Below are 72,089 nucleotides of genomic sequence, written 5' to 3' on the forward strand. Positions count from 1 at the left end.
CGTATAGAAATGCCACTGACTTCTGGGCATTGATTTTGTATCCTGCCACACTGCCAAATTGCTGTATGAGTTCTAGCAATCTTGGGGTGGAGTCTTTCGGGTTTTCTATGTACAGCATCATGTCATCGGCGAAGAGGGAGAGTTTGACTTCTTCTTTGCCAATTCGAATGTCTTTAATGTCTTTTTGTAGTCTGATTGCTGAGGCGAGGACTTCTAGTACTATGTTGAATAGCAGTGGTGAGAGTGGACATCCCTGTCTTGTTCCTGATCTTAAGGGAGAGGCTCCCAGTGCTTCCCCACTGAGAATGATATTTGCTGTGGGCTTTTCCTAGATGGCTTTTAAGATGTTGAGAAATGTTAAGGAGTCAATCCCATTTACAATTGCACCCAAAAGTATAAGATACCTAGGAATATACCTAACCAAAGAGGTAAAGGATCTATACCCTAAAAACTATAGAAAACTTCTGAAAGGAATTGAGGAAGACACAAAGAGATGGAAAAATATTCCATGCTCATGGATTGGCAGAATATATATTGTGAAAATGTCAATGTTACCCAGGGCAATTTACACGTTTAATGCAATCCCTATCAAAATACCATGGACTTTCTTCAGAGAGTTAGAACAAATTATTTTAAGATTTGTGTGGAATCAGAAAAGACCCCCGAATAGCCAGGGGAATTTTAAAAGAGAAAACCATAGCTGGGGGCATCACAATGCCAGATTTCAGGTTGTACTACAAAGCTGTGGTCATCAAGACAGCGTGGTACTGGCACAAAAACAGACACATAGATCAGTGGAACAGAATAGTGAACCCAGAAGTGGACCCTGAACTTTATGGTCAACTAATATTCGATAAAGGAGGAAAGACTATCCATTGGAAGAAAGACAGTCTCTTCAATAAATGGTGTTGGGAAAATTGGACATGCACATGCAGAAGAATGAAACTAGACCACTCTCTTGCACCATACACAAAGATAAACTCAAAATGGATGAAAGATCTAAATGTGAGACAAGATTCCATCAAAATCCTAGAGGAGAACACAGGCAACACCCTTTTTGAACTTGGCCACAGTAACTTCTTGCAAGATACATCCACGAAGGCAAAAGAAACAAAAGCAAAAATGATTATAGGGACTTCATCAAGATAAGAAGCTTTTGCACAGCAAAGGATACAGTCAACAAAACTAAAAGACAACCTACAGAATGGGAGAAGATATTTGCAAATGACCTATCAGATAAAGGGCTAGTTTCCAAGATCTATAAAGAACTTACTAAACTCAACACCAAAGAAACAAACAATCCAATCATGAAATGGGCAAAAGATATGAAGAGAAATCTCACAGAGGAAGACATAGACATGGCCAACATGCACATGAGAAAATGCTCTGCATCTCTTACCATCAGGGAAATACAAATCAAAACCACAATGAGGGATCCTGGGTGACGCAGCGGTTTGGCGCCTTCCTTTGGCCCAGGGCGCGATCCTGGAAACCCGGGATCGAGTCCCACGTCGGGCTCCCGGTGCATGGAGCCTGCTTCTCCCTCTGCCTGTGTCTCTGCCTATCTCTCTCTCTCTCTGACTATCATAAATAAAACAAACAAACAAAAAATTAAAAACAACAACAACAACAACAACAAAAAACAAAACCACAATGAGATACCACCTCACACCAGTAAGAATGGGAAAAATGAACAAGGCAGGAAACCACAAATGTTGGAGAGGATGCGGAGAAAAGGGAACCCTCTTGCACTGTTGGTGGGAATGTGAACTGGTGCAGCCACTCTGGAAAACTGTGCGGAGGTTCCTCAAAGGGTTAAAAATAGATCTGCCCTACGACCCAGCAATTGCACTGTTGGGGATTTACAGCAAAGATACAGATGCAATGAAACGCCGGGACACCTGCATCCCGATGTTTCTAGCAGCAATGTCCACAATAGCCAAACTGTGGAAGGAGCCTCGGTGTCCATCGCAAGATGAATGGATAAAGAAGATGTGGTCTATGTATACAATGGAATATTACTCAGCCATTAGAAATGACAAATACCCACCATTTGCTTCGACATGGATGGAACTGCAGGGTATTATGCTGAGTGAAATGAGTCAATCGGAGAAGGACAAACATTATATGTTCTCATTCATTTGGGGAATATAAATAATAGTGAAAGGGAATGGAAGGGAAGGGAGAAGAAATGTGTAGGAAATATCAGAAAGGGAGACAGAACATGAAGACTCCTAACTCTGGGAAGCGAACTAGGGGTGGTGGAAGGGGAGGAGGGCGGGGGGTGGAGGTGAATGGGTGAGGGGCACTGAGGGGGGCACTTGACGGGCCGAGCACTGGGTGTTATTCTGTATGTTGGCAAATTGAACACCAATAAAAAATAAATTTATTATTAAAAAAATAAATAAAAATTTAAAAAAGTTTACACATAGGCGAATTAAAGGATCTGCATGAAAATGAAGAGTATGTAGTGCAAGTTTCTATTTCTGTACAATTTAAGACTGTATATAAGTTTCCTTTTATTTTTGAAAAATTTTTTATTGGAAAAAAATTTAATTGGAAAATTTTTTAAATTTATGCTAACATATAGCATAACACTCAGTGCTTATCCCACCAAGTGCCCCCCTCAGTGCCCATCACCCAGTCATCCCAACCCTCTGCCCACTTCCCCTTCCCCCACCCCTAGTTCATTCCCCAGAGTTAGGAGTCTCTCATGTTCTGTCTCCTTTTCTGATATTTCCCACTCATTTTTTCTCCTTTCCCCTATATTCCCTGTCACTATTTTTTGTATTCCCCAAATGAATGAGACTGTATAATGTTTGTCCTTTTCTGATTGACTTATTTCACTCAGGATAATACCCTCCAGTTCCATCCATGTCGAAGCAAATGGTGGGGATTGTCGTTTCTAATGGCTGAGGAATATTCCATTGTATACATAAACCACAAATTCTGTATCCATTCATCTTTCGATGGACGACACCGAGGCTCCTTCCACCGTTTGGCTATTGTGGACTTTGCTGCTATAAACATCGGGGTGCAGGTGTCCCGGAGTTTCTTTGCATCTGTATCTTTGGGGTAAATCCCCAGCAGTGCAATTGCTGGGTCGTAGGGCAGGTCTATTTTTAACCCTTTGAGAAACCTCCACACAGTTTTCCAGCTGGCTTGCACCAGTTCACATTCCCACCAACAGTGCAGGAGGGTTCCCTTTTCTCCGCATCGTCTCCAACATTTGTGGAGATGCCTTGTTAATTTTCCCCATTCTTACTGGTGTGAGGTGGTATCTCATTGTGGTTTTGATTTGTATTTCCCTGATATTAACAGGCCTTCCAACTTTTGTCTACCTCATTCTAAAATTTACACAGTAGATCATTTGTCATTCATGCTGTCCCACAAATAGTTTTTTGTTTACGATTTATGACAGGTTTATGTTACTTCTATTTGAATTTCTATATTTCCCATGTGGTTTTATGTTGAATATTAGCGGAGTAGAGCCAGTTAACATTTAGGGAGTTATCTGTTTTCATCTTGAGGTGGCCAATATGGGGATGTGGAATTTTTATACTAGTTATAAAGGTTTGGCATGGTACTTTTGGTATATTGTGGCTTCACAAGGGCCAGTGTTAAAACTGCTTCCATGTCTAAGCAAAGAAAACTGCCTACATATTGGTTCGTCCTGGTGGGGAATAAAAGGGATAATTGGTTCCAGATACAGGTGTAGTTATTGTGGGTACTTTAAGGTTTAGAGCACTTACAAGGCTGTAGTAGAAGTGGGTATCCCGTAGATACTACATGTGAACCACTAGTATCTGTGGAATACTCATTCTCAATGTGCACACCTTTGACTACAGTTGCAGAAGTGTTCCTTTAGTTGTGACCCAATTTACTCTGGATAAGGGCAGAGATGGTTCACATTGCATTATTTGTAAAGTTACCTGCCGTTTGCTTTCATTATTTTTGCTACACTCCTTTTTTTTTGTATTTAAATGTTTTAGGCAACCTAAGAACAAATGTACAAGTAAAGATGCAGTAAAAATGAATTGCTTGATATCCATTACTTTATGTATATCAAGCATAGCAGCAAAACAAAAATCCCGTGTACTTAACTTTTTTTTTAGGGTTTTTTTTTTCGTTTGTTTTGTTTTGATTTTTTGCTTTTGTGATTTTTTTTTGATACTTGCCTAACATGCATGTGCTGTAAAAATAGTTAACAGGGAAATAACTTGAGATGATGGCTAGCTTTTTTAAATGTCTTATGAAATTTTCATGAACAATCCAAGCATAATTGTTAAGAACACGTGTACTAAGTTCATGTAAGTGGAATAAAAGTTTTATGAATGGAAAAAAAAATAAATCTTTCATCCATTTTGAGTTTATCTTTGTGCATGGTGTAAGAGAATGGTTTAGTTTCATTCTTCTGCTTGTGGTTGTCCAGTTTTCCCAGCACCATTTATTGAAGAGACTGTCTTTCTTCCAGTGGATAGTCTTTCCTGCTTTGTCGAATATTAGTTGGCCATAAAGTTGAGGGTCCACTTCTGGGTTCTCTATTCTGTTCCATTGATCTATGTGTCTGTTTCTGTGCCAGCACCACACTGTCTTGATGACCACGGCTTTGTAGTACAACCTGAAATCTGGCATTGTGATGCCCCCCCCACCCGGCTCTGGTTTTCTTTTTTAATACTCCTCTGGTATTCGGTGTCTTTTCTGATTCCACACAAATCTTAAGATGATTTGTCCAACTCTCTGAAGAAAGTCCATGGTATTTTGATAAGGATTGCATTAAATGTGTAAATTGCCCAGGTAACATTGACATTTTCACAATATTAATTCTTCCAATCCATGAGCATGGAATGTTTTTCCATCTCTTTGTGTCTTCCTTAATTTCTTTCAGAAGTGTTCTGTAGTTTTTAGGGTATAGATCCTTTACCTCTTTGGTTAGGTTTATTCCTAGGTATCATGCTTTTGGGTGCAATTGTAAATGGGATTGACTCCTTAATTTCTCTTTCTTCAGTCTCATTGTTAGTGTATAGAAATGCCATTGATTTCTGGGCATTGATTTTGTATCCTGCCACATTGCTGAATTGCTGTATGAGTTCTAGCAATCTTGGGGTGGAGTCTTTTGGGTTTTCTATGTACAAAGACTGTACATAAGTTTTAATACCTTTCTTAGGTAATTACTAAAATTTTAAGCATCCTGAACATCATATTCTTTATTTCTGAAGGTAATGTGGGATTCTAAACATAACTTTATGTGGACATTGTTGTTAATGAATAAAACTTGTGGAACTTCCTTTTTTAACTCAAAGAAAACATTTGAGACTAATGGTTGTGTCTTGAATGTGTGTGTTTGCATACATTTTCTTTGAAGGAAACTTACATGAGTACACACACAGATGCATTTATGATTTTCTATTTTATGTTGATAGGAATCTTGAGGAACCTGGAGATGAGAGTAATAAAAAAGAATAAAGTTTAAATTTATGTGAAATAAAAGGATGTGGAAAACAAAGATGTAATTACAATGAGTGACCTTAATTTTGATCCTGAGTTCCTTTTCCTATGTCACTGTCTCAAAGGCCTCAGTGTCAGACCACACTTATATCTATGCCATGAGGAATTCAGTGTGTCAGATGACAGGGCACAAGAGAACCATATCAGTTAAAAATTTCCTTTCTAATATTACTTAGCCATCAGAATGGACAAATACTAGACAAATACCCACCATTTGCTTCAACATGAGTGGAACTGGAGGGTACTATGCTGAGTGAAATAAGTCAGTCGAAGAAAGACAATCACATGGTTTCACTCATATGTGGAATATAAGAAATAGTAAAAGGGACCATAAGGGAAAGGAGGGAGACTGAATGAGGAAAAATTAGAGAGGAAGACAAACCATGAGAGACTTCTAACTCTGGGGAGACAAAAAGGTTGCATAAGGTGAGTAAGGTGGGGATGGGGTGGGCTAACTGATGACAAGTATTAAGCAAGGCACACCATAGGATGAGCACTTGGAATTATGCTACATGTTGGCAAATTGAATTTAAATAACATATTAAAAAGTAAATAAAATATATACAAAATAAAATATCCTTTCTACCTACTGTGGGCTTTTAATATATTAAAATTTCCCTTATCCAAGGGAAGCTGGTGATTGAATTGAGAGCCTTAAAATCAGTTCCCTCAAATAATTTTGTTGACTATGTCCATATGAGATTCCTCCTGCTGATGCAAAATATCCTCCCACTGGTTGCTTAAAGCAAACACGTACGTGCTCTTACAGTTCTGGAGTAGAAGCTTGGAAGGAGTCTCATTAAACTATTAGCAACATGTCTGCAAGGTTGGGTTACTTCTAGAGGCTCAAAGGAGGATCTATTTCCTTTCCAAGTCCAGTCTCTCTTGGTGGCCTCCTGCATTCCTGGGTTCATGACTCTACCTCCACCTTCAGGGCCAGCATGGGAGGATTTCCAAAGTCTCTCTGACACCAACTCTTTTGTCTCCCTCATCAACATATGGAGGACCATTGTGATTACCTGAGTCCCACCTGGACATCATAGGTAATCTTTAATCTTTTTGCCTTTTTTTAACATTTATTTTTTATTTTTTGTTTAATTTTTAAAAAGTATAATTAACATATAGTGTTTTATTAGTTTCAGAAGTACAATATGGTGGTTCAACAATTCTATACACTTCTTAATACTTATTAAGTGTATCCTTTTTTAAAGTTTTAATTTAAATTTCATTAGGTTGGGCACCCTGGGTGGCTCAGCGGTTTAGTGCCACCTTCTGCCCAGGTTGTGATCCTGGAGACCCAGGATCTCTGCCTCTCTCTCTCTCTCTCTCTCTCTCTGTGTCTCATGAATAAATAAATACAATCTTAAAAAAATAAATTTCATTAGGTTAACATACACCCTAATAGTAGTTTCAGGAGTACAATTTAGTTAATTCAACACTTCCATACATCAGCTTGGTGCTCAACATGGCAAGTGTGATCTTCAATCCTAATGCCTTTTTCACCCACATCTTAACCATTTATTTTAATTTTGATTTTATTTTATTTTTAAGTAGGCTCAATGCCTATCAAGGAGCCCAACATGGGGTTTGAACTCAAGATCTTGAGATGAAGACTGAGATGGGATCTGGAGCCAGAGGCTGGACTCACTGAGCCACACAGGTGCCTCTTAACCGGTTTGAAGTGCACAGTTCAGCAGGATTAAATACATTCACATTGTTATGCACCTGGCACCACCATCCATCTCCAGAACTCTTTTCATTATGTGAACTTGAAGCCCTATACCTAAATATATATAACTTTTAATTACCAAACTATTTTATAAATTTAGACAAAACAACAACTCTTACTTTATCTTAAAGCATTGAACTCTTAGCTGTTTTGGCAAAAGTGTCACGGAAGCCAAGGACCACAGTACTCCTGGATTTATGTCAAAGGAATACAGTTTTTCACCTTGTTGAAGGGGGGAGTAGCAATCTTCTGGAGATACCAGTGCTATGTCCCACTATGAGTCAATATTTGGGACACCCAAGGATCCTAGTATTGAAAAACACTTCACTGTTGGTGGGAATGTAAAGCTGGTGCAGCCATTCTGGAAAACAGTGTGGAGATTTCTCAAGAAATTAAAAATAGACCTACCCTATGACCCAGCAATTGGACTACTGGGAATTTATCCCAAAGATGCAGATGTAGTGAAACTGTGGGACACCTGCACCTCAATGTTCATAGTAGCAATGTCCACAATACCCAAACTGTGGAAGAAATACGATGTCCTTCAACAGATGAATGGATAAAGAAGATGTGATATGCTATCAGGGAAATAAAAATCAAAACCACAATGAGATACCACCTCACACCAGTGAGAATGGGGAAAATTAACAAGATAGGAATCAACAAATGTTGGAGAGGATGTGGAGAAAGGGGAACCCTCTTGCACTGTTGGTGAGAATGTGAACTGGTACAGCCACTCTGGAAAACTGTGTGGAGGTTCCTCAAAGAGTTGAAAATAGATGTGCCAGCAATTGCGCTGCTGGGGATTTACCCCAAAGATACAGATGCAGTGACATGCCGGGACACCTGCACCCGGATGTTTATAGCAGCAATGTCCACAATAGCCAAACTGTGGAAGGAGCCTCGGTGTCCATTGAAAGATGAATGGATAAAGATGTGGTCTATGCTCCTAACTCTGGGAAATGAACTACGGGTGGTGGAAGGGGAGGAGGGCGGGGGGTGGGGGTGAATGGGTGATGGGCAATGAGGGAGGCACTTGACGGGATGAGCACTGGGTGTTATTCTGTATGTTGGTAAATTGAACACCAATAAAAAATAAATTTATTATAAAAAAAGATGTGGTCTATGTATACAATGGAATATTACTCAGCCATTAGAAACGATGAATACCCACCAGTTGCTTCAACATGGATGGAACTGGAGGGTATTATGCTGAGTGAAGCAAGTCAATCGGAGAAAGACAAACATATGATTTCATTCATATGAGGAATATAAAAAACAGAGAAAGGGATTACAGGGGAAAGGAGAGAAAATGAGTGGGAAATATCAGAGAGGGAGACAAAATATGAGAGATTCCTAACTCTGGGAAAAGAACAAGGGGTAGTAGAAGGGGAAGTGGGCGGGGGGATGGGGTAACTGGGTGACAAGCACCTAGGGGCGCACTTGACAGGATGAGCACTGGGTGTTATTCTATATGTTGGCAAATCAAACTCCAATAAAAATATACCAAAAAAAGGTGTGAGATATGTATATCTCATATGGAATATTACTCAGCCATCAGGAAGGGTGAATACATACATTTACATTGACCTGGTTGGAACTGGAGGGTATAAGGTTAAGTAAAATAAGTCATTCAGAGAAAGACAATTATCATATGGCTTCATTTAGATGTGTAAGATAAGAAATAGTGAAAGGGACCATAAAGGAAATGAGGAGAACTGAGTGGGGAAAAATTAGAGAGGAAGACAAGCCATGAGAGACTCCTAACTCTGGGAAACAAACAATGGATTGCAGAAGGGGAGGGGAGTGGGCAGATGGGGTGACTGGGTGTTGGGCACTAAGGAGGGTATGTGATGGGATGAGCATTGGGTGTTATACTATATTTTGGCAAAATGAATTTTATTTAAAAAATTAATAAATTAAAAAAAAACCCTGTTTACTATTAGATTTGGAGAAATCTAACTCAGGGTTAGGATAAGGTGCTAGGAGATTAGTTCTGTGGGAGGCAGATGAGTTCAGGAAACAGTAAGAACTGGATTCACCTAACCTGTAAGCTGGTTTCTTGGGAACAGGAAACTGCTGGAAAAAATTCAACTCTCCAGAGCAATGTCCCATGTGGAATGACGTGCTCAGTGGTTGCAGAAATAGGAGGGAAAGATGCCTAAGGAGCAGACGGGAAGATGTAACTATCTCTCCTACTGTTGTCCCTTAGCAGGTGCAAACTTGGGCAGAATGGGACATGGGTATTTCTTCTGGAGTCCTAAGGCTGGCTAGGGGACTCCTGCTGTATTGTTGGAAAACAGAGCTTCGGTGTCTATCATCAACCATCAAGGGAGGAATTTGGACTTCCTCACAGAGACCCCCATGCAGGTGAGTCTGAAAACTCAGCAGGTAATGTAGGAAAGGCCCAGAGAGAATAGAAGGGTTAGAACATTTACCTGAAGTCACCTGAGAGACAGACCAGCCTAGGACATCACCATAGCTGTTGAGTTACTTAATGAATGAATCGACTTATTTATGATCCTAAAAAGAAAAGTAAACATTGAAATCAGCCTTGCAAGGGAGATTGTTGAGGATTAATTAGTGATGATGGCAGAGCAGTGATGGGTAGCAGAAAGTGGTCCCTGTAAGAGTAGAAAAGAAGTCCAAGATATTTGCTATTAAGAGGAATAGAGATATAAGGTATTAGCTACAAGGGATATGCAGTCAATTCAGGGCATTCCTTTTATTCTTTTAAGCCAGGGAAAATTTGAGTATGTTCCTACATTGATGAGAAAGACCCAAACCAATGGATCACGAGACATACATTTCACAGTGTCCTTTTTCATGCTGGGTATTCTAATCAATTATGTAACAAAATGTAATAGGTGAAAAGAGGTATACTCAAAAAGCTTTACATTGTGATTATTTTCTTACTGGTGAGAATGAGTATATTTGTGGTTTCTTAGATGTTTGCTTTCCCTATTGCAAATTGTCTGTGCTGATTCTGTGTTTTTGTTTGGTGGGGTGGAGTGTTTATATTTCTCTTGTTCATTATATTTTTTCAAACATAAGAATTGGACTTTCCCCATCAACTTTTCTGTTTGACCTTCAGTTGCTTTATGTATCTGTAGATGTATCAGAGAGTAGTAGGAAAGTTAACATATTTTGTGGGCTCAAACCTGTCATTTGGTCATATTATCCTCCCCCTTGTTGATTGTTTAAGTGTAGAAATTCTTCTGCATTATTTGGATTAATAAATCAATTTTATACATATTTCCAACCTGTCTTCACAGTTCTGTTATTACTTATTGTACCTTTTAACCTTTTATGATTAGATATTTCTCAAAATCATGTCTCCTGCAGCTATCATTTATAAGGTATTTAGTTTTTGACTAACATTCATCTTCTATTCCTAAGTAAATATGAATTAATATATCTCTATATGAAATGAAAGCATCACTTTAGATAATGCTTCCTACCTACTTTTTTGTTATATTCTTTTATTACCAAATTTTACATTTTTAAAACTAATCTGAATACCCAGCATGGGGTTCAAAGTCACACGTCCAGAAACAGGAGCCAACAGTCTACTGACTGAGCCAGCCAGGCCCTCCTGTTTCCAAGTCTTTAGCACTTTAACTTTGAATTAGTGATCCATGTGATGTTATTACATTAGTAATATTTTATGCCTCTCTACAAAGTCGGTTTGAGCTGGTCTGTGTTTCGGTCTATTTTTGAGACACCTCCATGCCTAAGCTAGTCTCACTCCTATTGCTCTCCTTTGTTCCATAAGCTCTGAGCTTCTTTTAAAACTTAACATTTCTAGGGGTACCTGAGTGGCTCAGTTGGTTTAGTGTCTGATTCTTGATCTCAGCTCAGGTCATGATCTCAGGGTCATGAGATGGAGCTCTGAGTCGGGCTCTGGGCTGATTGTGAGGCCTGGTTGAGTTTCTCCCTCTGACTCTCCCTCTGTCCTTCCCCCACCTAGCTTCTGTGCTCTCTCTTTCTCTAAAAAAATTTGTATATTTCTATATTATGCACACAAAAATTCATATACTTAAAAAAAGATTTTATTTATTTATTTGATAGAGAGAGAGCCAGATAGCATGAGCAGAGTGGAGGGGTAGAGGCGAGGGAGAAGTAGGCACTCCATTGTGTAGGGAGCCTGATGCTGGGCTGAATCCCAGGATCTGGAGCCCTGGATCATAACCTGAGTCAAAGGGAGATGCTTAACCAACTGAGCTATGAGGGCACCCCTATTCATACACTTTTATACAAATTCATGAATAGAATCTCGTGCACATTGTAAATAGTCTTTAACCCTGGTGCAGTCTATTTTTATAGTTTATCTCTTGCCTCCATCAACTAGTATAGTGCTAATTCATTATTTCAGTGATTGTAAAGTATTTCAGGGTGTGCTGTGTCATTTACATTGTTGGGGAATTTTCATATTCTTTCTCATTAAATTGCTATTTTATCAATTACACAAAAATATTTTGAGATTGAGTTAAAATGCTGCTTCTCCAGCAGAGGCAATTTTATCCTCCTGAGATCTTGAGCAATGTCCAGATGTATTTTAGGTTGTCAGATAAGAGAGCTCTCAATAGAGGCCAGGGATGCTCTAAATACCCTACAAAGCCCAGGACAAACTCTACCATAGAAACTGATCTGGGCCAGAATGTCAGTAGTGCTGAGACTGAGAAACCCTGAGGTAAAGAAGACATATCTATATTTTTAATACTTATAGTTTTTTTTAAAGATTATTTCCCCCAAATGTTATAGCACGTCACATTTTTGCTATGAAAATTAGAGTAGCACTCTGCTACCTGGTTAAAGTTCCAATTCCAATCGACGTGACAATTCTTTTTTTTAAAATAAATTTATTTTTTATTCGTGTTCAATTTGCCAACATACAGAATAACACCCAGTGCTCATCCCGTCAAGTGCCCACCTCAGTGCCCACCACCCAGTTGTCCCCACCCCCCACCCACCTCCACCCCTAGTTCGTTTCCCAGAGTTAGGAGTCCTTCATGTTCTGTCTCCCTTTCTGTTATTTCCCACTTATTTTTTTCTCCTTTCCCCTTTATTCTCTTTCACTATTATTTATATTCCCCAAATGAATGAGACCATATAATGTTTGTCCTTCTCCGATTGACTTATTTCACTCAGCATAATAGCCTCGACATGACAATTCTTGAAGTTTTTTGACAGACTAATAGGTGTAGAAGGGAGTTCTTGTTGTTTTCATAAACAATTAGTGGTTTCAGCAAAATTCATTATTTGGTCACCATTATGATTTGCCCATTACTATATGCTCATATATTCTGTTCTTGTTTTCTACAGGTGTCAGCATTTCAAATGATTTTTATAGATTGTTTCTTTATCGAATTCTATGGAGACAATGACCAAAAGGAATGTTTTAAATTCTATTATTTAATGTGTAACTTCTTCCTTCTCAGTTTCTTAATTAAATGGTTTTGCCTGCAGATTTTATTTTTTTATTTTTGTGGTTTTTTTTTTGTAATTTAAGGACTTTTGGCAGATGTTTTGTATATTTTAAAATTTATTTTTAATTAGTGTGTAATTGAAATGCAGTGTTCTATTAGTTTCAGGGGTACAATATAGTGATTCAACAATTGTATACATTACTCAGTGCTCATCATGATAAGTGTACTTTTCATCCCCTTCACCTCAATCACCCATCTCTTCATCTACCTCCCCTCTTAAACCAGTGGTTTGTTCTCTATATTGAAGTTATGTTTTTTCCTTTTTCTCTCTTTTCCTTGTTCATTTGTTTCTTAAATTCCATATATGAGTAAAATCATATGATATTTATCTTTCTTTGATTTCACTTAGCATTGTATTCTCTAGATGCATCCATGTTGTTGCAAATGGTAGGGTCTTATTTGTACCTGTTTATATCCTGTATCTACTCCCTCTCCTCCTACCCTCTGGCAACAACCAGTTTTTTCTGTCTGTTTGCTTGTTCATTTATTCTGTGTTTTCAATGAGACAACTGCCTCCATGTCTTGGCTATTGCAAACAATGCCGCAAAACGTGGGGTGCCTATATATTTCCAGTTAGTGTTTTTGTCTTCTTTGGTTAAATACCCAGTAGTGGAATTAATTGATCCTGTGGTATTTCTATTTTTAATTTTTTGAGGAACCTCCATACAGTCTCCACAGTAGCTTCACCAGTTTTCATTCCCACCAACAGTGCACAAGAGTACTCTCTTTTCCACATTCTCACCAACACTTGTCATTCATTTCTTGTCTCTTTATCCTAACCTAATGTTTGTCCTTCTCCGATTGACTTATTTCACTCAGCATAATACCCTCCAGCTCCATCCACGTCAAAGCAAATGGTGGGTATTTGTCGTTTCTAATGGCTGAGTAATATTCCATTGTATACATAAACCACATCTTCACCATTCATCTTTCAATGGACATCGAGGCTCCTTCCACAGTTTGGCTATTGTGGACATTGCTGCTAGAAACATCGGGGTGCAGGTGTCCCAGCGTTTCATTGCATCTGTATCTTTGGCGTAAATCCCCAGCAGTGCAATTGCTGGGTCGTAGGGCAGATCTATTTTTAGCTCTTTGAGGAACCTCCACAAAGTTTTCCAGAGTGGCTGTACCAGTTCACATTCCCACCAACAGTGCAGGAGGGTTCCCCTTTCTCCACATCCTCTCCAACATTTGTTGTTTCTTGCCTTGTTAATTTTCCTCATTCTCACTGGTGTGAGGTGGTATCTCATTGTGGTTTTGATTTTATACTAACCATTCTAATTAGTGTGAGGTGATAGTCTTATTTTTTGGAAGTCACATAAATGGAATTATTTTATTTCCTATTTTATTTTCTTCTCAGATTGTTCATTCTTTTTATGTAGAAATGCAACTGGTAGTTTGAGGGTTGGCTCTATATGCAGTTACTTGGCTGAATTGATTTATTAGTTCTGTCAGTGTTTTTGTGGGATTTTTAGGATTTTCTTTTTTTTTTTTTTTTTGTGCGTGCTGCAGAAATCTTTCATTGTCTCACTTTGTGACCTTTTTTTTTTAATTAATTTTTATTGGTGTTCAATTTACCAACATACAAAAAAACACCCAGTGCTCATCCCGTCAAGTGTCCACCTCAGTGCCCGTCACCCATTCCCCTCCAACACCCGCCCTCCTCCCCCTCCACCACCCCTAGTTCGCTTCCCCGAGCTAGGAGTCTTTATGTTCTGTCTCCCTTCCTGATATTTCCCAACATTTCTTCTCCCTTCCTTTATATTCCCTTTCACTATTATTCATATTCCCCAAATGAATGAGAACATACACTGTTTGTCCTTCTCCGATTGACTTATTTCACTCAGCATAATACCCTCCAGTTCCATCCACGTTGAAGCAAATGGTGGGTATTTGTCGTTTCTAATTGCTGAGTAATATTCCATTGTATACATAAACCACATCTTCTTTATCCATTCATCTTTCGATGGACACCGAGGCTCCTTCCACAGTTTGGCTATTGTGGCCATTGCTGATAGAAACATCGGGGTGCAGGTGTCCCGACGTTTCATTGCATCTGAATCTTTGGGGTAAATCCCCAACATTCTACACATAAGATCACACTGCATGCATAGTTGATTTTTCCTTTCCAGTTTGGTTGACTTTTATTTCATTTTCTTTCTTTAATTGCCTGGCTAAAAAAAAAAATAATTGCCTGGCTAGAACCACCAGTGTTATGTTGAGTAGAAGTTTGTGAAATCAGATGGGGTGTTCCTAATCATACGGGAAAAATGCTCATTGAGTGTCATGCTTGCTATGAGATTTTCATGAACAGCTTTATGTTGAGATAGTTTCCTTCTATTCCTAGTTCTTAGTGTTTTACCATGTTCTATACACAAATATAAAGATTAATTTCTTGATGCAGAACATAAACAATAATGTATCTCTCAATTAGTAACGAATAATTGTGTCATGTTGTTTTTCTCTTATTTTGGTAGTCCTGTCCACTACATGGAACCAGAGAATGATACACAAATTTCAGAATTTCTTCTTCTGGGATTTTCAGAGGAACCAGAATTGCAGCCCTTCCTCTTTGGACTGTTCCTGTTAATGTACTTGGTCACCATACTTGGGAACCTGCTCATCATCCTGGCTGTCAGCTATGACACCCACCTCCACACCCCCATGTACTTCTTCCTTGCCAACCTGTCCTTTGTAGACATCTGTTTCACCTCCACTACACTCCCCAAAATGCTGGTAAATATACAAACACAAAGAAAAGTCATAATTTATGAAAGCTGCATTATGCAGATGTACTTTTTCTTACTTTTTGCTGGTTTGGACAACTTTCTTCTGAGTGTTATGGCCTATGACCGATTTGTGGCCATCTGTCACCCCCTGCACTACATGGTCACCATGAACCCCCAGCTCTGTGGACTGCTGGTTCTGGTGTCCTGGATCATGAGTGCCCTGCATTCTTTGTTACAAACATTGATGGTGTTGCGGTTGTCCTTCCATACAGAGGTGGAAATCCCCCACTTTTTCTGTGAACTCAATCAGATGATCCAACTTGCCTGTTCTGACACCTTTCTTAATAACATGGTGTTGTACTTTGCAGCTATGCTGCTGGCTGGTATCCCCATGGCTGGGGTCCTCTACTCTTATTGTAAGATAGTTTCCTCTATACGTAGAATCTCATCAGCTCAGGGCAAGCATAAAGCATTTTCCACCTGTGCATCACATCTTTCAGTTGTCTCTTTATTTTATTGTACGAGCTTAGGTGTGTACCTTAGCTCTGCAGCTACCCAGAGCTCCCACTCAAGTGCAGTAGCCTCAGTGATGTACACGGTGGTCACACCCATGCTGAATCCCTTCATTTACAGCCTGAGGAACAAAGATATAAAGGAGGCGCTAAGTGTGTTTTTCAGAGGGAAGACATAAAAAGGCTATTTTCCAACAAGTATCTGTGATTGCAGGCTTAATGCCTGATAGCCAGAAATTGTGATTCTTTATGAAATCATGAAAGAAGAACTTAATCCCTCTATTTTTTCCTGGAGTTTCAATTTTTCTAAATTTCAACTGCATTATCAAATTATTTTTTTAAGATTTTAATTTATTTATTCATGAGAGACACACAGAGAGAAGCAGAGAGAGAAGCAGGCTCCATGCAGGAAGCCTGTTGGTGGGACTTGATCCCAGAACTCCGGGATCATGCCCTGAGCCAAAGGTAGATGCTCAACCGCTAAGCCACGCAGGCATCCCCTGCGCTATCAAATTTAACTAAGTAAGTCCCTTTGTTGTTCTTTCTGGTCCTTTTGATAGTCAACGATTTTCCTTTTTTTTTCTTTTCTACCAAAGTGAGTCCCAACCTTCAGTAAGAAACAATTTTGAGATTCCCATTTGCCTTATATAGTGATGAATTGTCCTAATTTTACGAAATAAACTACACTGGTAACTGAGGCCATTTTTATAATTTTATTGTAGAGGAAATCTGAGATCACAGCTTTCACTCTGTGTCTGTCATTCCCTTCTACATTACTACCTTAAATGCTCTTCTTGATAAAATACACTTTAACCTGCTAGTTTGTTTTTAGCTAGTTATGGGGCTTTATGATACTCATTAAGATCATATTCCTTCATTAGCTCAGTATCCAGAGTATCCCTGGCACAGAATAGTAAGGCCAAAATTGCTTACGAAAAACACCCTCTAAGTATAATCTATAAAAAAGACAAATCTGCATAAACCAATTGGTTAAACAAGGGCTTGGCATGGAAGACATGAAATAGGATGAAGTAAAATTTTCTAGCATACCATATTTTATTGTGGAAAATGTGTTTTGATGATGAACATACACTCCTTAAAGTGTGGGATATTTGGTGTTCATGTTAAAGAGTTTTATTAATTGGGGCAGCCCCGGTGGCCCAGTGGTTTAGCACTGCCTTAGGCCTGGGACATGATCCTGAAGACCTCGGATCAAGTCCCATGTCGAGCTCCCTGCATGGAGCCTGCTTCTCCCTCTGCCTGTGTCTCTGCCTCTCTCTCTCTCTGTGTCTGTCATGAATAAATAAATAAAATCTTTAAAAAAGAGTTTTATTAATTGAAGAATTTTGTGGCAGGTTTTGTATTATTTAATTGGATGATTTTGCTGTTTCTCTTTGAAAATTTCTAATATTACTCCTTCCATTGCTCTAAACTTAATATCTCCCCCTTTAAAAATATTGCCATAAATGTTACAGTGTGAGTGAACCATTTGTGTTTTCACTCTCATTAATATGTTTCATTCCTTATGCCCTAAACTCTCTTCTATCCTGTGAGTGCAAGCTAACTCAGACAAGACTGGAATTCCAGCCCAGTAATGCTCTGAGACTGGAAACATGTGACTGAGGTTCCCACAAGTTATTTCTGTACCAGTTACCTGGAAGGGAATCTCAATCGTAGTCACTTTTTAGTACAGTTACCTGAAATAAATGTGAATAACCAGGCCATTATGAATACTGCTTTCAAATATCAGAACAAATATCAAAAATAAGAAGCAGTAGATTATTCTTAATATTCTCAGTTCTGTTTACATTGATTATTGTATCAGCTGTTGCTGCTGAAGAAGCTATGCCAGAGGTAAAAGATATAAGATTATGATTCTTTTAAAATTGCATGGTGGCCTATGTTGGGAAAATGTTCTAGTCTCTGCTGGCCTTCTCACGAGGCTATGGTCAGCTGTGGGTCAGCTGGAAGTACTCTGTTAATCCTGGCTGTGTTCTCACATTTGGAGGCTTGCTGGTGGTAGGCTGGTCTAAATTGGTCCATGTTAGAGCAGCTGAGCTCTGCTTCACTTGTTTTCTCCTCCTACAGTAAGCTAGCCTGGATTTGTATATATGGCAGAGGCCAGGTTACAAGACAGCAGCAGAAACACACCAAAGTCCCTTGAAGCACACTGTCATTTTCATTGTACACTTTTAGCAAAGGCAAATAAACCACTAATTTCAGGTCAGATTCAAAGTGGGAGAATAATCTCCATCTCTCAATGGGAGGAGCTTCACAGTCACATTGTAAAGTACATGAATACAGAGAGAAGTGAATTGGGGACATCTCTGCAAAAGGTCTACCACAAGTGTAATGTTCAATTCAATCAAGTTTTATTGGTGCGGGACACAAAATCAACAACAAAACAATACAGTACAGTACAAAGTAGTGATTCAATAATTCTACACATGACTCAGTGCTCATCCTGGTGAGTGTGTTCTTAAGGGTTGAGTCTGCAGGATTTTCTATATTTAGTTCATCTCATCTTTAAATAAATAATTTTACTTCTTTCTTTCTATTTAGATGGATTTTATTCTTTATCTTGCCTGATTGCTCCAGCTAGGACGTGCAGTATTATGTCGAATAGGAGTGGTGGGAGTGGACACCCTTGTCTTGCTCCTGATGGCAAAGGAAAAGTTTTCTAACCTTTCTAACCTTTCTATTGTGAGTTTGACATGTATAGTCCTCTTTTAAGTTGAGGTATATTCCTTTTACAATCAGTTTGTTGAAGGTTTGTTGTTGTTGTTGTTGATTGTTGTTTGTTTATCATGAAAGTATATTGTGTTTTGTCAAAAGTTTTTTCTGTATCTATTGAGATGATCATAATATTGTTATATTTTGTTCTCTTAATGGGTTGTATCACATTTATTGATTTGTTTATGCTGAGCCTTCCTCAGATCTCAGGGATAAATTGCACCTGATCATGGCATATAATCCCTTCAGTGTGCTGTGTCATTCAGCTAGCTAATAGCTTTTTGAAAAACATTGTATCTATATTCATCAGGGATATTGGATATTTGTACTGACCTTTTCTGACTGTGCTATCAGTGTAATGCTGGCCTTGTAAAATGAGGCTGAAAATATGGCCCCCTCTGTATATTTCTGGAAGAGTTTGAGAAGGATTTTTATTAATTCTTCTTAAAAGTTTAGTAGAGTTCACCTGGGAAGTTCTCTGGTCCTGGGGTTTACTTTGATGGGAGACTTTTGATTGCTGTCTTAATGGCCTTAGTCATCACTGGTTTGTTCATATTTATGTTTCTTCTTGATTTAGGCCTGGTGGTTTATAAGTTTATAAGGATTTATCCATGTCCAATTTGTTGGAGGGATATTGGTCATAGTGCTCTCCTAGGATTCTTGTCTTTCTATGATATTTGTCATAAGGTATATGTTTCCTGCATTTTAATTTTTTATTTTAACAATTTTTTGAAAAAGTTATTTATTTATGTATGTATTTATTTATTTAGGAGAAAGAGAGAGAATGAGTGAGAGGCAGAGAGAGAGAAGGGGGAAGGTGCTGAAGGAGAAAGACAAGCTGACTCTGCAGTGAGCATGGAGCCTAAACGGGGCCCTGAGATCATGACCTGAGCTGAAACCAAGAGTCAGATGCTTTTCCAACTAAGCCACCCAGGTGTCCTGCTACTGATTTCATTTATTTGGATCTTCTCCCCCACCCCTTTTCTTTGGTTTACTCAAGGTTTGTTAATTTTGCTTAGCTTTTCAGATAATTGGCTCCTAGCTTTGTTAATCTTTTCTATTGTTTTTCTGGTCCATATATCATTTATGTTTGCTCTGATATTTATTTCTTTTCCTCTCCTGCTTTGGCCTCAGTTTATTCTTCTCTTTGTAGGTCTTTAAATCATAAAGTGAGGTTATTTACTTAGCCTCATTTGTTTTTCTTAATGTAGGCATTTATTACTATAAACTTGCCTCTTAGAGCTGCTTTTGCAACATCCCATAAGTTTTGATAGGCCGTATTTCCATCTTCATTTAACTGAAGACTTTCAAATTTCCTTTTTGGTTTCTTCTTTCACCCACTGACTGTTCATGATTGGGTGGTTTAATTCCAAGGTAATTGTGAATATCTCAGGTATGTGTACTCTTACATTCATTGCAGCATTATTTACAATAGCCAAGACAAGGAAACATTGTCAGATGAATTAATAATAATGGCATATTCATAGAGTGGAATTCAACAAATAAAAAAGGAAGACATCTTTTCTTTTCCTTTCTAAAACATGAATGGACTCCAAGGGCATTATACCAAGTGAATTAATCAGAGAAAGAAAGATGAATCATGCATGGTTTAACTTATATGTAAATACAAGAACCTGAACTCACAGAAATAGAGGGTAGGTTGATGTTTGCCTGTGGCTTGGGTTTGGGGAAATGAAAAGATGCTGGTGAAATCCTACAAACCTTCAGTTATAAGATGAATGTATATTGGGAACATCATTACAACATGGTCATTTTGATAAGTCAAATATATTGTGTTGTATACTTGCATGTTGCTAACAGAGTACAGAGTAAATGTTCTTACACAAAAAAGAAATGGTAACTATGTGAAGTAATGGATGTATTCACTAACCTATTGTGGTGATCTCTTCACAAGTATAGGTATATGAAATCATCGGTTATAATTTTATATGTTGATTTCATTTCAATAAAACTGGAAAGAAGAAGAAAAAATATTCCTATGTCTCTGTCTTCTATTTGAATTTCAAATTTCCCCATTAAAAAAACAAACAAACCCACAGTACCAGGATGAAAATGAAATGTTTATGTATATGTCACTGGGAAGATCAATCAACAGGAAAGAGTATCTACATAAGAATATCATGTAGGTAGCATCAGTGATACAACAGTTTATTTATTTATTTATTTATTTATTTATTTATTTATTTATTATTTCAATAGTTCTTAGCTCCATCAACCAGTAAGTTAGATATGAAGTCCCTGGTCTCTATGAGGTATCTGGAAAGAAAATCTTTTCTTAGACTAGGAATGGTATTCTACAGACAAGATAAGGAGGCTATATTTACATGTGGAAGAAAGCCTGTCCCTGTGGAGTAGAATTTCCATAACATCCCTATGTCATAAACTCAGTCACTGTGTTCCACTGCTGAAAGTAGAAGTAAAAAAAAAACTTTTTTAAAAAAAGATTTTATTTATTTATTTATGTATTTTTTCTTCTGAATTAAAAAAAAATTTATCGGAGTTCAATTTGCCAACATATAGCATATCACCCAGTGCTCATCCCGCCAAGTGCCCCCCTCAGTGCCCATTACCCAGTCACCTCAGGGCCCCACCCACCTCCTCTTCCACTACCCATTGTTCATTTCCCAGAGTTAGGTGTCTCTCATGTTTTGTCACCCTCACTGATATTTTCACTCATTTTCTCTCCTTTCCCTTTATTCCCCTTCACTAATTTTTATATTCCCTTAATGAATGAGACCATATAATGTTTGTGCTTTTCCGATTGACTTATTTCACTCAGCATAATACCCTCTAGGTCCCTCCATGTCAAAGCAAATGGTGGGTATTTGTTGTTTCTAATGGCTGAGTAATATTCCATTGTATACATAAACCACATCCTCTTTATCCATTCATCTTTCGATGGACACTGAGGCTCCTTCCACAGTTTGGCTATTGTGGACATTGTTGCTATAAACATCGGGGTGCAGGTGTCCCGGCGTTTCACTGCATCTGTATCTTTGGGGTAAATACCTAACAGGGCAATTGCTGGGTCATAGGGCAGATCTATTTTTCACTCTGAGGAATCTTCACACAGTTTTCCAGAGTGGCTGCACCAGTTCACATTCCCACCAACAGTGCAGGAGGGTACCTGTTTCTCGACATTCCTCTCCAACATTTGTGATTTTCTGCCTTGTTAAATTTCCCCATTCTCACTGGTGTGAGGTGGTATTTCATTGTGGTTTTGATTTGTATTTCCTTGATGGCAAGTGATGCGGAGCATTTTTCTCATGTGCTTGTTGGCCATGTCTATGTCTTCCTCTGTGACATGTCTTCCTCTGTTCATGTCTTTTGTGATAGGGATTGATTTAAAAGTGTAAATTGCCCTGGGTAACATTAACATTTTCACAATGTTAATTCTCCCAATCCATGAGAATGGAATGTTTTTCCATCTCTTTGTGTCTTTCTCAATTTCTTTCAGAAGTGTTCTGTAGTTTTTCGGGTATAGATCCTTTACCTCTTTGGTTAGGTTTATTCCTAGGTATCTTATGCTTTTCAGTGCAATTGTAAATGGGATTGACTCATTAATTTTTCTTTCTTCCATCTCATTGTTAGTGGATAGAAATGCCATTGACTTCTGGGCATTGATTTTGTATCCTGCAACACTGCCAAATTGCTGTATGAGTTCTAGCAATCTTGGGGTGGAGTCTTTTGGGTTTTCTATGTGCAGTATCATGTCATCTGTGAAGAGGGAGAGTTTGACTTTTTCTTTGCCAATTTGAATGCCTTTTATTTCTTTTTTTTCCCTCTGATTGCTGAGGCTAAGACTTCTAGTACTATGTTGAATAGCAGTGGTGAGAGTGGACATCCCTGTCTTGTTCCTGATCTTAGCGGAAAGGCTCCCAGTGCTTCCCCATTGAGAATGATATTTGCTGTGGGCTTTTTTGTAGATGGCTTTGAAGATTCTGAGGAATGTTCCCTTTATCCCTACACTGTCAAGAGTTTTGATCAGGAATGGATGCTGTATTTTGTCAAATGCGTTCTCTGCATCTATTGAGAGGCTCATATGGTTCTTTTTTTTCTCTTGCTGATATGATCTATCACATTGATTGCTTTACAAGTGTTGAACTATCCTTGCATCCTGGGGATAAATCCCACTTGGTCATGGTGAATAACCTTCTTAATGTACTGTCGGATCCTATTGACTAGTGTCTTGTTGAGAATTTTTGCATCCATGTTCATCAGGGATATTGGTCTATAATTCTCCTTTTTGGTGGGGTCTTTGGTTTTGGAATTAAGGTGAAGCTGGCCTCATAGAATGAGTTTGGAAGTATTCCTTCTTTTTTTTATCTTTCCGAACAGCTTTAGTAAAATAGGTATGGTTTCTTCTTTAAACGTTTTATAGAATTCCCCTGGCAAAAGACATGAAAAGAAATCTCACAGAGGAAGACATAGACATGGCCAACAGGCACATGAGAAAATCACTTGCCATCAGGGAAATACAAATCAAAACCACGATGAGTTAACACCTCACACCAGTGAGAATGGGGAAAATTAACAAGGCAGGAAGCCACAAATGTTGGAGAGGATGCGGAGAAAAGGGAACCCTCTTACACTGTTGGTGGGAATGTGAACTGGTGCAGCCACTCTGGAAAACTGCATGGAGGTTCCTCAAAGAGTTAAAAATAGCTCTGCCCTACAACCCAGCAATTGCAATGTTAGGGATTTACCCCAAAGATTCAGATGCAATGAAACGCCGAGACACATGCACCCCGATGTTTATAGCAGCAATGTCCACAATAGCCAAACTGTGGAAGGAGCCTCGGTGTCCATCGAAAGATGAATGGATAAAGAAGATGTGGTTTATGCATACAAAGGAATATTACTCAGCCATTAGAAATGACAAATACCCACCATTTGCTTCAATGTGGATGGAACTGGAGGGTATTATGCTGAGTGAAGTAAGTCAATCGATGAAGGACAAACATTATATGTTCTCATTAATTTGGGGAATATAAATAATAGTGAAAGGGAATATAAGGGAAGGGAGAAGAAATGTGTGGGAAACATCAGAAAGGGAGACAGAGCATAAAGACTCCTAACTCTGGGAAACGACCTAGGGGTGGTGGAAGGGGAGGAGGGCGGGGGGTGGGGAAGAAAGGGTGATGGGCACTGAGGTGGGCACTTGACGGGATGAGCACTGGGTGTTATTCTGTATGTTGGCAAATTGAACACCAATAAAAAATAAATTTATCATTAAAAAAAATAAAATTTGAAAAAAAAAAAAAGAAAAAGAATTCCCCTGGGAAGCCATCTGGCCCTGGACTTTTGTGTCTTGGGACGTTTTTGATTACTGCTTCAATTTCCTCCCTCGTTTGGCCTGTTCAGGTTTTCTATTTCTTCCTGTTCCAGTTTTGGTAGTTTGTGGCTTTCCAGAAATGCGTCCATTTCTTCTAGGTTGCCTAATTTATTGGCGTAAAGCTGTTCATAGTAAGTTTTTAAAATCGTTTGTCTTCATTGGTATTGGTGGTGATCTCTCCTTTCTCATTCATGATTTTATTAATTTGAGTGTTTTCTCTATTTATTAAGTCTTGCTAATGGTTTATCTATCTTATTAATTCTTTCAAAGAACCAACTCAGCCAAGAAATTCTTTGTGTCAAAATTCAACACTCTATTTTTTTAAAAGATTTTATTCATTTATTCATGAGAGAGAGAGAGAGAAAGAGAGAGAGAGGCAGAGTGAGAAGGGGTCTTGATCCCGGGTCTCCAGGACCTGTCCTGGGCTGAAGGTGGTGCTAACTGCTGAGCCACTCCGACTGCCCTCAACACTCTGTTTTTATGTTCATTAAAGTTTTTATTCATTTGTGTCCCCTCCAACTTTCAGGTTTCTTTGCAACACAATAGACGGGATTTAAATAAGTCTCTGTGTGTCTACATAAATGTGTGTGAATGTGTTTATTTGAGAAAAAGGTGTATACAAATATACACACACATATACATACTCACATTCCTTTTTTTTTTTTTTTTCATACTCACATTCCTAACCTTGAACATTTTCTTTGGACTCAACAAAGTGCTTCTACATGTTTCATTTATTCCTTACAACGTCTTTCTTGAGTTAGGGTTCATTCCCCCACATCACCTTCAGAAATAAGGAAATTGAGGCTCAGGGTGATCACATTTTAACAATACTATAACAGAGTTAAAACTTACTGCAACCTTTTTTTGAACTCTACACAAATGGAGCCACGTAGTATGTTTATTTTTTTTTAACATTTCACCTTTTAAGGCAAGTTTGTGAAAATAATTTAATACAACCAGATCCCTTTATGAACTTCCAGCTTAAAACATTTTTTTAAACATAAGAACCATACACAAAATACGTTATACAAAAAGGTGTCTTAATTCCAGAAAAAAAGAGGAATGAAGGATTTTGACACCAGTTTACTGTTTAAAGGCTGTTCTTCCAGTGTGGTACTGGCACAAAAATAGACACATAGATCAATGGAACAGAATAGAGAACCCAGAAGTGGACCCTGAAATGTATGGTCATCTAATATTCGATAAAGGAGGAAAGACTATCCATTGGAAGAAAGACAGTCTCTTCAATAAATGGTGTTGGGAAAATTGGACATCCACATGCAGAAGAATGAAACTGGACCACTCTCTTGCACCATACACAAAGATAAACTCAAAATGGATGAGAGATCTAAATGTGAGACAAGAGTCCATCAAAATCCTAGAGGAGAACACAGGCAACACCCTTTTTGAACTCGGCCACAGTAACTTCTTGCAAGATACATCCACAAAGGCAAAAGAAACAAAAGCAAAAATGAACTATTGGGACTTCATCAAGATAAGAAGCTTTTGCACAGCAAAGGATACAGTCAAAAAAACTAAAAGACAACCTACAGAATGGGAGAGGATATTTGCAAACGACATATCAGATAAAGGGCTAGTTTCCAAAATCTATAAAGAACTTATTAAACTCAACACCAAAGAAACAAACAATCCAATCATGAAATGGGCAAAAGACATGAAGAGAAATCTCACAGAGGAAGACATGGACATGGCCAACATGCACATGAGAAAATGCTCTGCATCACTTGCCATCAGGGAAATACAAATCAAAACCACAATGAGATACCACCTCACACCAGTGAGAATGGGGAAAATTAACAAGGCAGGAAACAACAAATGTTGGAGAGGATGCGGAGAAAAGGGAACCCTCTTACACTGTTGGTGGGAATGTGAACTGGTGCAGCCACTCTGGAAAACTGTGTGGAGGTTCCTCAAAGAGTTAAAAATAGACCTGCCCTACGACCCAGCAATTGCACTGTTGGGGATTTACCCCAAAGATTCAGATGCAACGAAACGTCGGGACACCTGCACCCCGATGTTTCTATCAGCAATGGCCACAATAGCCAAACTGTGGAAGGAGCCTCGGTGTCCATCAAAAGATGAATGGATAAAGAAGATGTGGTTTATGTATACAATGGAATATTACTCAGCGATTAGAAACGACAAATACCCACCATTTGCTTCAACGTGGATGGAACTGGAGGGTATTATGCTGAGTGAAATAAGTCAATCGGAGAAGGACAAGCAGTGTATGTTCTCATTCATTTGGGGAATATAAATAATAGTGAAAGGGAATATAAAGGAAGGGAGAAGAAATGTTGGGAAATATCAGGAAGGGAGACAGAACATAAAGACTCCTAACTCGGGGAAACGAACTAGGGGTGGTGGAAGGGGGGAGGAGGGCGGGTGTTGGAGGGGAATGGGTGACGGGCACTGAGGTGGACACTTGACGGGATGAGCACTGGGTGTTTTTCTGTATGTTGGTAAATTGAACACCAATAAAAATTAATTAAAAAAAAAAAAAAAGGCTGCTCTTCACCTGTGTTCAGTTCCAAGCACTAGTCATCACCTTTAGATCCAGTTTAAATAAAAAAATTTTTATTGGAGTTCAATTTGCCAACGTATAAGCATAACACCCAGTGCTCATCCTGCCAAGTGCTCCCCTCATTGCCCATCACCCAGTCACCCCAAATCCCCGCCCACTCCCCCTTCCACTACCCCTTGTTCATTTCTCAGAGTTAGGTGTCTCTTTAGAGCCAGTTTTGCTTAAATGGTTCACCACGTCAACCCAGTCTCATCTCTGGGCAAGTTCTCTTTTGTGATCTATCTGCTTTATCTGCCAGCTTACATTTCTGGGCTTTTGAAAGTTTTGTCTTTGTCCATGTTCTTACTTGATGGGGCTGTATTAGGAGTTTCAGTGGAGATGATACTGGTTATGAGTGTGGTAGAATTAATGGGATGGTGATTCTCCATGAACTGCTCTTTAGTATCCTTGGCATATTCAAATAATGTGTAGGTCACAGCATCTCAAGATTAACCCCACCTGCTTCCTGACTTGGCTGATATGCTCTGCTTTACAGCTGATGATGTGGATGTTGCTAAAAAAACGTGTTCACAGATATAATTGGAGGTGTTTGAGAGTATGCTTCTTTCCAGGAAATCTCTATTAAGAAGACTGTGTGATCACCACTTTCATCTCTCCTGTATTGAAATGCAACTGGACTTAATTCTCAGAATCTTTCATCTCCTGCATAAACAGAAGGTCATGCTTACAGTTCTATCTCTTGGTCTTCCTTGGCACTCACGTGGGTTATGAGATGCCTCCCAGGTGGCAAGGATGAAGTGAGAACAGTGGCCCTGAGGCTGAGTGTCCTCCTTCTGTGCTCTATGTTGTAGGAGGTGCACCCCTCACAGTGCAGACAAGAGTCCTGTGTGCCCCCTATCATATTATTTTTTGTATCCTTCCCATAATTCAGCAAACTGTATATTTTATTTTTTTCAAAGATTTATTTATTTTAGAGGGAGGGTGAGAGAAAGAAATCCTCCAAGCAGATTCCCTGTTCAGTGTAAGCCCTACAGGAAACTCTGTCCCAAGACCCTGAGATCATGAGCTGAGATGAAATCAAAAGTTGAATGCCTAACTCTGGGAAATGAACTAGGGGTGGTAGAAGGGGAGGAGGGCGGGGGTGGGGGTGAATGGGTGATGGGCACTGAGGGGGGCACTTGACCGGATGAACACTGGGTGTTATTCTGTACGTTGGCAAATTGAACACCAATAAAAAATAAATTTATTATAAAACAAAGCAAAACAAAAGTTGAATGCTCAACTGACTAAGCCAGGAGTATTGTATACTTTAAAGGTGTGCAGCTTATTTGTATGCAATTATACTCCAATGAATCATATTCGTAAGGAGACATGGAAATTTCTAGGCAGAAGCAGGAAGAGGAAACAGAAAACATAATTATGCAAACACTTCTTCACCCTAATGGTAGACTCTCTTACACATGGATGCCAGTTTTACATTATCATTAAAGAGATGTGCAGGATGAAAACATTAGTTTTCACATTAATAAATGTCTGACTTAAATTTTGCTTCATCTCTGACTCTACGGCCATATTATGCCAAATTATTTAGTGAAATTTGTCTTTCTGTGTAGAAAACAACTGGAGACATGTATTTGATTATCAGTTTTGCCAGTGACCATGGTAGGCAATGTGGTCACTGAGCCGAATAACAGAACAGGATCCTAATAAGGAAAAAAAAAACCCAATGACTTGTTACAAAACACACTACATGTTAAAGTCTACATTTTCAGGGAAGAACAGATATTTAAAGGAATAATGGACAGAAAAATGGTTACCTGAGGTGTCAGACTTTCCTTTCTTATGAAATTATAAGTGGATTTGCATGCCAAATGTGGATTTTTTTTCATAAAAGTAGTTTTACTCATGATGATTTTTTTTTAAAACAAAAGAAAGCTTCCTTAGTATGATGTATTTCATTTCAGAAGAAATTATTCTTAAAAAATCTGTAGAATCTCTTGGATAAATGGGAATTTCAAATATTTTGTCCAAAATTGGGAAACAAATTGGGAGTGTAGGAAAACAATTAAGGAAAACACTGTGAGATACCAGAGAGCAGAAAGGTTAATACAGTCAGTTACTTAAGTTGTACAGAGAAGTTGATATCCCTGAAAGGGACATTCCGGGAAATCAAGAAAGGAATAAATTCTACTTCCATAATCTGATCAAAGAATTACCATGACTGGCTTTCAGGGTTTGAGTCCCTGCTATTACGTGTATTTCTTCAGCCCCAGAAAAATGGGCCCTTTTATACTTTGTTTTCCAAAGAATCTTTTCAGAGCCCTCTTTATGCCTTTATTTCTCAGGCTGTAGATGAAGGGGTTCAGCATGGGTGTGACCACTGTGTACATCACTGAGGCTGTTGCACTCAAGTGTGACATCTGGGGAGCAGCAGAACTAAGGTACACTCCTAGGCTTGTACAGTAAAATAAGGAGACAACTGAGAGGTGAGATGCGCAAGTGGAAAATGCTTTATACTTGCCCTGAGCTGATGAGATCCCAAATATGGAGGAAATGATCTTAGAATAAGAGTAAAGGATCCCAGCAAGGGGACCACCACCCAGCAGCCCAGCTCCAAAATACATCACCATGTCATTAAGAAATGTGTCAGAACAGGCAAGTTGGACCAACTGTTTAATTTCACAGAAAAAGTGGGGAATTTCCACCTCTGTACAGAAGGACAGCCGCAACACCACTGAGGTTTGTAACAAAGAATGCAAGACACTCATGATCCAAGATACCAAAACCAGCAGTCCACAGATCTGGGGATTCATGATGACTGTGTAGTGCAGGGGGTGACAGATGGCCAAAAATCGGTCATAGGCCATCACGGTCAAGATGTAGTTGTCCAATCCTGCAAAGAGTAGGAAAAAATACATTTGGGTGATGCAATCTGCATAGGTAATGACTTTTCTCTCTGTCTGTATATTCCTCAGCATCTTGGGGATGGTGGTGGAGGTGAAACAAATGTCTACAAAGGACAGGTTGGCGAGGAAGAAATACATGGGTGTGTGGAGGTGGGAGTCAGAGCTGACAGCCAGGATGAGAAGCAGGTTTCCAAACACAGTGATCAGGTACATGGATAGGAAAAACCCAAAGATGAGAGGCTGCAGTTCTGGTCCCTCTGAAAATCCCAGAAGAAGAAACTCTGAAACTTCTGTGAGGTTCCCTGGCTCCATGGGTGGGAGGTAACTATCAGGATATAGAAAAATAAATGACTAATTTCACACAAGCAAGTGTTAGTAACCTAGCATAAATGCTACCACTTGACCATATTTTGGAGTCAAGAAATTAATTTCAATGTATGTGTGTGGTCTTGTCCCCATTAGGCCATCCCTTGCACCATTTCTCATCGGGAATTCTGTTTCCACCTCAGTCCTTTCCTCAAATATATATATATATATATACACTCTTGTTTTATTGAGAATATTTTTCATTCCTTTATGGAATATGTACTGAGTATAGACCATGTTCCAGGTACTGTATAGACAATATATACAGGGTGCTGATAAACAATGTCCTTATAATCCTGTGATGTGGATTGTAAGCAAATACAAAAAACAATTAAATGTCAGATGATGAGAGGAGCTGTGAAGACAAGGAAAGCAGGCATAAAGGAGAGGGTTAACAAGCTTTAATTTCTTGTTACTGGATGTTCACACAAGATCTGCAAAGAAGGTGATGGGTGAATAAGACCTTGAGGGAGGTAGGGAAGGGGGTAGAATTTATCTCAGGAAGTGTGTGCCCAGCAGGGGCAATAGCCAGGGCCAATGTCCTGAGGAAGCTGCTTGATTCAGAAAACCAAGGCTCAAAAGAAAGCCAGGGTGTCGAGGGGAAGTAGCAAGAAGGAGTGTAATGAGAGGTGGTGGCAGTGTGTGTTGAGGAAAGATCCAGCCATCCACTATGGCTGAAAATTCAAGACACACAGAATCCCTCATTTTATTAGTTTTGCAGGACTTTCTTAATTTTGTTATAAAGATGTCCTGTGAGTTGAAATGGAAACCCCTGTTAGTAACTACTGTTGGTTGAGTTCTGACTTCTGTCAATTAGAGTCAGCCTAGAATATGTGAGCCCTGGTAATCATGCTTTGAGGACTGCCATCAATACACACACACACACACACACACACACACACACACACACACACACCATGACCCACTTATGGCCTCCTGTACTACTGACTGCCATGACTTTTCCAACCCCACCCACACTATATAGACCAGTAGTTGATACACATCAATCTGGCCAGATTTTGTTATCTTTTCCCTAAAGAATGCAGAAATGGTACCCAGAAATTCTTATGGGCAAATAAACTTGAGGATGCCTATTGGTATGCTCTTTTTATGCCTAATACCAACTTAAAGAAACATGGGCAATCTTCTTAGTAAAGACAGAGAGAAAAGAGAGGAATGACATGGACATGAGAGGGAAGACAGATCCAATAGTGCAGGTGGCCCCTGAGAAACTGACCAAGAGGAAGAAAAAGCATCTTTGGTTCTGGTGACACTTCTGACCTCCTTAGATCCCCTTGATGCCCAGCAAAAGTAATAAGGAGAAAAAGCCAAAGTAGTGATATTTTCATGGTGTGAAACACATTATAGATGGAATGCTATGAGAGAAAAATGAGCAAAAGATATAAACTAACACTTAACAATAGGAAATATACAAAGTAGAACAGCAGGTGAACTATTTTAATATCATGGAGGAGAAGGATTGCTTTGCTCATGGCCAGTGCATATTTATTTGACCAATTGCTGTTTATATGGTCTAGTGGGGGGTGGGGGGTGAAGCAAGCCACTTCCTCATTTATCTTATGTGACATCTTTTCTTTGTTATTCTTGTTCTTTGAGGTTTGATCTTTTTGACAAGTCTTGGTTCCAGTCTTTGCCCCAGATTCAGCTCTCTACCTCCTGCACTCGCCATGACAATCTATCCTCTTATGCAAGATTGCTTCTCTGTGTGATTTTTCCATAGGGACTTTACATGACATACATATTTATTTTATGCCACTCTGCCTTTGCCATTATGTGCAGTACCAAGTGAGCAGACATGTCATCTGCATTGTTCACTTTTGTTTTTTTCCCAAACTATGGGAGTATGTGTCTTAAGTGCTTTTATATAAACACACTTAAGAAAATGAGGTGCTATAGAACAATAAGAATGGCAAAGGAGATAAACCTGTTAACTACAGTAATTTTACACAACTATATTAAAACTAAAAGGAACGTCAAAAACAAACTGAACATGACATACCACACACTCAACAATATCAACATCAATTAGTAGTGAAGACCTCGAAATAGGAGAATATATCATAAAATGCATCTAGAACTTTCTGGCACATACTGATTGTTCTGTAATTATTTGTTGAATGAGTCAGGAATTAGGTCACAATAGACATGGATAGATGAGACGGTTGTACTTCAATTAGAAAAGACTGAATTGTTGAATGAAAATGGGCACAAAGGGCTGTCTGGAAGGAAATGAGGTGGTTCCTTATCTTATTCACTCTTAAGGCAATCAGAGGGATTAATGATATCAGTGTAAAAGTAAATAAAATATTGTAAATGAACATATAAAAAAGTGTACATAAAAATCTATAGGTGGGCAAAACCATCATTATTAAGGTGAAAAAATCAGAAACAAAAAGGAAGACATATTTAACTTTATCAACTTAACATTTTTTAAAGATCAGTAATACCAAACCAAAAATCGGTTTAATAATAACAATTTTGTAAAAATAATTTGAAATGTAGCTGTGAGAAATGGGCATGAAATATATGGACAACAATAACGATAATAATGGACAAATGAATGGGGATCCAATATATAAATCTTTCTCAAGGTGGTGATAGTTAGAAAAAACAAGTAAGATTTCTTTCTCATGCCCATCAGCTAAGAAAGCCAATGAAGAGTTGCCATGTTGATTGGGGCTGGAACTTCTAATCTGTCAGTGAAGGGGGTACTCTGTAATTTTGTTGGCAGAAATAGGAAACGTGGAATGATGGGGAAACTATCTGAAGGCAGCTATAGATATTAAAAATACAGACACAACCTCCAGAAACAGATCCAATCACAAAAGTCCAAAAAACACTAAGGAATAACCAAGATGTGAAAACAAGGCATAAACATGTATAAAGGGTAATTTATCACTGCTAAGGATGAAGCAATTTCTTTTTCATGTATAGCAAAGACTGACACATGAAGAATATTAAAGTGTCTGCTCGACTCTTAGTAAGAAAAAGAAAATGACAAAGCAACGCATGAGACAGAATGTACAGAGTGGTGATTACAGTGAATAATAGCATCATAGATTGGAAAGTCACCAAGAGGGTAGAGCTTAAAAGATCTCATCATAAGGTAAGGACTTTGTGACAACGCATGGTGGCAAGTGTGGTGATCATTTTGTCATGTATACAAGTATGGAATCATTATGTTTTATATCCAAAACTAATAGGGATGTTATATGTCAATTGTACCACCACAACAAAAAATCCAGCAATTGAGAGAGAGCCCAATATCACTGATAATAGATTTGACCACACAAAATTCATAACCTTTCACAAATTCCCCACAAATACATTTACAGACATAAAAGAACTAAATGGCCAACAGTTTGTATAAAAACTCCAATTCTTTGTTATAATGGATCACAGTTTTATTTTATTTATTTTTAAAAAGATTTTATTTTAAGGCAATCTCTATACACTGCATGAGGCTCAAACTCACAACCTTGAGATCTAGAGTTGCATGCCTCATTGACCAAGTCAGCCAGGCACCCCAATTATCAAATTTTTAAAAAAGAAAAAAAAACATGGGGTGACTTGGTGACAGGCACTGAGAGGGGCACTTGACAGGATGAGCACTGGGTATTATATGTTGGCAAATCAAACTCTAATTAAAAAAATATACAAAAAAAGAGAAAAACACCCCACTGTTATAACACTATCCAAAAACAAAGGACATGCATAGAAAAAAATTTAAAAGAAGCTACCAAATGACCAACAAACCCACAAATACAGTCAGCCTCACAAGTTCTAAAATAATGCAAACTAAAGGTCATTAGCATACCCACTTTATCTATTTCATATAGTTTTTTCATGTGAGTTCTCAGAATGAGAGAAGATAATGTGTGTATGTTTCACACACCGCTATGGCAAGGATGTATTTGCAATCATGGCTTGGTCTGGATCTTTCTCATCTATGCGGAAGCATAGTTTAAGATGCCCTGTCTTAAAATAAAAGGACATGTCCTCACTTCACTGTATCTCTCTCCACAGCTAATATCCTATTTGTGGTTCCTGTTAATGAGAAAAATCCTTGCACTCCTTTACTGGAAGCATATTATGCCTCCCCATTCCTTTTAACTAAGCTTCCATTAATACGATCCAATTGTCAACATTGATACTGCACTTCTGATTGCAAGGTTTACTTTTCTTTTCAGCATCCTAAATAAATACACTCATTTGCTGGTAAACCCAGCAAACAACTACAGTGATCTCTGCATTCTGGGCTATGCTGAATGAATTCTCAGTGGCCTCAGGTACAAGTTCTTGCTTTCAGATCCCTCTGATCCTCTCCTGCAGTGTCTGTTGGGCTGTTGAACTCACCTGCATGGGAACTCAGAGAGCAAGTTTTCCCTTTGCAAATCACAATTCCTCCCTGGATAGTTGATGATGGAGATTAAACTCTGTCCCCGACAAGACAGCGGGAAGGTCTCATGCATTGGTCTCCTAGCCAGACTTGTGACTCCAAAAGCAACAATGATGTTCTGTCCAACCAAAATACATACTCTGAGGTTCTGTAGCAGAAGAGGTATTTACAGTTACCCACGTTGCTCATTAAGCACATTTCTCTCTTGGCGCTCCAGCCTTTAAGCGCATGATTTCTCCTGGGTATACTAGTCTGGACAGAATGGAAATATTCCTGGCTGATTCTCTGTTCCTAGGAGACCCCACTGTACATCAGGTTATTCAGTTTTCATACTTTTTCTCCATTAATTATTTTCCTATTTCCAGAGGTCTAAACTTCTCAGCACTTGACTACAACCTTGATTTAAAGTTATCTCTATGGCCAAGTTCAAAAAGGGTGTTGCCTGTGTTCTCCTCTAGGATTTGATGGAATCTTGTCTCACATTTAGGTCTTTCATCCATTTTGAGTTTATCTTTGTGTATGGTGAAAGAGAGTGGTCTAGTTTCATTCTTCTGCATGTGGATGTCCAATTTTCCCAGCACCATTAATTGAAGAGACTGTCTTTTTTCCAGTGGGTAAGTCTTTCCTCCTTTGTTGAATATTAGTTGGCCATAAAGTTGAGGGTCTACTTCTGGATTCTCTATTGTGTTCCATTGATCTATGTGTCTGTTTTTGTGCCAGTACCACACTGTCTTGATGACCACAGCTTTGTAGTACAACCTGAAATCTGGCATGGTGATGCCCCCAGCTATGGTTTTCTTTTTTAAAATTCCCCTGGCTATTTGGGGTGGTTTCTGATTCCACACAAATCTTAAAATAATTTGTTCCAACTCCCTGAAGAATGTCCATGGTATTTTGATAGGGATTGCATTAAACGTGTAAATTGCCTTCTTGCAAGATACATCCATTAAGGCTAGAGAAACAAAAGCAAAAATGAACTATTGGGACTTCATCAAGATAAGAAGCTTTTGCACAGGAAAAGAAACGGTTAACAAAACTAAAAGACAACCTACAGAATGGGTGAAGATATTTGCAAATGACCTATCAGAGAAAGGGCTAGTATCCAAGATCTATAAAGAACTTACTAAATTCAAGAGCAAAGAAACTTACTAAATTCAAGAGCAAAGAAACAAACAATCCAATCATGAAATGGGCAAAAGACATGAACAGATCTCACAGAGGAAGACATAGACATGGCCAATAAGCACATGAGAAAATGCTCTGCATCACTTGCCATCAGGGAAATACAAATCAAAACCACAATGAGATACCACCTCACACCAGTGAGAATGGGGAAAATTAACAAGGCAGGAAACCACAAATGCTGGAGAGGATGTGGAGAAAAGGGAACCCTCTTGCACTGTTGGTGGGAATGCGAACTGGTGCAGCCACTCTGGAAAACTGTGTGGAAGTTCCTCAAAGAGTTAAAAATAGATCTGCCAGATCTGTCAGAATGCTGAAATTAAAATTATGAAATTCTGACATGGTGGTTCTCAACTAGGATCATTGGCCATGTCTGAGGGGCTGCTACCAGACAGCTGTAACCCACAGGCCAGCACTCAGGAAAGTAACTATCCAACCCTAGTGTCAATAGTGAGAAGGGGAGAAATAGGATTCTAGACCAGGTCTTCTCTACCTTCATTGTGCATACAAATCAGCAAAGTTTGTAGTTAAAATGCAAATTCTGCCTCATCAGTTGTCCAGTGGGTCCAGAGACTCTGCACTTTTTAAAAAGTTTTAATTAATTAATTAGTTAATTAATTAATTTTTTTATTTAGAGAGAGAGAGAAAGAGATCAAGAGCAGGAGAAGGCAGAGAGGGAGAGAGAGAGGGAGAAGGAGAATGTCAGGTTGACTCTGTGCTGAGCCCAACATTGGGCTCTATCACATGACCTTAATCATGACCTGAGCAAATACCAAGAGTAGATGTTTAAAGTATTGAGCTCCCCAGGTGTCCTTGGAGACTCTGCATTGCTAATAAGCCCCCAGGTGGTGTTGATGCTTCAGGTCCTGGTCTGGTGAGCACAGTTTGAGAGCAAGGCTGTGGTTTTGTGTTAGAGTCACATGTAGTTAGTTTTAGGTTGTCTCCACCAGGAATCTTCCTTGTAGATATTTGAAAAAGAAGAGTTTTATACTCAGTATTTGGGTGGTGAAAAATTCTGTCTTCAATTTTTTTTTTTAAATAGAAGGGCTCTTGAGGGACATCAAATAATTTATATGAAAAAGATTTTGTAGTAGGCACAAGAAGGGCCTCCAAAAGGTGTCATCCTGAAGAACCTTTGAAAATGTTAGCTTACTTAAGCGGGCAATTAAGACAGCAGATTGAATAAAGCTACTAGTCATTATCTTACAATAAGAAGATAATATGGATTATCCACATTGGACTAGTACAATCACGATGGTCCTCTAAATGTGGAAGAGTGAGGAAGAAGAATGGAGTCAGACATATGAAGCTACTGTTGTGCTGGTTTTGCAGATTGAAGAAAGGCCACGAGCCAAGGAATGTGAGGGGGCACTGGACATAGGAGCAAGAAAGGGGATGCTCTCTTCCAGAGCATGCAGAAGGATCCTGACCCACAGCCATCATTATTTTAGGCCAATGACACCTCTTTTATGCTTCTGATCTCTAGAACTTTCAGAGAATTATTTGTTTTGAATTGGGAGTGTGGATATTTGTGACGAGAGTGAAAATAATCCAATACAGATATTTATCCAATAAGATATTGTTCACAGGAACTGGGTTTAAGCCTCTCAAAGCATTCAGTTAGCTTCTCTTTGGCCAAGATGTTTTGTGTTGTAATTCCAAATTAAGGAGAGAAATTGGAGTTGATTTGGAGATATTCAGCCCTATTCGATGGTACAGAAAATTTCCTAGTGCATAAATGTAAATATGGCTTTAGTTTTGAGGCCTTTGGAGCATTAGGATAGGAATAGTAATTAATTCCTGAGTAATATTCCATTGTATATATATACCACATCTTCATTATCCATTCGTCTTTTGGTGGAACCCGAGGCTCCTTCCATAGTTTGGCAATTTGGACATTGCTGCTATAAACATTGGGGTGCAGGTGTCTCAGCTTTTCACTGCATCTGTGTCTTTGGGGTAAATCCCCAGTAGTGCAATTGCTGGGTCATAGGGTAGCTCTATTTTTACTCAGCCATTAGAAATGACGAGTACACATCATTTGCTTTGATGTGGATGGAACTGCAGGGTATTATTCTGAGTGAAGTAAGTTAATCCGAGAAGGACAATCGTCATATGGTTTCACTCATATGGGGAATATAAAAAATAGTGAAACGGATTATGGAGGAAAGGAGAGAAAATGAGTGGGAAAAATCAGAGAGGGTGATAAACCATGACAGACTCCTAACTCTGGGAAATGAACAAAGGGTAGTAGAAGGGGAGGTGAGCAGGGGGGTGGGGTGACTGGGTGACAGGCACTGAGAGGGGCACTTGATAGGATGAGCACTGGGTGTTATACTATATGTTGGCAAATCGAACTCCAATGAAAAATATACAAAAAGGGGAAAGTAATTAATTATTAAAACTAACTCACCCTAAATTTAAAAAAATGATTTATTAATTTGAGAGAGAGAGGGGATGGTTAGGGGGAGAGAGAAACTCAAGCAGACTCCTCACTGAGTCTGGAGACTGCTGTGGACGTTGATCCCATGACCCTGTGACCTGGGCTGAAACTTAGAGTTAGATGCTCAACTGATTGCACCATCCAGGTACCCTGCTGTAAATTTTTTTTTTATACAAATCACTCATTCTACTTTAAATCTTTTTGTCAAAATTTCTACATTTTTTCTATTTCACATTTATGGAAACATTCCTTTTCATTTCATTTTCTGCAACTTTCAACTTTTCTTTCAACAGGACAGATGGGATTATAATCCAGTGTGTGTATATGTGCACACATTTGTGTGAGCATATTTATTTGAAAGAAACATGTGCATGTGAACACATTCACACGTTCCTCACTCTCAAATGTTTTCTTTGGACTAAAAAAAGTGTATCCAACATTTTATTTATTTCTCACAACATTCATTTCAAGTTCTACATTACCTTCAGTAATAAGGAAATGGATGTCCAGGTGAGTAATATTTTTAAAAATAACAGAAAAATATAAATAAAACTTCTTGGGCATTTTCTTAAAAATGGATCCATACAGTCCGTATGCATAATTCAACTATGGCACCTGTACCCTTTTGAAAATTATACATTTCATATATGTGCAGTTTACTGTATGTAATTATGATACAAAAATTAGTTGGAATTTAAAATTCTAATGGTTTATGACTCACATTGGATCAAAAGGACATGTAGCTGGGTCACACCTGACAGAGATGGGAGAAATGTCTTATCACTGGGAAAAGGCAAAGTGTGACATATGATATAGAAATAGCAAAATTAAATTAATGTGATTTATATTTGGTAACTTACTTTTTCAATAAGCTGTAAGATTAAGTAACCTCCATATATAAAGGAAATAAATATCATCTGTTAGTTGAAGAAAGACATGAACTACAGCCCCACACAACGTCATGGGTGACCTTTAGGAACACAATGTAGGGACTGATAAGTAGTTCAGAATAGATCAGAACAACTCCCTACCAGACAATCTCATTCAATAATAAAGGTGTTATGTGAAGATACATGTTTTCAGAATAGCTGGTTATGCAGTCTTAGTGAACAGATACAATTATAAAAGCTACCAGAACTGAGAGAAATTATAAAAATCTGCTTTTCCCTATTATAGGGAAAAGCATTTGTACTGAAATTTGGGGACAGATTTCATGATTACTCTGCTATTGCAATTTATCGGACAGAGCAGAATATTAATAAAGTAAGTTAATTAAATGTATGGAGAAATTGAATTCAAACAAATGGAAATTCCAGGAAATAAATACAAGGAGCTGATTCTACTTCCCCAGTCTGATCAAAGATTGACAGTTCCTGGCTCTGACCCTATGAGCCCTGCAATCTTGGGCACATCTTCAGCCCCAGTATCACTGGAGCCCCAGTGATTCTTTTCAGAGCCGTCTTTATGTCATTGTTCCTCAAACTATAGATGAACGGGTTCAGCATGGGTGTGAACACTGTGTACATCACTGAGGCCACTGCACTTGAGTGGGAACTCTGGGTAGCAGCAGAGCTAAGGTACACTCCTAGGCTAGTACAAAAAAATAAGGAGACAATTGAGAGATGAGATGCACAGGTGGAAAAAGCTTTATACTTGCCCTGAGCTGATGAGATTCTACAAATGGAGGAAACAATCTTGGAATACGAGTAAAGGATCCCAGTGAGGGGACCACCAGCCAGCAACATAGCTGCAAAATACATTACCACATTATTAAGAAAGGTGTCAGAACAGGCAAGTTGGATCATTTGATTGAGTTCACAGAAAAAGTGGGGGATTTCCACCTCTGTACAGAAGGACAGCCGCAACACCATTGAGGTTTGTAACAAGGAATGCAAGACACTCGTGGTCCAGGATACCAGAACAAGCAGTCCACAGAGCCTGGTGTTCATGATGGCCATGTAGTGTAGAGGTTGACAAATGGCCACAAACCTGTCATAAGCCATCACAGCCAGGAGATAGATGTCCAAACCTGAAAAGATTATGAAAAAATACATCTGTGTGATGCAGCCTGCATAGGTGATGACTTTGCTCTGACTCTGGATATTCCTCAGCATCTTTGGGACAGTGGTGGAGGTGAAACAGATGTCCACCAAGGATAGGTTGGCAAGGAAGAAGTACATGGGGGTGTGGAGATGGGATTCAGAGCTGATGGCCAGGATGATAAGCAGGTTTCCAAACACAGTGATCAGGTACATGGATAGGAAAAGCCCAAATATGAGGGGCTGCAGTTCTGGTTCCTCTGAAAACCCTAGAAGAAGGAATTCTGACATTCGTGTAGCATTGGTTGGTTTCATGTGGTTGCACTGACTCCCAGGGAAGAAGAAAAGGAAATTAATTATTACATGAAGTGCATTGCTCACATGGCTGAAATATGATAATTTCTATTTTACCATCAAGAAGTTAATTTCTGTATCTTGTGTAGGGACTGTCTCCTTGAAGAGATTCCCCTCCTCCGTTTTATCTCTGATTAGGCATTTGTTCTCATTACCCACCTTCCCCCACAGAGGTCATACATGCTACTGCTTTATTAGAAATATCTTTTGTACATTTGAGGAATATGTATTGAGGGTCAAACATTCTCCAGGCAATGTATAGGTGACGAGTTTGGGATCCTGAAAATCAAAAGCCAGTATAATCCAATGATGGAAAGAGAATGGAAACAAATAAAAATATTAATACATTAGCAGGTGTCAAGTGCTATGAAGAGAATTAGAGCAGGTATCAAGGAGAGGGTGGAGATGAGTGTTATTTTGTAATTGGAGTTCAGGCAAGACCAGTAAACAAGGTGACCTTTGAACAGAGACCCCATGGAAGAGAGTGCAGGAGCCGTGAACATGTCTGGGAAACTGTTTGCTGGCAGAGGGAATGGCCTCTGTAGAGGTCCTGAGGATTATACTACTTTGAGCTACTCAAATCCACAAAAGGAAGCAAGTGTGGGAAGGGGAATAAGCAGGAGAGTGATGAGGGATGGTTTCAGGCAATTTTAAAGAAAGAGATCACTTTGCTGCTGGTCACTCACTCACATTACACGCTTCTTGTATTTTATAATCTATTTGCAAAAAAGTCCTGGATTTTGAAATTGAGTCCCTTCTGAGTACCATCTGGTGATTGAGTTCTGGCCTATGTATTGTAAGAGTCACTTTGGAATATATTAGACTATGTATCCCTGCTCTGAAGACTGTTCTCACTCCACAAGGTACATGTATACATGCACATGTGCTCTTGCATGCATGCATGTGTGCACACATACACTCCAGATCATTGGTCCCTGGGCTGTGTTCTTACCATGACTCCTCACTCCTAGCCTCCATGATGAAGCTGGAGTGGCAGTAACTCAGGCTGTTGAGAGATCCTTCCCCCAAACAGTGTAAAATGCTACCTGACATTCAAATTAGCAAGCTTCCAATGGACAGACATATTTACGTATATAAATTTAAAACTTTTTATGGACAATATAATCAACCAAAAGTCAATAAACAATAATCTGTCAACTGCATTTGAAATGCTGCTAGCAGGTGCCTGGGTGGCTCAGTGGGTTAAGCATCTGGATTTGGCTCAGGTCATGATGCCAGGGTCCTGGGAGTGAGCCCCAGTTTTGGCTCCCTACTCCATGCGGAGTCTCCTTGTCCCTCTCCTTCTACCCCTCCCTTCTGCTTGTACTCTCTCTTGCTCTCATGTGTGCTCTTTCTCTCAAATGAATAAATAAAACCCTTTTTAAAAAAGGAATGCTGCTCGCTGCAGAATAGGCATAGAACTTATGGAATACAATAATCAGGGGCATCTAACAATGAACATGGTGACAAGTACATAAATATTTGCTCAAATTTAGTGGTGGTTCAAGAAGACAACAAAATGAGGGGGAAATATGAGAGAGGGTGACAGAACATGAGAGACTCCTAACTCTGGGAAACTAAGGGGTATTGGAAAGGGATATGGGCAGGGGGATGGGGTGACTGGGTGATGGGCACTGAGGGGGGCACTTGACGGGATGAGCACTGAGTGTTATACTTACTATATGTTGGCAAATTGAACTCCAATAAAAATATACAAAAAAAGAGAAGACAACAAAAAATCTCATTATTTTGGTTATTAATTGATATAATTGGATGCTTCCACATAAGGGGCATATTCATAATTGTTAGGTCTTCTTGTTGGACAGACTCTTTAAGTGTGATACAGTGTTCCCTCTTCATCTCTTATTAAGTCTTTGGCTTAAATTCCAATATGAGGATTGCTACCCTGGCTTTCTTTAGAGAACCATTTGCATGGTAAATGGTTCTCCTCCCACTTCATTTTCAGTATGAAGGTGTCCTTAGGTCTAAAATGAGTCTCTTGTAGATAGCATATAGATGGGTCTTGCTTTTTATCCAGTCCAATATCCTGTGATTTTTTATTGGATCATTTAGCCAATTCACATTCAGAGTAACTATTGAAAGATATGGGTTTAGTGACATAGTATCATCTATACACTCCCTGTTTCTGCAGATTGTTTTCTTGGGATCCCTCTTTGCTTACAGGGCCCCCCTTAATATTTCTTACAGGTGGTCACATATTCTTTCAATTTCTGCCTATACTAGAAGCTCTTTATCTCTCCTTCTATTCTGAATGACAGCCTTGCTAAATATAGTATTATTGGCTGCATGTTTTTCTCATTTAGTACCCTGAATATATCCTGCCAGCTCTTTCTGGCCTGCCAGGTCTCTGTGGATAGGTCTGCTGTTAATCTGATATTTCTCCCCATATAAATTAGCAGCTCTCTTGTCTTGAGCTGCTTTTAGGATTTTCTTTGTATCTCTGAAATTTGTAAGCTTCACTATTATATGTTGGGGTGTTGATTGGGTTTTGTCTATTTTGGGGGGTCTTCTTTACCTCTTGGGTATGAATGCCTGTTTCCTTCTCCAGATTAGGGAAGTTCTCAGTCATCATTTGTTCAAACATACTTTCTGGTCCTCTCTCTCCACATCCTCTGGAATCCCAATAAAATGAATATTATTCTTTCTCAAACTATCACTTAGTTCCTGCAGTCTCTCCTCATGGGCTTTTAGTTGTTTTCCTCTCTTTTCCTCAGCTTCCTTTTCCCCCCAACAACTTGTATTCCATGTCATTCACTCTCTCCTCTGACTCATTAACCCTAGCTGTCAGAGCACCAAGTTTAGACTGCATCTCAGTTACAGTATTTCTAATTTAGGCCTGATTAGAACTCAATTCTGCAGTAAGAGAATCTCTAGACTCTTTTTTGTTTTATCATGAGTCACCAGTAGTTTTATAATTGTAATCCTGAATTCTATCTCTGACATATTACTTAAAGCCATATACATTAGATCCGTTGAAGAGAGTATTACTTCTGGTTCTTTCTTTTCTGGTGAATTCTTCCTTCTAGTCATTTTTTCCAGTGAAGTATGATTGTATGAGTGAGCAGAGTCAAAAATACCAACCATGAACTAAATAAAATACATCCTAGACAATTACAAAGAGGTCAGGGACCAAAAAATTTAAAAAAAGAAAGAAAGGAAAATACCATAAAAGTGAAAAACAAATTAAAAAATAGTAAAAACTTTAAAGAAGTTAGGAGGAAGTGGTGGGGGAAAGAAAATATAGTCTCACAGAGTTGACCAAGATGGTGATCCTCCTGGTTCTGAGTGTATTTTGGTCTGTATACTAGAGGGTGATAAATTACAATTTATATGAACAAGCAAAACTTATATAGAGAAACAACACAACTGCAAAAACAAAAACAAGAAGACAAAAATCAGAGAGGGCGACAAAGCATGAGAGACTCCTAACTCTGGGAAATGAACAAGGGGTAGTGGAAGTGGAGCTGGGCAAGGGTATGGGGTGACTGAGTGATGAGCACTGCGGAGAGCACTTGATGGGATGAGCACTGGGTGCTATACTATATGTAGGCAAATCGAACTCCAATAAAAAAAATAAAAAAAACATATAAAGAGACCAAAAACAAAAACAAAACAATAAGACAAAAGATGGGGGCAGAATGGGAAGGAAGAGAGAATATAATTTCACAGTGTGGCCCAACACGACACTCCACTTGGTTCTGAGTGTATTTTGGTCCATATGTTAGAAGGTATGCTGAGTGAAATAAGTCAATCAGAGAAATACCATTATCACATGGTTTTACTCATATGTGGAATAGTGAAAGGGACAATAAGGGAAAGGAGGGAAATTGAATGGGGAAAAATTAGAGAGGAAGACAAACCATGAGAAACTCCTAACTCTGGGGGAAAAAATGAAGTCCCCCTTACAGAAGCGGAAGTGGGTGGGGGGACGGGATAAATGATTGATGGGCATTATGGAGGGCACATGATGAGATGAGCACTAGGTGTTATGGTGTCAAATTGAATTTAGATAAAATATAAAATAACAACACAGGGAAAAAAGAAATCTCTTACACACCCATCAGTTTATGGGATAGTATAAAGATCTCTCATGCTGATTGGGTTGGATGTTTAAACAGGTAGCAAAATAAATTTCTCTAATTTTGTTGGCAGAAATGTAAACTGTTACAATGTTGGGAAAACAACCTAAAGATAGGAATAAGTATGAAAATACACATATTCTTCAGTTCTTGGATTCTCAATCTCAGTACTATTGACATTCTGGTCCAGTCTGTTCTCTGTAGTGGTGTGTGTCCTGGGCTCAGTAGCTATGTTTAGAGCATCCCTGGCCTCTCCTGATACCTCTCATATGACTCCAAATTGTTCAGTGTCTCCTGGGGAACAAGATCTCCTCTGGTAGAGAACCAGATTTTTAACATAACAATCTACAAATATTTTTGTAGGATTTTTATAATAGCAAGGTATTGAGAAAGAAAACACTTTCAAAGTGTGAGTGGCACAACCATATTGTGAAATATTATGCAGATGTTGAAATAAAGACTCAGAACTACCCTAGTTGACTGAGGGAGGTGCATGAGGTATTACTGAGTAAGAAGGAAGAATGGAAACAGAAAATAAGACTTCATCAGAGCTTAAAGAGCATTCATGATGAATATAGGATACTACTCTTCTGTTTGTATGGTGTGTGAATGTGTATGTGTGCATCATCTGTGCTGATTTGAAAAGCACTAAGAACATAAGGAAGAAAGATTGTCAGGATGAATGAAATTAGGTCAAGTATAGTGGTTTCAAAACAACTGTGTGAAATCAAAGTATATGAAAATCTAAAACTGATGTATATAAAGCCATAAAAGAATAATTGAGTGTTATCAAGATGGGTTGCTAATTCCAGATTCAATGACCAAAGACTTGGAATAAAGGAACATGAGAGAATGACATTTACAACTGAGGAGGAAATAATTTCTAAGTGATAATTTTTTTCTTACATAAAGGTATATTGATTCAAATATGTTTATGGAAGGTAAAGGTGATTTCAGTCAAATGTAAAGAAGAGATGATGGTCAAAGATGATATAACTTTTGGAAATAGATTTCATCACAAAGAGCCAAAAGGGCCCACAGGGAATGACAGAGATGTGAAAACAAGTGAGAAATATGTATAGAGATGATTTATTAGCACTCAATGTACAAAATACAATTTATTTTTATGTTTATCACAAGGATTGGCAAGTGAAGAATATTAGTGACAACTCAATTTAAAGTGAAGATAATGAAATAAAAATGGTATCATGCTGAGTGAAATAAGTCAATCAGAGAAGGACAAATATTATATGGTCTCATTCATTTGGGGAATATAAAAAAATAGTGAAAGGGAATAAAGGGGAAAGGAGAAAAAATGAGTGGGAAATATCAGAAAGGGAGACAGAACATGAGAGACTCCTAACTCTGGGAAACGAACTAGGGGTGATGGAAGGGGAGGTAGGAGGGGGTGAGGGTGACTGGGTGACGGGCACTGAGGTGGGCACTTGATGGGATGAGCACTGGGTGTTATTCTATATGTTGGCAAATTGAACACCAATAAAAAATAAATTTATTTAAAAAATCCAATGTAGAGAACACCATATAACCAAGTGACAGACTTGAGCCCATAGTACTAATAAACACAATTTCCTACATATATATTTACACATACACAATAGAACTCAATGCAAACAGCAAAGTTGTTAAAACAAGAACAAAACCTTCTTCTAATTCGTTGTTTGAAAAAAATGCAATAAAAAATGAAAATAATACCTCCCTGGACCCACTGTACAAATGCAAAGACCTGATAGAGACAATGTATAATAGAGAAAACCAATGAATAACTAATCTACAAATATTTAGCTTCCTGGTAATGAAATTATTGCAATCAATGCTCCTTAGCATAGCTTTCACCTGTCAGATAATTGTTTTTGAGTGAATACCCTAAGTAATGGGGATGGTGTGAAAAGGTGTATCTCATGAATTACCTTTATCTGCAAGCCATGAATCGGTCTAGGTTTTTCTCATCAGTATGGAAACAGAGTCCAATAAGCCCCTTTTTAAAGATGAAAAAGAAATTTTCATCAGATTTCACTGGTCATCCCTCCATCCCTAATATTTCTACTCCCTTTAATTGCTAAACTCACTGGTTGAGTGCTACTTTTATTGGAAGTACTTTATGCCTCACACCCCCTTACTTCATTGTCAGCAATCACCCATGTGCTGCTAGCTCTACATCCACTTCTTTTTTAAATATCATCAGTGAATCCATCAACCAACTCATCAGCAAGCAAATGAGCATAGAAATCTCTGGTTTTGGGCTAGGCTGGTGGCTGTCAGCTGACCTTATGTTGATGAGCCTGGCTTGGATTGTCTCTGACCCTTTCCTGGAGGACTTGCTGGGCTCTGGGACTCACCTGCATGGGAACTCTGATGAAGTCTCCGTGTGGCAGTCTGAATTCCTCCTGGGTGGGAATGATGGTGACTAAACTCTGTCCCCACACAAGACAGCAGGAAAGAGGCTAGTGTTAGTCTCTCAGACAAGCTTAGGACTCGAGAGGCAACAACTAGGTCCCATCCAGCCCACGGTGGCACAGGCAGAGGGGTTGCCACCCGGGATATTTAGAGCTTCCTCTATTCATGAGGCAGTTTCTCTCCTGCTCCTCCAACCTCTAAGTGCATGATTTCCCTGTGGGACACTGGTAGACACAAAGGAAAGTTTTCCTCGAGATTGTGTGTTCCCAATAGACCAGGTTATAACCAAATGAATCCAAGTGAATTACTGCTTCCTTAGGATCTCTGCTGTTCCCAGAGTTTGGACCTCTCAGCACCATATCCCAATCCTGACTAACTTTTCCACAAAGTATAGTACTGAGCAATCCTTTTGTATTAGATCTCTCAGGTCTCCAAAATGTTGACTTGTGGTGAGCATACAACCCTGCCACCAACAGAATACTGCTGTTTTCCTTTTCAACAAGGAGAACTAACTTTGTTGATATAAACCTTGAGCAAGACATATCTCAGCTTCATGACACATTTGCCAAACTATTGGGAATTTCATACTTGCATAATTAAGAGCTTTCATTTGGTCCCTCATTGTAAAGCATTTGTTAAAGATAAGAAAGATATTTAGATTTTTTGCACTATTTTATAAGCTTGGAATAGATAAGTAAATAGATTCTCCCCTGTTACTTACATAATTATTCAAGCCTTGTGAACATCTTTTTAGCTCAGTGAAAATGATTTCAGAATCTGCCACCCCAAACTGTAAGAGCATAAATGTGTAACATAATCATTTTACATTAGCATTAGGATTTGAATACAAACATGTATCGATAAAATTTTCTCAGTTAACTGAGATTAAGCAATTGTAGGAAATTGTTCAGTCCTACCACAATTGGCCATGTAGAGTTTCCTTCGCAAAGAATGCTTTCAGAGCTCTCTTTATGCCTTTGTTTCTCAGGCTGTAGATGAAGGGGTTCAGCATGGGTGTGACCACGGTGTACATCACCGAGGCTACTGCACTTTGTGTGGGAGCTCTGGGTAGCAGCAGAGCTAAGGTATACACCAAGCATTGTACAATAAAATAAGGAGACAACTGAGAGGTGAGACGCACAGGTGGAAAATGCTTTATACTTGCCCTGAGCTGATGAAATTCCACGTATGGAGGAAACAATCTTAGAATAAGAGTAAATTATCCCAGCAAAAGGACCCCCACCCATCAGGACAGCTGCAAAATACATCACCAAGTTATTAAGAAAGGTGTCAGAACAGGCAAGTTGGACTATCTCATTGAGTTCACAGAAAAAGTGAGGGATTTCCACCTGTGTACAGAAGGAAAGCCACAACATCATTAAACTTTGTAATAAGGAATTGAGGATACATATGATCCAGGACACCAGAACCAGCAGTCCATAGAGCTGGGGGTTCATGATGACTGTGTAGTGCAGGGGGTGGCAGATGGCCACATACCGGTCATAGGCCATCACACTCAGGAGAAAGACATCCAACACGGCAAACAGTATGAAAAAATAAATCTGTGTGAGGCAACATGCATAGGTTATGACTTTGCTCTCTGTTTGTATATTCATTAGCATCTTAAGGATGGTGGTGGAGGTAGAACAGATTCTACAAAGGACAGGTTGGTGAGGAAGAAGTATTGGGGGTGTGGAGGTGGGGGTCGGAGCTCACGCCAGGATAATGAGCAGGTTCCCAATCACAGTGATCAGGCACATGGAAAGGAAAAGGCTAAAAATGAGGGGCTGAAGTTCTGGTTCCTCTGAAAATCCCAGAAGAAAAAACTCTGAAATTTGTTGCTTGGTTTTATGTGATAGAGGTGACTTCAAAGACAGAAGCAAATAGCATGATTAATTTTCACATATTTGTATTACTCACAGATTTGAATAGCCACCTTTTTAATTTTGTAGTCTAAATATTTTAGTATTTTGTGCAAGGATAATGTCCACACCAGGGGATTCTTTACTACCATAGTTATGGAAGTTTTGTTCCAATCACTTATGTTGCAAATGGTCACATATTCTATAGTTTTAATAAAAATTATTTCAAATTTCAGATATATAAATTGAGTGCTGGCCATGATTTAGGCATTGTCTAGGCAAGGAATATAGGGTGCTAAAGAACAAATCCCTATCATTTGATAATGGAGAAAGAATACTTTAGCAAATAAAAAATAAACATTTCATATGGTGGAAGGTGGTATGAAGAATGGAATATTATTCAGCCATTAGAAACGACAAATACCCACCATTTGCTTCAACGTGGATGGAACTGGAGGGTATTATGTTGAATGAAATAAGTCAATCGGAGAAGGACAAACATTGTATGGTCTCATTCATTTGGAGAATATAAAAATTAATGAAAGGGAATAAAGGGAAAAGAAGAGAAAATGAGTGAAAATATCAGTGAGGGTGACAAAACTTGAGAGACACCTAACTCTTGGAAACGAACAAGGGGTAGTGGAAAGGGAGGTGGGCAGGGGGTTGGGGTGACTAGGCGATGGGCCCTGAGGGGGGCATTTGGCGGTATGAGCACTGGGTGTAATGCTATATGTTGGCAAATTGAACTCCAATAAAAATTTCATTTTTGTAAAAAAAAAAAGAAAAAGAAAAGAGGTATAAAGCAGAGAGTGAATAGAGCATGCTATTTCATGGGTACGGAGGCCAATTCTGCAAACGATGTGACTTGGCTCATAGAACTCAAGTTAGAGAAGGAGGTAGATGAAGGATTTTTGGAGAGGTGTGTTCTCAGTGGAGGGAGTGGCCAGTGCAAAGGCCCCGAGGAAGGTATTTGTCTCTAATGTTCAAGTTGAAGAAGCACAGCCAGTGCTGCAAGGGGAAGGAGCAGGAGGGAGACTGAGGAGAGACACAGTCAGACATGCTGAGGAGAGAAGTAGCTTCTCTGTTCCCTCTGAAACCTCAAGGCACAGGTAGTTATCTGTCCACACTGCCTCTCCCACTGTGTTCATCATATTGTGCAAAGGTATCCCAGGAATTGAACCAGATCCTCTTCTTAGTGGCCTCCCTCAGTTGAGTCCTGGCCCCTGTATTGTGTCATCTTGAGATTTATGAGTCCTGGCACCCTTATGTGGGGACTTCTCACACTCCACAAGTCACACACCCACAGGACACTGTGGCCTCCTGTGTTGTGTTATTCCCCTGTCTTTCTCAGCCTCTGTCATCCTGGTGATGGCAGAAATGGATCCAACTCAAGTAGGTCAAGTCAGTGATCTTTCCCCTGCAAAATACATAAATTCCAATTCTTAAGCCTCCTAAGGAAAAATAATATATATATTAAGATATATAGTAATATATTTATTATTATAATATTAAGATATATATATAATTATTTATAATGTATATAAATGCCCCCTCAAATGAGCAAAAGGATAAAGCAACACTTCACAAAAGAAAGTATACACAATTCAACAAAAGGTGGGCATTTTTATATCAAGCACAGGAGACTTATTTCTCCTCTACCTCCTTCATCATTATTTGGCCGGTTCATCTCTATGTGGTATGATAGGGGATGAGGTTAGCCCCTTTCTCCTTTCTCTTATGTGCCATCTTTTCATTAATATTCTTGGGCTTTGAATATTGATCTCTCCTTTGACAAACCCATGGGACACACTGTAATCCTCATTCTGGATTTCATCTAATATGTAATGGAATCTCCAGCTCATGCTCTATAAATCCTGTCTGCTCCGTGACAATTATATCCTTTTGTACTCAATAATTTGCTTCATATCATTCTATCTGCAGACATCATATCACACACACATTTATTTCATTGTTCTCTGTCCGCACTCTTATGATACATGATTCAAAAGTGCAGGGACCTCAGCTTTTCACTTTTTTTCACCAAGTAATGTGAATATATGTATTTAGTATATAAGATCCTATGAATATGAAAAGGCATAGAATGAAAAGAGTGAGGGGATCACAAAACCAGGTTAAAATGTAAAATCTGTAGTTTCAAAACAGCCGTCCCAGGCAAAATTGTATGAAAAACCAAAATGAACTGAAAAAGCATATAAAATAGCAAGCATTAATGATATCGACATGGATCAATAATTAAATTGTAAAAATCCTAGACACAAAAGGATATAATATATAATGTTTCTAGAATGCTCAGTTTTTATTTGTTAAATGAAATTTAGGTTAGAAATTAGGTTTCAATGTATAAAGACATTGACCATGTGGCAAGGTTGTATTTAAATTTCATTGGAAAAGGTTCAATTGCTAAATAAATGATGACTTAAAGCGGTATCTGTCTGAAAGAATATGAAATCTGTCCACTGCCTCAGATCCTCAAAAAACCAAAGGGCTTATGATCTTAGAATAAGTGCAACCATATAATACAACAAAATATCAAGAAAAATACATATAAAATTTACAGTTGGGCAATACCACTAAATAAAGCAAGAAACTCAGAAGTAGGTAGGTAGACATATTTACATAAAATGTAAAGTATTTATGGTCAAAATATGTTCCAAAAGTCAATTGAGAAACAATTATCTGAGGAAATCATTTGAAATGGTGATATTTTAAAAATAAAAGAGAAAATATCAGAAAGGGAGACAGAACATAAAGACTCCTGACTCTGGGAAACGAACTGGGGGTGGTGGAAGGGGAGGAGGGTGGGGGGTGGGGGTGAATAGGGGATGGGCACTGAGGGGGGCACTTGATGGGATGGGCACTGGGTGTTATTCTGTATGTTGGCAAATTGAACACCAATAAAAAATAAATTTATTATTAAAAAATAAAAAAAAATAAAAAATAAATAAACATAGAGGAGAAACTAATAAATACCAGAGGAAGGTGAGCGGGGGATGGGGAAATGGGGGATGGGGATGATGGAGGGCACTGGAGATGAGTACCAGGCATTGTATCCAACGGTTGAATCACTATCTTGCACACCTGAAACTAATATTATACTGTGTTAACAAACAGGAATTCAAGTAAAACTTTAAAATAACAACAACAACAAAAAAGAGAACAACATATGGGCATATAATTATAAAGGCCAATCAGAATGGCCATCATATATATGAGGTTTGCTGAACCTGAGGGATAATTTAAGAAGAAATGTCTCTTTCACTCAGCAGCCTGCTGAAGAAACTTACAGAGCTTTTACATTCTTTGTGATTGGAACTTTTAAACTTGTCGCCAATGGGTTACCTGAATTCTCTGCCAGGACAGTAAGTGTTACAAGGTTGAAGGTAGAACCTGAGGGGCTTCTATGTTCCAAATACTGATAGTCTTTAACTCAAAATTTCTCTGTCTCTGCACCAAGGACATTCTGGCCAGAGGCTGCCCTGGGGTGGGGTGTGTCCTGTGCATGATAGGGTGTTAAGAGCATCCCTGGTCTCCACCAACCCCTCTCCAGTGTGGCAGGCAAAGCTGGCTCCAGACAAGTGATCAATAATGCCCAGGGGACAAAATCACAACTGATTAGTTCCACACATTCAGTTTAACAATCTCAGCATACCTTTTCTAGCATTGCTATAATAGAAGTTTAATGATAAAGAGTATCAGAGACTTTCAAAAGTGTGAGAAGCTTTCACTCTGTGAAACTGATACTTGCACTGTTTAATACATTAAGTACTTAATCAAGCAAACCAACAAACACAGTGATCACTGGTTCTGGGCTAAGTTGAATTGGCTCTCAGATGAAGATGGGTCAATGTTTTTGGCTTCCATTCTCTCTGACCCTGTGATCCACAGCCCACTGATGTGTTGGGCTTACCTGGCTGGATGTCTAACAAAAAGGTCACCTTGTAGAAGTCTGACTTTCTCCATGGACAGTAGATTAGATGATAGGGACTAAAGCTCTGTCCTCAGCCAAGGCAGCAGGAAGGAGTAAAGCATTGTCCCCCAGCCAGAAGTAGGATTTGGAGCAAAGAGACAAGAAGCATAGCCCTTTCTGTCAAACGTTGCAGAAACTGAAGGACTAGAGATGAGGAGATATTTACAGCTCCCTGTGTCTGCTCATCAGGTGCACTTACCTCTTGTGACTCCAACCTCTAAGCACACGATTCCCAAGTGGAAAAGTCCTCTGGACAGGAAGTATATTTTCTTTTCTTTTCTTTTCTTTTCTTTTCTTTTCTTTTCTTTTCTTTTCTTTTCTTTTCTTTTCTTTTTTCTTTTCTTTTCTTATCTTTTCTTTTCTTCTCTTTCCTTTTCTTTTCTTTCTTATTTATTTATTTATTTATTTATTTATTTTTTAGGAAGGATATTTTTCTAATGAATTTCAGTTCCCAAACAACTAGGTTAGAGGTCAAGTAAAACCAGTTTTTTTTTATTTTTTTATTTACTTTTATTTATTTTTATTTATTTTAATTAATTTTTTCTTGGTGTTCAATTTACCAACATACAGAATCACACCCAGTGCTCATCCCGTCAAGTGCCCCCCTCAGTGCCCGTCACCCATTCACCCCCACCACCCGCCCTCCTCCCCTTCCACCACCCCTAGTTCATTTCCCAGAGTTACGAGTCTTTATGTTCTGTCTCCCTTTCTGATATTTCCCATACATTTCCTCTCCCTTCCCTTACATTCCCTTTCACTATTATTTATATTCCCCAAATGAATGAGAACATACACTGTTTGTCCTTCTCCGATTCACTTACTTCACTCAGCATAATACCCTCCGGTTCCATCCACATTCAAGCAAATGGTGGGTATTTGTCGTTTCTAATGGCTGAGGAATATTCCATTGTATACATAAACCACATCTTCTTTATCCATTCATCTTTCGATGGACACCGAGGCTCCTTCCACAGTTTGGCTATTGTGGACATTGCTGCTAGAAACATCGGGGTGCAGGTGACCCGGTGTTTCATTGCATCTGAATCTTTGGGGTAAATCCCCAACAGTGCAATTGCTGGGTCTAGGGCAGGTCTATTTTTAGCTCTTTGAGGAACCTCCACACAGTTTTCCCGAGTGGCTGCACCATTTCACATTCCCACCAACAGTGTAAGAAGGTTCCCTTTTCTCCACATCCTTTCCAACATTTGTTGTTCCCTGCCATTTATTTATTTATTTATTTATTTATTTATTTATTTATTTATGTAATTATTTTTTAATAAATTAATTTTAATTGGTGTTCAATTTACCAACATACAAAAAAACACCCAGTGCTCATCCCGTCAAGTGTCCCCGTCAGTGCCCGTCACCCGTTCCCACCCACCCCCCGCCCTCCTCCCCTTCCACCACCCCTAGTTCATTTCCCAGAGTTAGGAGTCTTTATGTTCTGTCTCCCTTCCTGATATTTCCCACACATTTCTTCTCCCTTCCTTTATATTCCCTTTCACTATTATTTATATTCCCCAAATGAATGAGAACATACACTGTTTGTCCTTCTCCGATTGACTTGCTGCACTCAGCATAATACCCTCCAGTTCCATCCATGTTGAAGCAAATGGTGGGTATTTGTCGTTTCTAATGGCTGAGGAATATTCCATTGTATACATAAACCACATCTTCTTTATCCATTCATCTTTCGATGGACACCGAGGCTCCTTCCACAGTTTGGCTATTGTGGACATTGCTGCTAGAAACATCGGGGTGCAGGTGACCCGGTGTTTCATTGCATCTGAATCTTTGGGGTAAATCCCCAACAGTGCAATTGCTGGGTTGTAGGGCAGGTCTATTTTTAACTCTTTGAGGAACCTCCACACAGTTTTCCAGAGTGGCTGCACCAGTTCACATTCCCACCAACAGTGTAAGAGGGTTCCCTTTTCTCTGCATCCTCTCCAACATTTGTGGTTTCCTGCCTTGTTAATTTTCCCCATTCTCACTGGTGTGAGGTGGTATCTCATTGTGGTTTTGATTTGTATTTCCCTGATGGCAAGTGATGCAGAACATTTTCTCATGTGCATGTTGGCCATGTCCATGTCTTCCTCTGTGAGATTTCTCTTCATGTCTTTTGCCCATTTCATGATTGGATTGTTTGTTTCTTTGGTGTTGAGTTTAATAAGTTCTTTATGGATTTTGGAAACTAGCCCTTTATCTGATATGTCATTTGCAAATATCTTCTCCCATTCTGTAGGTTGTCTTTTAGTTTTGTTGACTGTATCCTTTGCTGTGCAAAAGCTTCTTATCTTGATGAAGTCCCAATAGTTCATTTTTGCTTTTGTTTCTTTTGCCTTTGTGGATGTATCTTGCAAGAAGTTACTGTGGCCAAGTTCAAAAAGGGTGTTGCCTGTGTTCTCCTCTAGGATTTTGATGGAATGTTGTCTCACATTTAGATCTCTCATCCATTTTGAGTTTATCTTTGTGTATGGTGAAAGAGAGTGGTCCAGTTTCATTCTTCTGCATGTGGATGTCCAATTTTCCCAACACCATTTATTGAAGAGACTGTCTTTCTTCCAAAGGATAGTCTTTCCTGCTTTGTCGAATATTAGTTGACCATAAAGTTCAGGGTCCACTTCTGGGTTCTCTATTCTGTTCCATTGATCTATGTGTCTGTTTTGGTGCCAGTACCACACTGTCTTGATGACCACAGCTTTGTAGTACAACCTGAAATCTGGCATTGTGATGCCCCCAGCTATGGTTTTCTTTTTTAAAATTCCCCTGGCTATTCGAGGTCTTTTCTGATTCCACACAAATCTTAAAATAATTTGTTCTAACTCTCTGAAGAAAGTCCATGGTATTTTGATAGGGATTGCATTAAACGTGTCAATTGCCCTGGGTAACATTGACATTTTCACAATATTAATTCTGCCAATCCATGAGTATGGAATATTTTTCCATCTCTTTGAGTCTTCCTCAATTTTTTCAGAAGTGTTCTATAGTTTTTAGGGTATAAATCCTTTACCTCTTCGGTTAGGTTTATTCCTAGGTATCTTATGCTTTTGGGTGCAATTGTAAATGGGATTGACTCCTTAATTTCTCTTTCTTCAGTCTCATTGTTACTGTATAGAAAGGCCACTGATTTCTGGGCATTGACTTTGTATCCTGCCACACTACCAAATTGCTGTATGAGTTCTAGCAATCTTGGGGTGGAGGCTTTTGGGTTTTCTATGTAGAGTATCATGTCATCGGCGAAGAGGGAGAGTTTGACTTCTCCTTTGCCAATTTGAATGTCTTTAATGTCTTTTTGTTGTCTGATTGCTGAGGCTGGGACTTCCAATACTATGTTGAATAGCAGTGGTGACAGTGGACATCCCTGTATTTCCTTGGTGTTGGTAGTGATCTCTCCTTTCTCATTCATGATTTTATTAATTTGAGTCTTCTCTCTCTTTTTTTTAATATGGCTGGCTAATGGTTTATCTATCTTATTAATTCTTTCAAGGAACCAACTCCTGGTTCTGTTGATCTGTTCCACAGTTCTTCTGGTCTCGATTTCATTGAGTTCTGCTCGAATTTTGATTAACTCTCTTCTTCTGCTGGGTGTAGGGTCCATTTGCTGTTTTTTCTCTAGCTCCTTTATGTGTAAGGTTAGCTTTTGTATTTGAGTTCTTTCCAGTTTTTGAATGGATGCTTGTATTGCAATGTATTTCCCCCTCAGGACTGCTTTTGCTGCGTCCCAAAGATTTTGAACGGTTGTATCTTCATTCTCATTAGTTTCCATGAATCTTTTTAATTCTTACTTTATTTCCTGGTTGACCCTTTCATCTTTTAGCAGTATGGTCCTTAACCTCCACGTGTTTGAGGTCCTTCCAAACTTCTTGTTGTGATTTAGTTCTAATTTCAAGGCATTATGGTCTGAGAATATGCAGGGGACGATCCCAATCTTTTGGTATTGGTTCAGACCCGATTTGTGACCCAGTATATGGTCTATTCTGGAGAAAGTTCCATGTGCACTTGAGAAGAATGTGTATTCAGTTGAGTTTGGATGTAAAGTTCTGTGAATATCTGTGAAATCCATCTGGTCCAGTGTATCATTTAAAGCTCTCGTTTCTTTGGAGGTGTTGTGCTTAGAAGACCTATCGAGGGTAGAAAGAGCTATATTGAAGTCACCAAGTCTAAGTGTATTATTATCTAAGTATTTCTTCACTTTGTTTATTAATTGGTTTAAATATTTGGCAGCTCCCACATTCGGGGCATATATATTGAGGATTGTTAAGTCCTCTTGTTGGATAGATCCTTTGAGTATGAGATAGTGTCCCTCTTCATCTCTCACTATAGTCTTCGGGGTAAATGTTAGTTTATCTGATATGAGGATGGCTACCCCTGCTTTCTTTTGAGGACCATTTGAATGGTAAATGGTTCTCCAACCTTTTATTTTCAGGTTGTAGGTGTCCTTCTGTCTAAAATGAGTCTCTTGTTGACAGCAAATAGATGGGTCCTGCTTCTTTATCCAGTCTGAAACCCTGCGCCTTTTGATGGGGTCATTAAGCCATTCACGTTCAGAGTTACTATTGACAGATAGGAGTTTAGTGTCATCATGATATCTATTCAGTCCTTGTTTTTGTGGATTGTTCCGCTGAACTTGTTTTTAAAGGGGAATTTTAAGAGTCCCCCTTAACATTTCTTGCAGAGCTGGTTTGGAGGTCACATATTCTTTCAGTTCCTGCCTGTCTTGAAAGCTCTTTATCTCTCCTTCCATTTTGAATGAGAGCCTTGCTGGATAAAGTATTCTTGGTTGCATGTTCTTTTCATTTAGGACCCTGAATATATCCTGCCAGCCCTTTCTGGCCTGCCAGGTCTCTGTGGAGAGGTCTGCTGTTACCCTAATATTCCTCCCCATAAAAGTCAGGGACTTTTTGTCTCTTGCTGCTTTAAGGATCTTCTCTTTATCTTTGGAATTTGCAAGCTTCACTATTAAATGTCGAGGTGTTGAATGGTTTTTATTGATTTTAGGGGGGTCTCTCTATTTCCTGGATCTGAATGCCTGTTTCCCTTCCCTGATTAGGAAAGTTTTCAGCTAGGATTTGTTCAAATACATATTCTGGCTCTCTGGCCCTTTCGGCGCCCTCGGGAACCCCAATTAAACGTAGGTTTTTCTTCCTCAGGCTGTCGTTTATTTCCCTTAATCTGTCTTCATGGTCTTTTAATTGTCTGTCTCTTTTTTCCTCAGTTTCCCTCTTTGCCATCAACTTGTCTTCTATGTCACTCACTCGTTCTTCCACCTCGTTAACCCTCGTGGTTAGGACTTCTAGTTTGGATTGCATCTCATTCAATTGATTTTTAATTTCTGCCCATTGGATCTAAATTCTGCACTCATTAAGTCTCTTGAGTCCTGTATGTTTTTTTCTAGAGCCACCAGTAGCTGTATAATAGTGCTTCTGAATTGGCTTTCTGAAATTGATTTGTAATCCAGATTTTGTAACTGTGTGGGAGAGAGGACTGTTTCTTATTCTTTCTTTTGAGGTGAGTTTTTCCTTCTAGTCATTTTGCTCAGTGCAGAGTGGCCAAAAACAAGTTGTATTGGGAAAAGGAGAAAAAAAGAGAGAGAGAAGGAAAGAAAAGAGAAAAAGAAAAAAGAAAAAGAAGAAAAAAGGAAAAAGGAGAAGAAAGAGAAAAAGAAAAAAGAAAGGTGAAAAAAGGGGTGGGGGAAGCAATCAGAAATCAATAAGAAAGAAAAACAAAAACAAAAACAAAAACCACGGGGGAGTATCTTCGAATTCTGCATACTTTAAGTCCCTTGACTTCCCCTGGACCTGGTCCGTGTAGCTGGTCTTCTGGGGGAGGGGCCTGCTGTGCTGATTCTCAGGTGTTAGCACTTGGGGGAGCTCCTCTGCCCCATGCCTGGTGCAGGGCTCAGTGGGGGTTGTTCACCCCGTGAGGCCCCGGGAGGAAGCCACAGTGGCGGGGGCAGCTCTGGAGCCCTGGATTCAGCCCCTGCAGTAACTCCGGGGCTCTCGGTCTGCAGGGCCTGGGGGCTCCGGGCGGGGCCGCTGATCTGCTCAGCTCGGGGCAGGAGCATCCTCGCTGTCCTGGGCCTTACCGGCCTCTGCCTGTCCCCAGGGGAGGCCGGATCCTGGGCTGTGTCCCAGCGCCCTGTGCTCCGGGGCCTGCGCTGTTGGATTCGCTCCCGCCCCGCAGCCCCCTCCGCGGAGCCGCCGCCTGAGCCCCTCTGAGCTGCTCCAGGTCCCGCCGTGCACGCTGCAGCCCTTAGGGAGCTCGGGGCGCTCTCCTGGGGCGCAGGTGACTGTTAGTGTCCCCGGGAGCCCGAGGGCATCCCCGCCCTCCTGGGTCCTGCTCCAACTCCCTGCGGGCCCCTTTCTACCCAGGTTGGTGCAGCTCCTGCTCCTCCAGGACGGGGCTCTCCTGTGCTGGGGACACTCGCCCCGGCCTCAGCCCGGCTCCTCGCGGGGCCCCTCCCCCTTGGAGGCCTTTTGTTTCTTTATTTCTTCCCCCCCCCCCCCCCCCCCCCCGTCTTCCTACCTTGATAGAAGCGCGAACTCTTCTCACTGTAGCATTACAGCTGTTCTCTCTTTACATCTCAGGCCGAATTCGTAGATTTTCAGGATGATTTGAAGGTTATCTAGGTAATTTGGTGGGGACTGGTGATTTGGGGATCCTACTGTTCCGCCGTCTTGCCCCTCATCCCAGTTTTTTTTTTAATGTCCTTTTGCATCACTTTGCCCCCTTCCTGAAGTGTGAATCTTTTAGCACCTTATCTCATCTCTGAGGTAAAATTGTCTCCAAATCTAAGACCCAGGAACTCACCTGGATTAGGTCTCTTTATCTTCAAAGCATTGACATGTGGTGGGGACCCAGCCTGCTATCTCCCGGCAGTCTATTCTTCTTTTCAAGAAGATGAAGAAGCAGGTTATTCTGATAATAAACCGTGGGCACCACAGACATTGGTTCAAGACACGTTTGCCATAACAGTTAAGAATTTCTTAGTTTATACAAGAGCTGTCACTTATTCCTTTGTCATAAAATAGTTGATGATTATAACAAATGTATTTAGATCTTTTTATGTACTCTAACTTGAGTGTAACATCTCATAGGGATTGTTTGATTTAATTTTTATAAACATCTCATCCCTGAGAAAGTATATTATGAACTCCAATCTACATTGTAGACATGGTTCTTGTCTGTCTACTGATTTGTCCACATTTAATATCTGAGTTTGTGGTGGGCCTTGAGTGTCATTCTGTCAGGATGCTATTAGTTCTCAAGCTCTGGGACAGTGGTTCTCAAACAGAAATGAAATTTCCCCTGAGGATGTCTGAGAATGTCTGAAGGGATATTGCTGAACACCTATAATCCAATCCAAAAGCACCCCTCAAGTTCTATCCTGCCACACATGTTAACCATCAAAGGTGCAAAACCCACCTAGACCAGCAGCTATGTGCTGGTGAATCCACATGGATTCCGCTACAAATGCAGAATCTGATCACACGTCCTGAGTGGCCCAGAGATTTAGCATTTCTCACAAGCTCCCAGGAGATGTTGATGTGTGGGTCCTGGTGTGTGGACCATTCTTTGATTAGCAAGGCTGTGATCCTGTGTTAGAGATAGGTTTAAGTCTTCTGCACCAAATATTGTCAGTGCATGAAATTTTGAAGGAATTGTGTATTCACTCATTCTTCAGGCTGTGTAAAGTCTGTGTTTATTGCTTTCATATGTAACCAAAATAATACATTTATGGAAAAGATCTTGTAGTAGCCAGAATAAGGCCTTCCCAAATATGTCCATGTCATATTATCCAGTCTTTAATGTGTTATTTGTTATAGCAAAGAAGGATTCAGGTAGCACATTGAACAGGATTGCTAATCAGCTGCCATTAAGATAAGAGATTAAATATGATTGTCCAGGGGACGCCTGGGTGGCTCAGTGTTTGAGCGTGAGCCCTTCAGCCCAGGGCATGATCCTGGAATCCCAGGATCGAGTCCCACATTGGGCTTCCTGCACGGAGCCTGCTTCTCCCTCTTCCTATGTCTCTGCCTCTCTCTCTCTGTGTCTTTCATGAATAAATAAATAAAATCTTTTTTTAAAAGATATGATTGTCCAGGTGGGATGAAGTTAATCATAACAGTCCTCTGGATGTTCAGGAGGGAGATGAAAGTGTTGGAGAGTGATGGGAAATGCTATGCTGTTGGCTCTGAAGGCGGAGGCAGAGCCATCAGCCCAGGAATGCAGACATCCAGCAATAGAGCCTGGAATTGGAAAGGAAACGGATTTTCTCATGAGCCTCTAGAAAGTACTCAACCTCACAGACATATTGCTATTAGCCTGAAGAGAGTCCTTCCAAATTTCTTCTCCAGAGCTATAAGGGCATGCATATGTCTGTTTTAAGCAACTAATATGGGGTTACTTTATAGCAGCATGAGGAATCTCATATGGGCATAGTCAATATAATTATTTGAGGAAACTTAGTTTAAGTCTTCCAATTACTCATAGCCTCCTTTGGATAAGGGCAATTGCAATGAAAGAACCCACATTAAGGGGAACCTGGCTGGCTCAGTTGAATAAGCATCTGCCTTTGGCTCAGGTGCCCCACATCCAACTCCTTGCTCAGCAGGGAGTCTGCTTCTCCTTCTTCCTCTACCTCTCCTTCTCCTTATACTTTCTCTCTCTCATTCTGTTGCCCTCTTAAATAAAATATTTTTTAAAAGACCCCACATTAAGTAGAAAAAAATATCAAATCTATTTGGTGATATTCTTCTCCATCATAAGGCTTGGCAAATTCCTCCCAGCTTAAATGTGAGTGTGGTCTGACTCTGAGGCCTTTCAGGCAGACAATAGAAAAGGAACTCATGGTCCAAAATAAAGTCATCCGTTATAATTTACAGTTTTGTGTCTATATTTCTGCATGCTTTTATATCATGTTGACTCAACATTCCTTCTTTCTATAATCACAACACTTGAATGTTTTCTTTGGAGTAAAAAATTAATTTCCACAGATTTCATTCTTTACTTATGATATTCATATGAAATTATGTTGAACATTTCATAGCCTTCAGGAATAAGGAAAGAGGCTCAGCAATTTGAAATTTTTAGCAATTACCTAACAGAGAAGTTAGAGGTTTTTTTAAATTTATTTTTTATTGGTGCTCAATTTGCCAACATATAGAATAATACCCAGTGCTCATTCCATCAAGTGTCCCCCTCAGTGTCCGTCATCCAGTCACCCCCACCCCCCGTCCATTGCCCCTTACACCACCCCTAGTTCCTTTCCCAGAGTTAGGAGTCTCTCATGTTCTGTCTCCTTTTCTGATATTTCCCACTCATTTTCTCTCCTTTCCCCTTTATTCCCTTTCACTATCTTTTATAATCCCCAAATGAATGATACCACATAATGTTTGCCCTCCTCCGATTGACTTATTTCACTCAGCATAATACCCTCCAGTTCCATCCATGTCGAAACAAATGGTGGGTACTTGTCATTTCTTTTTCTTTTTATAAATTCATTCTTTATTGGTGTTCAATTTGCCAACATACAGAATAACACCCAGTGCTCATCCCATCAAGTGCCCCCCTCAGTTCCTGTCACCCAGTCACCCCCGCCCCCCGCCCTCCTCCCCTTCCACCATCCCTAGTTCGTTTCCCAGAGTTAGGAGTCTTCATGTTCTGTCTCCCTTTCTGATATTTCCCACACATTTCTTCTCCCTTCCCTTCTATTCCCTTTCACTATTTTTTATATTCCCCAAATGAATGAGACCATATAATGTTTGTCCTTCTCCGATTGACTTATTTCACTCAGCATAATATCCTCCAGTTCCATCCACGTTGAAGCAAATGGTGAGTATTTGTCATTTCTAATGGCTGAGTAATATTCCATTGTATACATAAACCACATCTTCTTTATCCATTCATCTTTCGATGGACACTGAGGCTCCTTCCACACTTTGGCTATTGTGAACATTGCCGCTATAAACATCGGGGTGCAGGTGACCCAGCGTTTCATTGCATCTGTATCTTTGGGGGTAAATCTTACACCCAGCAGAAGAAGAGAGTTAATAACGATTCAAGCAGAACTCAACGAAATAGAGACCAGAAGAACTGTGGAACAGATCAACAAAACCAGGAGTTGGTTCTTTGAAAGAATTAATAAGATAGATAAACCATTAGCCAGCCTTATTAAAAATAAGAGAGAGAAAACTCAAATTAGTAAAATCATGAATGAGAAAGGAGAGATCACTACCAACACAAAACTGGAACAGGAAGAAATAGAAAACCTGAACAGGCCAATAAGCAGGGAGGAAATTGAAGCAGTCATCAAAAACCTCCCAAGACACAAAAGTCCAGGGCCAGATGGCTTCCCTGGGGAATTCTATCAAGCATTTAAAGAAGAAACCATACCTATTCTACTAAAGCTGTTTGGAAAGATAGAAAGAGATGGAGTACTTCCAAATTCGTTCTATGAGGCCAGCATCACCTTAATTCCGAAACCAGACAAAGACCCCACCAAAAAGGAGAATTATTGACCAGTATCCCTGATGAACATAGATGCAAAAATTCTCAACAGGATACTAGCCAATAGGATCCAACAACACATTAAGAAAATTATTCACCATGACCAAGTAGGATTTATCCCCGGGACACAAGGCTGGTTCAACACTCGTAAAACAATCAATGCGATTCATCATATCAGCAAGAGAAAAACCAAGAACCATATGATCCTCTCATTAGATGCAGAGAAAGCATTTGACAAAATACAGCATCCATTCCTGATCAAAACTCTTCAGAGTGTAGGGATAGAGGGAACATTCCTCAACATCTTAAAAGCCATCTACGAAAAGCCCACAGCAAATATCATTCTCAATGGGGAAGCACTGGGAGCCTTTCCGCTAAGATCAGGAACAAGACAGGGATGTCCACTCTCACCACTGCTATTCAACATAGTACTAGAAGTCCTAGCCTCAGCAATCAGGGGGAAAAAAAAAGAAATAAAAGGCATTCAAATTGGCAAAGAAGAAGTCAAACTCTCCCTCTTCACCGATGACATGATACTCCACATAGAAAACCCAAAAGCCTCCACCCCAAGATTGCTAGAACTCATACAGCAATTTGGCAGTGTGGCAGGATACAAAATCAATGCCCAGAAATCAGTGGCATTTCTATACAGTAACAATGAGACTGAATGAAGAGAAATTAAGGAGTCAATCCCATTTACAATTGCACCCAGAAGCATAAGATACTTAGGAATAAACCTAACCAAAGAAGTAAAGGATCTATGCCCTAAAAACTATAGTATTTGTCATTTCTAAGCCGGGTAATATTCCATTGTATACATAGACCACATCTTCTTTATCCATTCATCTTTCGATGGACACCAAGGCTCCAGGGCAATTTACATGTTTAATGCAATCCCTATCAAAATACCATGGACTTTCTTCGGAGTTGGAACAAATCATCTGAAGATTTGTGTGGAATCAGAAAAGACCCTGAGTAGCCAGGGGAATATTCAATAAAGAAAACCATAGCTGGGGGCATCACAATTCCAAATTTCCAGTTATACTACAGAGCTGTGGTCATCAAGACAGTGTGGTACTGGCACAAAAACAGACACATAGATCAATGGACAGAATAGAGAATCCAGAAGTGGACCCTCAACTTTATGGTCAACTAATATTCGACAAAAGAGGAAAGATTGTCCACTGGAAAAAAGACAGTCTCTTCAATAAATGGTGCTGGGAAAATTGGACAGCCACATGCAGAAGAATGAAACTAGACCACTCTCTAACCCCATACACAAAGATAATCTCAAAATGGGTGAAAGGTCTTAATGTGAGACAAAAGTCCATCAAAATCCTAGAGGAGAACACAGGCAACACTCTTTTAGAACTTGGCCACAGTAACTTCTTGCAAGATTCATCCATGAAGGCAAGAGAAAGAATAGCAAAAATGAACTATTGGGACTTCATCAAGATAAGAGGGTTTTACTTTCACATTAACCCAAATGTTCATTCTTTTCATTCTTATCCTCTCCCATTTTCTCTCAAGTTTACTGTGTCATGAAAGATCACACACAGATAATGAGTCTGTGTGTGTGCATATGAACACCCATGTTTACTTGAGACAAAAATGTACATAAACACACACACATATCATACCTCTCACCATTGAACAATTTCTTAGGGATCTAAAAAATATGACCACCCAATTTTGTGTTCCCCACATATTACCCCTGAAATGACCTTTATTATCCTATGTTATCTTAAGAAATAAGAAAATTGAGGCTCAAGGGCATTAAATTTTAATAAGTTAGAGAACAAAGTAGTTAAGCATATTGTACACTTTCTAGAATCACATAGAAATGGAATAATTCTAAATATGCTCCAAATTTTGTACAACTTCTTGAATGTAGCAAAATGCAACTTTATTTATTTTTTTTTTATTGAAGTTTAGTTGACACACAATGTTACATTAGTTTCCTTTACAACATAGTGATTCAACCAACAACTCTTTATGTTATGCTGTGCTCATCACAGGTGTCAAATTATACACTTTGAGTAGGTGCAGTTTGTTAAATAAAAATATTAAATGTAATTATATATTAGTTATATAGCTGAAAGGAAAAAGTGTAGTGGAGCAGGCTGTGGGTAGGATCTAGAGCACTGGTGTAGCTTATTCACTTCAACCAGGGATGGTAGATATACCTCTTAACTAGAAAGAGAGCACAGTGTCTATATGGATATAGGACCAATGAAATTAGGCAATGTTTGATATACCTGCTCTAAATCACTATCAGTTTCTGATTTTATTTTCAAAGTATTCTTTCCTAAAGAATAAACTATGTACATTGTGAGTAGAAGAGGGAAATAATAAGGATCAGAGCAGATTGGGAAGAGGCAAGATGGAAGAAGAGTAGGGATTCTCGTTTCATCTGGTACTTTAGTTTAGCTAGATAACTATCAAATCATCCTGAATACCTATGAATGCAACCTGAGATGTAAGAAAAGAATGGCTGGAATTATACAAATAGAAAAGTGACCACTTTTTGCATGGTAGTAGTGCAGAGAAGAGATACAGAAAGGATGTATAAGAAGATAAATGGTGGTGGTGCGGATCCTGCATAAGCCGGCTACTGGACAGTGTTACAGCCCTGGAGCTCAAAATTAGGACCTTTATAATCTGCTGGAGTGAAAGACTTCCCTGCCTGAAAGGTGCTCGATAGTGAAGTGGGGCAGGATCCCAGATGGGACAGTGAGGTCTCAAGATTCCCAGAGTCACAGAAAGAATAGGGGTGCTTAAACCTACAGGATGCCCAAACATTGGAGCAGGGAAACTGGTTTAAATCAGAGAGGGTGGGGGGGGGGCTCTCAGTTCAGTTTACCATGAAATGCAAACCATGAAAGGTGTCTCTCATGAATAAATAAATAAAACCCTAAAAAAAATCAGACTAATATTAAAAATGATGTAAGTGAGATGCAGTATAAATTGGATGCTCCAACAGCTAGGGTAAATGAGGTAGAAGAGAGAATAAGTGACAGAGACAAGTTGATGGAAAGGAAGGAAGCTGAGGAAAAAAGAGAAAACCAATGGCCTATGAGGAGGGGCTCTGAAAAATTACTGATGCTATGAAAAGAACCCCCATCATATTTATTGGAGTGCCTGAGAATGAAGAGAAAGGGACAGAGAGCCAGAAGGCCTATTTAAGCAAATATCAACTGAGAACTTCCCTAATCTGGGGAAGGAAATAGGCATTCATAGCCAAGAGGTAGAGGGGATCCTTCCCAAAATCAGTAAAAATAGATCAACACCCTGACATATACTAGTGAAGCTCACAAATTCCAGAGATAAAGAGAAAAGCAGCTTGAGACAAGAAGTTCTTAACCTACAGGCATAGGAACATTAGACTGACAGTGGACCTATCCATAGAGACCTGGCAGCCCAGAAAGGGCTGGTATGATATATTTAGGATACTAAATGAGAAAAACCTGTAGCCAAGAATACTTTTTAAAATACATTTATGCTGAGTGAAATAAGTCAATTGGAAAAGGACAAACATTATATGGTCTCATTCATTTGGGGAATATAAAAATTAGTGAAAGGGAATAAAGAGAAAGGAGAGAAAATGCGTGAAAATATCAGTGTGGGTGACAAAACCCTGAGAGACAGGTCACTGAGAGACAGCTAACTCTGGGAAATGAACAAGGGGTAATGGAAGGGGAGGTGGGCGGGGGGGTTGGGGTGACTGGGTGGTGGGCACTGAGGGGGGCACTTGGCAGGATGAGCACTGGGTGTTATGCTATATGTTGGCAAATTGAACTCCAATAAAAAATAAAAAAACATTTAAATTGTTTTTACATTTTTAAAAAATTTAAATTCAATTTGCCAACATATAGTATAACTTCCAGTGCTCATCCCATCATAGCCAAGAATACTTTATCCAGCAAGACTTTCATTCAGAATCAGAGAGATAAAGAGCTTCCAGGGAAGACAGAAACTGAAAGAATATGTGACCATGAAGCCAGCCTTGCAAGAAATATTTAGGAATATTCTGTAAGCAAAGAGGGAGCCCAAGAGTAACGTAAACCAGAAAGAAACAATCTACAGAAACAGGGACTTTACAAGTAATACAATGGCACTAAATACATATCTTTCAATAGTTAATATGAATGTAAATGGGCTTAATGCTTCAGTCAAAAGACACAAGGTATCAGATTGGTTAAAAAAACAAGACTCATCCATATGCTGTCTACAAAAGACTTATTTTAGACCTAAAGACACCTGAAGACTGAAAATGAGGGGGTGGAAAACTATTTACCATGCAAATGGATCTCAAAAGAAAGCTGTGGTAGCAATCCTCATATTGGATAAATTAGATTTCAAACCAAAGACTGTAGTAAGAGATGAAGAGGTACACTATACATTACATAAAGTGTATATGAAAAAGAAGATCTAAAAGTTATAAATATTTATGTTCTTAATTGGAGAACAGCCAATTATATCAACCAATTAATAACCAAAGTAAAGAAACACAGAGATAAAAATACATTCATAGTAGGGGACTTCAACACACCACTCATAGCAATGGACAGATAATCTAAGCAGAAGATCAACAAAGAAACAAAGGCCTTGAATGACACACTGCACCAGATGGACCTCAGAGTTATATACAGAACATTCCAATCAAAAGAAACAGAATACACATTCTTCTCAACTGCACATGGGACATTCTCCAGGGTAGACCACATCCTGGTTCATAAATAGGTCTCAGTCAATATCAAAAGATTGTGATTATTCTCTGAATATTTTCAGACCACAATTCTTTGAAACTTGAACTCAATCACAAAAGGAAATTTGGAAGGAACTCAAACACTCGGAGGTAAAAGAGCATCCAACTAAATAATGAATGGATCAACCAGGAGATGAATGGAGAATTAAAGATTTACACAAACTCACAAAAATGAAAGCAGAATTGTCCAAAGCCTTTGGTATACAGCAAAGGCAATCTTTTTTTTTTTTAATTAATTTTTATTGGTGTTCAATTTACCAACATACAGAAAAACACCCAGTGCTCATCCCGTCAAGTGTCCACCTCAGTGCCCGTCACCCATTCCCCTCCAACACCCGCCCTCCTCCCCCCTTCCACCACCCCTAGTTCGTTTCCCCGAGTTAGGAGTCTTTATGTTCTGTCTCCCTTCCTGATATTTCCCAACATTTCTTCTCCCTTCCTTTATATTCCCTTTCACTATTATTTATATTCCCCAAATGAATGAGAACATACACTGCTTGTCCTTCTCCGATTGACTTATTTCACTCAGCATAATACCCTCCAGTTCTATCCACGTTGAAGCAAATGGTGGGTATTTGTCGTTTCTAATCGCTGAGTAATATTCCATTGTATACATAAACCACATCTTCTTTATCCATTCATCTTTCGATGGACACCGAGGCTCCTTCCACAGTTTGGCTATTGTGGCCATTGCTGATAGAAACATCGGGGTGCAGGTGTCCCGACGTTTCGTTGCATCTGAATCTTTGGGGTAAATCCCCAACAGTGCAATTGCTGGGTCGTAGGGCAGGTCTATTTTTAACTCTTTGAGGAACCTCCACACAGTTTTCCAGAGTGGCTGCACCAGTTCACATTCCCACCAACAGTGTAAGAGGGTTCCCTTTTCTCCGCATCCTCTCCAACATTTGTTGTTTCCTGCCTTGTTAATTTTCCCCATTCTCACTGGTGTGAGGTGGTATCTCATTGTGGTTTTGATTTGTATTTCCCTGATGGCAAGTGATGCAGAGCATTTTCTCATGTGCATGTTGGCCATGTCCATGTCTTCCTCTGTGAGATTTCTCTTCATGTCTTTTGCCCATTTCATGATTGGATTGTTTGTTTCTTTGGTGTTGAGTTTAATAAGTTCTTTATAGATTTTGGAAACTAGCCCTTTATCTGATATGTCGTTTGCAAATATCCTCTCCCATTCTGTAGGTTGTCTTTTAGTTTTTTTGACTGTATCCTTTGCTGTGCAAAAGCTTCTTATCTTGATGAAGTCCCAATAGTTCATTTTTGCTTTTGTTTCTTTTGCCTTTGTGGATGTATCTTGCAAGAAGTTACTGTGGCCGAGTTCAAAAAGGGTGTTGCCTGTGTTCTCCTCTAGGATTTTGATGGACTCTTGTCTCACATTTAGATCTCTCATCCATTTTGAGTTTATCTTTGTGTATGGTGAAAGAGAGTGGTCCAGTTTCATTCTTCTGCATGTGGATGTCCAATTTTCCCAACACCATTTATTGAAGAGACTGTCTTTCTTCCAATGGATAGTCTTTCCTCCTTTATCGAATATTAGATGACCATACATTTCAGGGTCCACTTCTGGGTTCTCTATTCTGTTCCATTGATCTATGTGTCTATTTTTGTGCCAGTACCACACTGTCTTGATGACCACAGCTTTGTAGTACAACCTGAAATCTGGCATTGTGATGCCCCCAGCTATGGTTTTCTTTTTTAAAATTCCCCTGGCTATTCGGGGTCTTTTCTGATTCCACACAAATCTTAAAATAATTTGTTCTAACTCTCTGAAGAAAGTCCATGGTATTTTGATAGGGATTGCATTAAACGTGTAAATTGCCCTGGGTAACATTGACATTTTCACAATATTAATTCTGCCAATCCATGAGCATGGAATATTTTTCCATCTTTGTGTCTTCCTCAATTTCTTTCAGAAGTGTTCTATAGTTTTTAGGGTATAGATCCTTCACCTCCTTGGTAAGGTTTATTCCTAGGTATCTTATGCTTTTGGGTGCAATTGTAAATGGGATTGACTCCTTAATTTCTCTTTCTTCAGTCTCATTGTTAGTGTATAGAAATGCCATTGATTTCTGGGCATTGATTTTGTATCCTGCCACGCTACCAAATTGCTGTATGAGTTCTAGCAATCTTGGGGTGGAGGCTTTTGGGTTTTCTATGTAGAGTATCATGTCATCGGCGAAGAGGGAGAGTTTGACTTCTTCTTTGCCAATTTGAATGCCTTTAATGTCTTTTTGTTGTCTGATTGCTGAGGCGAGGACTTCCAGAACTATGTTGAACAGCAGTGGTGAGAGTGGACATCCCTGTCTTGTTCCTGATCTTAGGGGAAAGGCTCCCAGTGCTTCCCCATTGAGAATGATATTTGCTGTGGGCTTTTCGTAAATGGCTTTTAAGATGTCGAGGAAAGTTCCCTCTATCCCAACACTCTGAAGTGTTTTGATCAGGAATGGATGCTGTATTTTGTCAAATGCTTTCTCTGCATCCAATGAGAGGATCATATGGTTCTTGGTTTTTCTCTTGCTGATATGATGAATCACATTGATGGTTTTACGAGTGTTGAACCAGCCTTGTGTCCCAGGGATAAATCCTACTTGGTCACGGTGAATAATTTTCTTAATGTGTTGTTGGATCCTATTGGCTAGTATCTTGTTGAGAATTTTTGCATCCATGTTCATCAGGGATATTGGTCTGTAATTCTCCTTTTTGGTGGGGTCTTTGTCTGGTTTCGGAATTAAGGTGATGCTGGCCTCATAGAATGAATTTGGCAGTACTCCATCTCTTTCTATCTTTCCAAACAGCTTTAGTAGAATAGGTATGATTTCTTCTTTAAACGTTTGATAGAATTCCCCTGGGAAGCCATCTGGCCCTGGAGTCTTGTGTCTCGGGAGGTTTTTGATGACTGCTTCAATTTCTTCCCTGGTTATTGGCCTGTTCAGGTTTTCTATTTCTTCCTGCTCCAGTTTTGGTAGTTTGTGGCTTTCCAGGAATGCATCCATTTCTTCTAGATTTCCTAATTTATTGGCATACAGCTGTTCATAATATGTTTTTAGAATCGTTTGTATTTCCTTGGTGTTGGTAGTGATCTCTCCTTTGTCATTCATGATTTTATTAATTTGAGTCTTCTCTCTCTTCTTTTTAATAAGGTTCGCTAATGGTTTATCTATCTTATTAATTCTTTCAAAGAACCAACTCCTGGTTCTGTTGATCTGTTCCACAGTTCTTTTGGTCTCGATATCATTTAGTTCTGCTCGAATTTTAATTAACTGTCTTCTTCTGCTGGGGGTGGGGTCCATTTGTTGCTTTTTCTCTAGTTCCTTTATGTGTAAGGTGAGCTTTTGAATTTGAGTTCTTTCCAGTTTTTGAATGGATGCTTGTATTGCGATGTATTTCCCCCTCAGGACTGCTTTTGCTGCGTCCCAAAGATTTTGAACGGTTGTATCTTCATTCTCATTAGTTTCCATGAATCTTCTCAATTCTTCCTTAATTTCCTGGTTGACCTTTTCATCTTTTAGCAGGATGGTCCTTAACCTCCATGTGTTTGTGGTCCTTCCAAACTTCTTGTTGTTATTAAGTTCTAATTTCAAGGCATTATGGTCTGAGAATATACAGGGGACTATCCCGATCTTTTGGTATCGGTTCAGACCCGATTTGTGACCCAGTATGTGGTCTATTCTGGAGAAAGTTCCATGTGCACTTGAGAAGAATGTGTATTCAGTTGAGTTTGGATGTAAAGTTCTGTAGATATCTGTGAAATCCATCTGGTCCAGTGTATCATTTAAAGCTCTCGTTTCTTTGGATATGTTGTGCTTAGAAGACCTATCTAGTATAGAAAGAGCTAGATTGAAATCACCAAGTATAAGTGTATTATTATCAAAGTATTTCTTCAGTTTGGTTATTAATTGGTTTAAATATTTGGCAGCTCCCACATTTGGGGCATATATATTGAGAATTGTTAAGTCTTCTTGTTGGATAGATCCTTTGAGTATGAGATAGTGTCCCTCTTCATCTCTCACTATAGTCTTCAGGGTAAAGTTTAATTTATCTGATATAAGGATGGCTACCCCTGCTTTCTTTTGAGGACCATTTGAATGGTAAATGGTTCTCCAACCTTTTATTTTCAGGTT

General features: G+C 39.2%; 3 protein-coding genes and 2 pseudogenes across 3 annotated transcripts; 1 reads left to right on the forward strand and 4 right to left on the reverse strand.

The window, feature by feature from the left end:
• Positions 1-15,180: 15,180 nt before the first annotated feature.
• On the forward strand, positions 15,181-16,146 carry LOC112913207 (olfactory receptor-like protein OLF4). Its single transcript, XM_025989810.2, has one exon. The coding sequence runs from the start codon at positions 15,217-15,219 to the stop codon at positions 16,144-16,146; it is 930 nt and encodes a 309-aa protein (XP_025845595.2). The 5' UTR covers positions 15,181-15,216.
• Positions 16,147-26,784: 10,638 nt separating this feature from the next.
• On the reverse strand, positions 26,785-27,505 carry LOC112913208 (RWD domain-containing protein 4 pseudogene; annotated as a pseudogene).
• Positions 27,506-28,853: 1,348 nt separating this feature from the next.
• LOC112913209 (olfactory receptor-like protein OLF4) lies at positions 28,854-29,822 on the reverse strand. Its single transcript, XM_025989812.1, has one exon. It carries the CDS (start codon positions 29,820-29,822, stop codon positions 28,854-28,856), a length of 969 nt encoding a protein of 322 aa, XP_025845597.1.
• A 9,484-nt stretch (positions 29,823-39,306) lies between these two features.
• Positions 39,307-40,281, reverse strand: LOC112913210 (olfactory receptor-like protein OLF4). The gene has a single exon (XM_025989813.2). The coding sequence runs from the start codon at positions 40,273-40,275 to the stop codon at positions 39,307-39,309; it is 969 nt and encodes a 322-aa protein (XP_025845598.1). The 5' UTR covers positions 40,276-40,281.
• Positions 40,282-47,742: 7,461 nt separating this feature from the next.
• Positions 47,743-52,373, reverse strand: LOC112913211 (olfactory receptor 7A17-like; annotated as a pseudogene).
• Positions 52,374-72,089: the final 19,716 nt, after the last annotated feature.

The sequence above is a fragment of the Vulpes vulpes genome, chromosome 9, assembly GCF_048418805.1.
Source record: "Vulpes vulpes isolate BD-2025 chromosome 9, VulVul3, whole genome shotgun sequence".
NCBI classification, from domain to species: Eukaryota; Metazoa; Chordata; class Mammalia; order Carnivora; family Canidae; genus Vulpes; species Vulpes vulpes.

What these genes read in the sequence shown, in the direction of transcription:
- LOC112913207 (XM_025989810.2), top strand. Translation starts at nt 15,217, where the DNA reads ATGGAACCAGAGAATGATACACAAATTTCAGAATTTCTTCTTCTGGGA.
- LOC112913209 (XM_025989812.1), bottom strand. Translation starts at nt 29,822, where the DNA reads ATGGAGCCAGGGAACCTCACAGAAGTTTCAGAGTTTCTTCTTCTGGGA.
- LOC112913210 (XM_025989813.2), bottom strand. Translation starts at nt 40,275, where the DNA reads ATGAAACCAACCAATGCTACACGAATGTCAGAATTCCTTCTTCTAGGG.